Below are 72,089 nucleotides of genomic sequence, written 5' to 3'. Positions count from 1 at the left end.
AGACGTTTGTCGAAAATCCTTAGTTGCCTGCAAGTAGAACTTGAGGGCACGAACTACATCCAGATTGTGTAGAAGACGTTCCTTCTTTGAAGAAGGATTCGGGCACAGGGAAGGCACCACGATCTCTTGATTGATGTTCCTGTTAGTGACTACCTTAGGTAAGAACCCAGGTTTTGTACGCAGAACTACCTTATCTGAATGAAAAATCAAATAAGGAGAATCACAGTGTAAAGCTGATAACTCAGAGACTCTCCGAGCCGAAGAAATAGCCATTAAAAATAACACTTTCCAAGATAACAACTTTATATCAATGGAATGAAGGGGTTCAAACGGAACTCCTTGTAGAACGTTAAGAACAAGGTTTAAACTCCATGGCGGAGCAACAGTTTTAAACACAGGCTTGATCCTAGCTAAAGCCTGACAAAAGGCCTGGACGTCTGGATTTTCTGACAGACGCCTGTGTAACAAGATGGACAGAGCTGAGATCTGTCCCTTTAATGAACTAGCCGATAAACCCTTTTCTAAACCTTCTTGTAGAAAGGACAATATCCTAGGAATCCTAACCTTACTCCAGGAGTAACCTTTGGATTCGCACCAGTATAGGTATTTACGCCATATCTTATGGTAAATCCTTCTGGTAACAGGCTTCCTAGCCTGTATCAGGGTATCAATAACCGACTCAGAAAAACCACGTTTTGATAAAATCAAGCGTTCAATTTCCAAGCAGTCAGCTTCAGAGAAGTTAGATTTTGATGTTTGAATGGACCCTGTATCAGAAGGTCCTGTCTTAGAGGTAGAGACCAAGGCGGACAGGATGACATGTCCACTAGATCTGCATACCAAGTCCTGCGTGGCCATGCAGGCGCTATTAGAATCACTGATGCTCTCTCCTGTTTGATTTTGGCAATCAATCGAGGAAGCAGCGGGAAGGGTGGAAACACATAAGCCATCCCGAAGTTCCAAGGTGCTGTCAAAGCATCTATCAGAACCGCTCCCGGATCCCTGGATCTGGACCCGTAGCGAGGAAGTTTGGCGTTCTGGCGAGACGCCATGAGATCTATCTCTGGTTTGCCCCAACGTCGAAGTATTTGGGCAAAGACCTCCGGATGAAGTTCCCACTCCCCCGGATGAAAAGTCTGGCGACTCAAGAAATCCGCCTCCCAGTTCTCCACTCCCGGGATGTGGATTGCTGACAGGTGGCAAGAGTGAGACTCTGCCCAGCGAATTATCTTTGATACTTCCATCATTGCTAGGGAGCTTCTTGTCCCTCCCTGATGGTTGATGTAAGCTACAGTCGTGATGTTGTCCGACTGAAACCTGATGAACCCCCGAGTTTTTAACTGGGGCCAAGCCAGAAGGGCATTGAGAACTGCTCTCAACTCCAGAATGTTTATTGGCAGGAGACTTTCCTCCTGATTCCATTGTCCCTGAGCCTTCAGAGAATTCCAGACAGCGCCCCAACCTAGTAGGCTGGCGTCTGTTGTTACAATTGTCCAGTCCGGCCTGCTGAATGGCATCCCCCTGGACAGATGTGGCCGAGAAAGCCACCATAGAAGAGAGTTTCTGGTCTCTTGATCCAGATTCAGAGTAGGGGACAAGTCTGAGTAATCCCCATTCCACTGACTCAGCATGCACAATTGCAGCGGTCTGAGATGTAGACGTGCAAAGGGTACTATGTCCATTGCTGCTACCATTAAGCCGATCACCTCCATGCATTGAGCTACTGACGGGAGTTGAATGGAATGAAGGACACGGCATGCATTTAGAAGCTTTGTTAATCTGTCTTCTGTCAGATAAATCTTCATTTCTACAGAATCTATAAGAGTCCCCAAGAATGGAACTCTTGTGAGAGGAAAGAGAGAACTCTTCTTTTCGTTCACTTTCCATCCATGCGACCTTAGAAATGCCAGAACTAACTCTGTATGAGACTTGGCAGTTTGAAAGCTTGAAGCTTGTATCAGAATGTCGTCTAGGTACGGAGCTACCGAAATTCCTCGCGGTCTTAGTACCGCCAGAAGGGCACCCAGAACCTTTGTGAAGATTCTTGGAGCCGTAGCCAATCCGAATGGAAGAGCTACAAACTGGTAATGCCTGTCTAAGAAGGCAAACCTTAGATACCGGTAATGATCTTTGTGAATCGGTATGTGAAGGTAAGCATCCTTTAAATCCACTGTGGTCATGTACTGACCCTTTTGGATCATGGGTAAGATTGTCCGAATAGTTTCCATTTTGAACGATGGAACTCTTAGGAATTTGTTTAGGATCTTTAAATCCAAGATTGGCCTGAAAGTTCCCTCTTTTTTGGGAACCACAAACAGGTTTGAGTAAAACCCTTGTCCTTGTTCCGACCGCGGAACCGGATGGATCACTCCCATTAATAACAGATCTTGTACACAGCGTAGAAACGCTTCTTTCTTTATCTGGTTTGTTGACAACCTTGACAGATGAAATCTCCCTCTTGGGGGAGAGAATTTGAAGTCTAGAAGGTATCCCTGAGATATGATCTCTAGCGCCCAGGGATCCTGAACATCTCTTGCCCAAGCCTGGGCGAAGAGAGAGAGTCTGCCCCCCACTAGATCCGGTCCCGGATCGGGGGCCCTCGATTCATGCTGTCTTTGGGGCAGCAGCAGGTTTCCTGGCCCGCTTGCCCTTGTTCCAGGACTGGTTAGGTTTCCAGCCTTGTCTGTAACGAGCAACAGCTCCTTCCTGTTTTGGTGCAGTGGAAGTTGGTGCTGCTCCTGCTTTGAAATTCCGAAAGGGACGAAAATTAGACTGTCTAGCCTTAGCTTTGGCTTTGTCTTGAGGCAGGGCGTGGCCCTTACCTCCTGTAATGTCAGCGATAATTTCTTTCAAACCGGGCCCAAATAAAGTTTGCCCCTTGAAAGGTATATTAAGTAATTTGGACTTAGAAGTTACATCAGCTGACCAGGATTTTAGCCACAGCGCCCTACGTGCCTGAATGGCGAATCCTGAGTTCTTAGCCGTAAGTTTGGTTAAATGTACTACGGCCTCCGAAATGAATGAATTAGCTAGTTTAAGGACTCTAAGCCTGTCCGTAATGTCGTCCAGCGTAGCTGAACTAAGGTTCTCTTCCAGAGACTCAATCCAAAATGCTGCCGCAGCCGTAATCGGCGCGATGCATGCAAGGGGTTGCAATATAAAACCTTGTTGAACAAACATTTTCTTAAGGTAACCCTCTAATTTTTTATCCATTGGATCTGAAAAAGCACAGCTATCCTCCACCGGGATAGTGGTACGCTTAGCTAAAGTAGAAACTGCTCCCTCCACCTTAGGGACCGTTTGCCATAAGTCCCGTGTGGTGGCGTCTATTGGAAACATCTTTCTAAATATTGGAGGGGGTGAGAACGGCACACCGGGTCTATCCCACTCCTTAGTAACAATTTCAGTTAGTCTCTTAGGTATAGGAAAAACGTCAGTACTCGCCGGTACCGCAAAGTATTTATCCAACCTACACAATTTCTCTGGTATTGCAACAGTGTTACAATCATTAAGAGCCGCTAAAACCTCCCCTAGTAATACACGGAGGTTCTCCAATTTAAATTTAAAATTTGAAATATCTGAATCCAATCTGTTTGGATCAGAACCGTCACCCACAGAATGAAGCTCTCCGTCCTCATGCTCTGCAAGCTGTGACGCAGTATCAGACATGGCCCTAGTATTATCAGCGCACTCTGTTCTCACCCCAGAGTGATCACGCTTGCCTCTTAGTTCTGGTAATTTAGCCAAAACTTCAGTCATAACAGTAGCCATATCTTGTAATGTTATCTGTAATGGCCGCCCAGATGTACTAGGCGCCACAATATCACGCACCTCCCGGGCGGGAGATGCAGGTACTGACACGTGAGGCGAGTTAGTCGGCATAACTCTCCCCTCGCTGTTTGGTGAAATTTGTTCAATTTGTACAGATTGGCTTTTATTTAAAGTAGCATCAATACAGTTAGTACATAAATTTCTATTGGGCTCCACCTTGGCATTGGAACAAATGACACAGGTATCTTCCTCTGAATCAGACATGTTTAACACACTAGCAATAAACTTGCAACTTGGTTACAATCTTATTTAACAAAAACGTACTGTGCCTCAAAGAAGCACTAAACGATTAAATGACAGTTGAAATAATGAACTGAAAAACAGTTATAACATCAATCCTTGAAAACAACACAACTTTTAGCAAAGGTTTGTTCCCATTAGTAAAGTAACAATAATTCAATTTGAAACATAAAAATTACAGAGCAACGTTTTTAATCACAGTCAATATATAAGTCTCACAGCTCTGCTGAGAGAATCTACCTCCCTCCAAAGAAGTTTGAAGACCCCTGAGTTCTGTTAGAGATGAACCGGATCATGCAGGAAATACAAGAGTAACTGACTGGAAATTTTTGATGCGTAGCAAAGAGCGCCAAAAACGGCCCCTCCCCCTCACACACAGCAGTGAGAGAGAAACGAAACTGTCACAATTAAAACAAGCAACTGCCAAGTGGAAAAATAATGCCCAAACATTTATTCACTCAGTACCTCAGAAAATGCAAACGATTCTACATTCCAGCAAAAACGTTTAACATAATAAATACCTATTAAAAGGTTTAATGTACTTTTAACAGAGTAATTCCAGTGAAATACCATCCCCAGAATACTGAAGTGTAGAGTATACATACATGTCATTATAACGGTATGGCAGGATTTTCTCATCAATTCCATTCAGAAAATAAAAACTGCTACATACCTCAATGCAGATTCATCTGCCCGCTGTCCCCTGATCTGAAGCTTTTACCTCCCTCAGATGGCCGAGAAACAGCAATATGATCTTAACTACTCCGGTTAAAATCATAGTAAAAACTCTGGTAGATTCTTCTTCAAACTCTGCCAGAGAGGCAATAACACGCTCCGGTGCTATTGTAAAATAACAAACTTTTGATTGAAGTTATAAAAACTAAGTATAATCACCATAGTCCTCTCACACATCCTATCTAGTCGTTGGGTGCAAGAGAATGACTGGGAGTGACGTAGAGGGGAGGAGCTATGTGCAGCTCTGCTGGGTGAATCCTCTTGCATTTCCTGTTGGGGAGGAGTTATATCCCAGAAGTAATGATGACCCGTGGACTGATCACACATAACAGAAGAAAGTCAGCAGTTAAGAGCTTTTTGGGCTAACGCCGGTTCATAAAACTCTTAACTACTGTGCTCTAAAGTACACTAACACCCATAAACTACCTATGTACCCCTAAACCGAGGTCCCCCCACATCGCCGCCACTCGATTAAATTTTTTTAACCCCTAATCTGCCGACCGCCACCTACGTTATACTTATGTACCCCTAATCTGCTGCCCCTAACACCGCCGACCCCTGTATTATATTTATTAACCACTAATCTGCCCCCCACAACGTCGCCGCCAGCTACAAACTATAATTAACCCCTAATCTGCCGACCGCAAAGCGCCGCCACCTACATTATAGCTATGTACCCCTAATCTGCTGCCCCTAACACCGCCGACTCCTATATTATATTTATTAACCCCTAATCTGCCCCCCTCAACGTCGCCTCCACCTGACTACACTTATTAACCCCTAATCTGCCGAGCGGACCGCACCGCTATCATAATAAAGTTATTAACCCCTAATCCGCCTCACTAACCCTATAATAAATAGTATTAACCCCTAATCTGCCCTCCCTAACATTGCCGACACCTAACTTCAATTATTAACCCCTAATCTGCCGACTGGAGCTCACCGCTATTCTAATAAATGTATTAACCCCTAAAGCTAAGTCTAACCCTAACACTAACACCCCCCTAAATTAAATATAATTTTAATCTAACGAAATTAATTAACTCTTATTAAATAAATTATTCCTATTTAAAGCTAAATACTTACCTGTAAAATAAATCCTAATATAGCTACAATATAAATTATCATTACATTGTAGCTATTTTAGGATTAATATTTATTTTACAGGCAACTTTGTAATTATTTTAACCAGGTACAATAGCTATTAAATAGTTAAGAACTATTTAATAGTAACCTAGTTAAAATAATTACAAAATTACCTGTAAAATAAATCCTAACCTAAGTTACAATTAAACCTAACACTATACTATCATTAAATTAATTAAATAAAATACCTACAATTACCTACAATTAAACCTAACACTACACTATCAATACATTAATTAAATACAATATCTACAAATAACTACAATGAAATAAACTAACTAAAGTACAAAAAATAAAAAAGAACTAAGTTACAAAAAATAAAAAAATATTTACAAACATAAGAAAAATATTACAACAATTTTAAACTAATTACACCTACTCTAAGCCCCCTAATAAAATAACAAAGAACCCCAAAATAAAAAATGCCCTACCCTATTCTAAATTACTAAAGTTCAAAGCTCTTTTACCTTACCAGCCCTGAACAGGGCCCTTTGCGGGGCATGCCCCAAGAAGTTCAGCTCTTTTGCCTGTAAAAAAAAACATACAATACCCCCCCCCCAACATTACAACCCACCACCCACATACCCCTAATCTAACCCAAACCCCCCTTAAATAAACCTAACACTAAGCCCCTGAAGATCATCCTACCTTGTCTTCACCTCACCAGGTATCACCGATCCGTCCTGGCTCCAAAATCTTCATCCAACCCAAGCGGGGGCTGGCGATCCATCATCCGGTGGCTGAAGAGGTCCAGAAGAGGCTCCAAAGTCTTCATCCTATCCGGGAAGAAGAGGCGATCCGGACCGGCAACCATCTTGATCCAAGCGGCATCTTTTATCTTCATCCGATGACGACCGGCTCCATCCTGAAGACCTCCACTGCGGACCCATCTTCTTCCGGCGACGTCCAACTGAAGAATGACGGTTCCTTTAAGGGACGTCATCCAAGATGGCATCCCTCGAATTCCGATTGGCTGATAGGATTCTATCAGCCAATCGGAATTAAGGTAGGAATATTCTGATTGGCTGATGGAATCAGCCAATCAGAATCAAGTTCAATCCGATTGGCTGATCCAATCAGCCAATCAGATTGAGCTCGCATTCTATTGGCTGTTCCGATCAGCCAATAGAATGCGAGCTCAATCTGATTGGCTGATTGGATCAGCCAATCGGATTGAAATTGATTCTGATTGGCTGATTCCATCAGCCAATCAGAATATTCCTACCTTAATTCCGATTGGCTGATAGAATCCTATCAGCCAATCGGAATTCGAGGGACGCCATCTTGGATGACGTCCCTTAAAGGAACCGTCATTCTTCAGTTGGACGTCGCCGGAAGAAGATGGGTCCGCGGTGGAGGTCTTCAGGATGGAGCCGGTCGTCATCGGATGAAGATAGAAGATGCCGCTTGGATCAAGATGGTTGCCGGTCCGGATCGCCTCTTCTTCCCGGATAGGATGAAGACTTTGGACCCTCTTCTGGACTTCTTCAGTGGATGTCTAGCCCCCGCTTGGGTTGGATGAAGATATCGGAGCCAGGACGGATCGGTGTGATACCCGGTGAGGTGAAGACAAGGTAGGATGATCTTCAGGGGCTTAGTGTTAGGTTTATTTAAGGGGGGTTTGGGTTAGATTAGGGGTATGTGGGTGGTGGGTTGTAATGTTGGGGGGGGGTATTGTATGTTTTTTTTTACAGGCAAAAGAGCTGAACTTCTTGGGGCATGCCCCGCAAAGGGCCCTGTTCAGGGCTGGTAAGGTAAAAGAGCTTTGAACTTTAGTAATTTAGAATAGGGTAGGGCATTTTTTTATTTTGGGGGGCTTTGTTATTTTATTAGGGGGCTTAGAGTAGGTGTAATTAGTTTAAAATTGTTGTAATATTTTTCTAATGTTTGTAAATATTTTTTTATTTTTTGTAACTTAGTTCTTTTTTATTTTTTGTACTTTAGTTAGTTTATTTCATTGTATTTATTTGTAGATATTGTATTTAATTAATTTATTGATAGTGTAGTGTTAGGTTTAATTGTAGATAATTGTAGGTATTTTATTTAATTAATTTATTGATAGTGTAGTGTTAGGTTTAATTGTAACTTAGGTTAGGATTTATTTTACAGGTAATTTTGTAATTATTTTAACTAGGTAACTATTAAATAGTTCTTAACTATTTAATAGCTATTGTACCTGGTTAAAATAATTACAAAGTTACCTGTAAAATAAATATTAATCCTAAAATAGCTACAATATAATTATAATTTATAGTGTAGCTATATTAGGATTTATTTTACAGGTAAGTATTTAGCTTTAAATAGGAATAATTTATTTAATAAGAGATAATTAATTTCGTTAGATGTAAATTATATTTAACTTAGGGGGGTGTTAGTGTTAGGGTTAGACTTAGCTTTAGGGTTTAATACATTTATTAGAATAGCGGTGAGCTCCAGTCGGCAGATTAGGGGTTAATAATTGAAGTTAGGTGTCGGCGATGTTAGGGAGGGCAGATTAGGGGTTAATACTATTTATTATAGGGTTAGTGAGGCGGATTAGGGGTTAATAACTTTATTATAGTAGCGCTCAGGTCCGCTCGGCAGATTAGGGGTTAATAAGTGTAGGCAGGTGGAGGCGACGTTGTGGGGGGCAGATTAGGGGTTAATAAATATAATATAGGGGTCAGCGATGTTAGGGCAGCAGATTAGGGGTACATAGGGATAATGTAAGTAGCAGCGGTTTACGGAGCGGCAGATTAGGGGTTAATAATAATATGCAGGGGTCAGCGATAGCGGGGGCGGCAGATTAGGGGTTAATAAGTGTAAGGTTAGGGGTGTTTAGACTCGGGGTACATGTTAGAGTGTTAGGTGCAGACGTAGGAAGTGTTTCCGCATAGCAAACAATGGGGCTGCGTTAGGAGCTGAACGCGGCTTTTTTGCAGGTGTTAGGTTTTTTTTCAGCTCAAACAGCCCCATTGTTTCCTATGGGGGAATCGTGCACGAGCACGTTTTTGAGGCTGGCTGCTTGCGTAAGCAACTCTGGTATCGAGAGTTGAAGCTGCGTTAAATATGCTCTACGCTCCTTTTTTGGAGCCTAACGCAGCCTTTATGTGGACTCTCAATACCAGAGTTATTTTTATGGTGCGGCCAGAAAAAAGCCAGCGTTAGCTTTTCGGGTCGTTACCGACAAAACTCCAAATCTAGCGTTAGGGTTTATTTTACAGGTAAGTATTTAGTTTTAAATAGGATTCATTTATTTAATGATAGTGTAGTGTTAGGTGTAATTGTAACTTAGGTTAGTTTTTATTTTACAGGTAAATTTCTCTTTATTTTAACTAGATAGCTATTAAATAGTTAATAACTATTTAATAACTATTGTACCTAGTTAAAATAAATACAAACTTGCCTGTAAAATAAAAATAAATCCTAAAATAGCTACAATGTAACTATTAGTTATATTGTAGCTAGTTTAGGGTTTATTTTACAGGTAAGTATTTAGCTTTAAGTAGGAAAATTTAGTTAATAAGAGTTAATTTATTTAGTTAGATTTAAATTAGATTTAATTTAGGGGGGTGTTAGGGTTAGGGTTAGACTTAGCTTTAGGGGTTAATAATTTTATTATAGGTTGCGGCGGTATAGGGGGGCAGGATAGGGGTTAATAAAAATATTATAGGTGGCGACGGTGTAGGAGGGGCAGATTAGGTGTTAATAAGTTTAATATAGGTTGCGGCGGGGTCCGGGAGCGGCGGTTTAGGGGTTAAACAATTTATTTATTTGCTGCGGGGTCCGGGATCGGCAGGATAGGTGTTAATAAATTTATTATAGGTTGCGGAGGTATAGGGGGGGCAGGATAGGGGTTAATAAATTTATTATAGGTGGCGACGGAGTAGGGGGGGCGGATTAGGGGTTAATAAGTTTAATATAGGTGGCGGCGGGGTCCGGGAGCGGCTTTTTAGGGGTTAAACAATTTATTTAGTTGCGGCGGGGTCCGGGATCGGCAGGATAGGTGTTAATAAATTTATTATAGGTGGTGGCGATATAGGGGGGCAGGATAGGGGTTACTAGGTATAATGTAGTTGGCGGCGGTGTCCGGGAGCGGCGGTTTAGGGGTTAATACATTTATTATAGTTGCGGCAGGGTCTAGGAGCGGCGGTTTAGGGGTTAATAACTTTATTTAGTTGCGGGGGGCTCCGGGGGCGCCGGTATAGGGGGTAGAACAGTGTAGTTTAGTGTGGGTGCTTAGTGACAGCTTGTCAATAAAGCTGTCAAAAAGCCGAAGAGCAGCGAGATAGGATGAGTGATAACTATCACAGTCCGCTGCTCATCGCCCCGTACTTGGTGCACGGTTTTTTGACAGCTTTTTTGATAACTTAGGCGAACGTATTCAGGTCCGCGGCGGCTAAGGTAGGCGAGCTTAGGCGGGCGTATTGGGCCGGTGAAGGCAGGTAAAGTAGATGCGTTGATAAGTAGTGGCCATACAGTGCATCTTAGTGATGTTTGTTCATATGCATAACAAATACTTATTAAACGCGATCTTATAGTGAAAACCACATGTTCACGCTAACATGATTGAAAGTGCATACTTGTGTATAATGTGTGCATAGACATGGCATAGAATCTGATCAATCAATGTTGCTGCAATATTGTTATAAAACGACAAACTAACGGGTGACATCTATAATATCCTATATAATAAACAGGCAGGTATGTTTGTCAGATGCAGTCATGCACAGTAGAGACTGCGCAAGGACAAACATACCTGGCCATTTGTATCCTGACAGCAGAGAGGGAGGCGAAAGTGGCAGGGTGTGGCGAGGAATGCAGTCAGGTGTGACGAAGGGCGTGGCAAAGGGTGCCATGATGGGGGCATGGCCAGGTGGGGTGTTGCGATGGGCGTGGTCGGGCGGGGTGCCACAATGGGGCGTGGTCGGGTGGGGGGAGAGAACAAAAGAGAGGGGGAGAGAGAACAAAAGAAAGGGGGGAGAGAGCCAAAGAGGGGGGAGAGAGAACAAAAGAAAGGGGGAGAGAACAAAAGAGAGGGGGAGAGAGAACAAAAGAAAGGGGGGAGAGAGCCAAAGAGGGGGGGAGAGAGAACAAAAGAAAGGGGGAGAGAGCCAAAGAGGGGGGGAGAGAGAACAAAAGAAAGGGGGGAGAGAGCCAAAGATGGGGGGAGAGAGTGCAAAAGAAAGGGGGAGAGAGAGCAAAAGAGAAGGGAGAGCGAGAGCAAAAGAAAGGGGGGGAGAGAGCAAAATAAAGGGGGAGAGAGAGCAAAAGAAAGGGGGAAAGAGAGCAAAAGAGAAGGGAGAGAGAGCAAAAGAGATGGGGAGAGAGAGCAAAAGAGAAGGGGGAGAGAGAGCAAAAGAGAGGGGGGAGAGAGCAAAAAAGAAGGGGGAGAGAGAGATAGCAAAAGAGAGAGGAGAGAGAGAGAGCAAAAAAGAGGGGGGAGAGGGCGATAGTAAAAGGGAGGGAGGAGAGAGAGCACAAAAGAGAGGGGGATAGAGAGCAAAAGAGAAGGGAGAGAGAGCAAAAGAGAAGGGAGAGAGAGAAAAAAAGAGGGGGAGAGAGAGCAAAAGAGAGGGGAGAGAGAGCAAAAAAGAGGGGGGGAGAGAGAGATAGCAAAAACAGAATTTATGCTTACCTGATAAATTACTTTCTCCAACGGTGTGTCCGGTCCACGGCGTCATCCTTACTTGTGGGAATATCTCCTCCCCAACAGGAAATGGCAAAGAGTCCCAGCAAAGCCGGCCACATAGTCCCTCCTAGGCTCCGCCCACCCCAGTCATTCGACCGACGGACAGGAGGAAAAAATATGAGAAACCATATGGTACCGTGGTGAGAAAATAATTCATCAGACCTGATTAAAAAAAACCAGGGCGGGCCGTGGACCGTACACACCGTTGGAGAAAGTAATTTATCAGGTAAGCATAAATTCTATGGCGAATGAGAGGGCGCTAATAGCTGGGTATACTTAACACACCTAATTACTTGAGATTAAATCAAAACAAAGACAAAGAATAAATCATATACGGTGCATTTTTCAATCTTTTACTAGTGGAAATATCCCTGATACATAAATTCATAAAACAGTATATGAAAATAATAAAAACACATGAATTAAAATTAAATACAGTATGTGTGACTAATGCTGTTGGAATACCACCCTGATATATAAAAATATATTAGTATAATAAGCGCTTTTAAAATTGCATTGATCAATGTTTGATTCCTTAAAATAAATGGTTTGTTCCTAAATATAAGGGACAGTCTTTTTAGTCCTTATAAATTTCAAACGGATAAAATCCCTTTTAATTGTATGGTTTTTGCATACAAAACTATCAGTGTGATAAAATTTTCTGGATAAAAGTAACAAAATGTTCCTTATTTTCGACACTTTGTATCCTTGCTTGGTTATATGTATAACTTTAACTCACAGAAAGTTGCAGCGACTGTATCCCGATGTCGCTGTGATGTATTTCATAGACTGTGGTCTTTAATCGTAACACTCTCTTTGCGTGTGGGCCGCTTTATGTGCTGCAGCTCCTACCCTCTGTCACAGGATTCTCGACTCCCTCCGTGGGGAGGTTACCGGCAGAGGTACGCCGCTCTTTGCGTGTGGATATCTGATGAGCTGTTAGCTTTTTGTTTCCAATACTCACAGCTCCCTGATTGTAACAAGCAGTCTTGGTTTTCGTAAGTGTGATCCTCGAGGTGAATGGGCACCCGCTCTTAGCGTTAATACGCGCGGGTAAATACTAGGTACCTAGTGAGTTTGGTTCTGGTAACAGGCAACTTCAACTTCTACGCGTTTCACCCATGTATGTGGGCTTTATTATACTAATATATTTTTATATATCAGGGTGGTATTCCAACAGCATTAGTCACACATACTGTATTTAATTTTAATTCATGTGTTTTTATTATTTTCATATACTGTTTTATGAATTTATGTATCAGGGATATTTCCACTAGTAAAAGATTGAAAAATGCACCGTATATGATTTATTCTTTGTCTTTGTTTTGATTTAATCTCAAGTAATTAGGTGTGTTAAGTATACCCAGCTATTAGCGCCCTCTCATTCGCCATAATATTTGTCCATTTTTCTATCTTGAGGAGATAGTGGAGAGTGGCTTGGGTATCCTTTTTAGATTTTAAGCGCTGACAACTCCTGTGCTATCAAGCATAAATTCTGTTTTCTCCAACATTGGTGTGTCCGGTCCACGGCGTCATCCTTACTTGTGGGAACCAATACCAAAGATTTAGGACACAGATGAAGGGAGGGAGCAAATCAGGTTACCTAAACGGAAGGCACCACGGCATGCAAAACCTTTCTCCCAAAAATAGCCTCCGAAGAAGCAAAAGTATCAAATTTGTAAAATTTGGCAAAAGTGTGCAGTGAAGACCAAGTTGCTGCCTTACATATCTGATCAACAGAAGCCTAGTTCTTGAAGGCCCATGTGGAAGCCACAGCCCTAGTGGAGTGAGCTGTGATTCTTTCGGGAGGCTGCCGTCCGGCAGTCTCGTAAGCCAATCGGATGATGCTTTTAAGCCAAAAGGAAAGAGAGGTAGAAGTCGCTTTTTGACCTCTCCTTTTACCAGAATAGACGACAAACAGAGAAGATGTTTCTCTGAAATCTTTTGTAGCTTCTAAATAGAATTTTAGAGCACGGACTACGTCCAAATTGTGTAACAAACGTTCCTTCTTTGAAACTGGATTCGGACACAAAGAAGGAACTACTATCTCCTGGTTAAAATTTTTGTTAGAAACAACCTTTGGAAGAAAACCAGGCTTAGTACGCAAAACCACCTTATCTGCATGGAACACCAGATAGAGCGGAGAACACTGCAGAGCAGATAACTCTGAAACTCTTCTAGCAGAAGAAATAGCAACCAAAAACAAAACTTTCCAAGATAACAACTTAATATCTATGGAATGTAGAGGTTCAAACGGAACCCCTTGAAGAACTGAAAGAACTAGATTTAAACTCCAGGGAGGAGTCAAAGGTCTGTAAGGCTTGATCCTAACCAGAGCCTGAACAAATGCTTGAACATCTGGCACAGCTGCCAGTCGTTTGTGTAGTAAGACAGATAAAGCAGAAATCTGTCCCTTTAGAGAACTCGCAGATAATCCCTTATCCAAACCTTCTTGCAGAAAGGAAAGAATCTTAGGAATTTTTATCTTATTCCATGGGAATCCCTTGGATTCACACCAGCAGATATATCTTTTCCATATTTTATGGTAAATCTTTCTAGTTACCGGTTTTCTGGCCTGAACCAGAGTATCTATCACAGAATCTGAAAACCCACGCTTTGATAGAATCAAGCGTTCAATCTCCAAGCCGTCAGCTGGAGGGAGACCAGATTTGGATGACAAGAAGGTCCTGTCTCAAAGGTAGCTTCCATGGTGGAACCGATGACATATTCACCAGGTCTGCATACCAAGTCCTGCATGGCCACGCAGGAGCTATCAAGATCACCGAGGCCCTCTCCTGTTTGATCCTGGCTACCAGCCTGGGAATGAGAGGAAACGGTGGAAACACATAAGCTAGGTTGAAGGTCGAAGGTGCTACTAGTGCATCCACTAGAGTCGCCTTGGGATCCCTGGATCTGGACCCGTAGTAAGGAACCTTGAAGTTCTGACGAGACGCCATCAGATCCATGTCTGGAATGCCCCATAATTGAGTCAACTGGGCAAAGATCTCCGGGTGGAGTTCCCACTCCCCCGGATGGAATGTCTGACGACTCAGATAATCCGCTTCCCAGTTTTCCACACCTGGGATGTGGATCGCAGATAGATGGCAGGAGTGATCCTCCGCCCATTGTATTATTTTGGTCACTTCTTTCATCGCCAGGGAACTCCTTGTTCCCCCATGATGATTGATATACGCAACAGTCGTCATGTTGTCTGATTGGAATCTTATGAATCTGGCCTTTGCAAGCTGAGGCCAAGCCCTGAGAGCATTGGATATTGCTCTTAGTTCCAGAATGTTTTTCGGGAGAAGAGACTCTTCCCGAGACCATAGTCCCTGAGCTTTCAGGGATTCCCAGACCGCGCCCCAGCCCACTAGACTGGCGTCGGTCGTGACAATGACCCACTCTGGTCTGCGGAAGCTCATTCCCTGGGATAGGTGGTCCATGGTTAGCCACCAACGGAGTGAATCTCTGGTTTTCTGATCTACTTGAATCACTGGAGACAAGTCTGTATAGTCCCCATTCCACTGTTTCAGCATGCACAGTTGTAATGGTCTTAGATGAATTTGCGCAAAAGGAACTATGTCCATTGCTGCAACCATCAACCCTACTACTTCCATGCACTGAGCTATGGAAGGACGTGGAACAGAATGAAGAACTTGACAAGCGCTTAGAAGTTTCGACTTTCTGACATCTGTCAGAAAAATCCTCATTTCTAAGGAATCTATTATTGTTCCCAAGAAGGGAACTCTTGTTGACGGAGACAGAGAACTTTTTTCTATGTTCACCTTCCATCCGTGAGATCTGAGAAAGGCCAGAACGATGTCTGTATGAGCCTTTGCTTTTGAAAGGGACGACGCTTGTATTAGAATGTCGTCCAAATATGGTACTACTGCAATGCCCCTCGGTCTTAGAACCGCTAGAAGGGACCCGAGTACCTTTGTGAAAATCCTTGGAGCAGTGGCTAATCCGAATGGGAGGGCCACAAACTGGTAATGTTTGTCCAGAAAGGCGAACCTTAGGAACTGATGATGTTCTTTGTGGATAGGAATATGTAGGTACGCATCCTTTAGATCCACGGTAGTCATAAATTGACCTTCCTGGATAGTGGGTAGAATCGTTCGAATGGTTTCCATCTTGAACGATGGTACCCTGAGAAATTTGTTTAGGATCTTTAAATCCAGAATTGGTCTGAAGGTTCCCTCTTTTTTGGGAACTACGAACAGATTTGAGTAAAATCCCATTCCTTGTTCCGTCATTGGAACTGGGTGTCTCACTCCCATCTTTAACAGGTCTTCTACACAATGTAAGAACGCCTGTCTCTTTATTTGGTTTGAGGATAAGTGAGACATGTGGAACCTTCCCCTTGGGGGTAGTTCCTTGAATTCCAGAAGATAACCCTGAGAAACTATTTCTAGCGTCCAGGCATCCTGAACATCTCTTGCCCAAGCCTGAGCAAAGAGAGAGAGTCTGCCCCCCACTAGATCCGGTCCCGGGTCGGGGGCTACTCCTTCATGCTGTTTTGTTAGCGGTAGCAGGCTTCTTGGCCTGCTTACCCTTGATCCAGCCTTGCATCGGTTTCCAGGCTGGTTTGGACTGTGAGGCATTACCCTCTTGCTTAGAGGATGCAGAATTAGAGGCCGGTCCGTTCCTGAAATTACGAAAGGAACGAAAATTAGACTTATTCTTGGCCTTGAAAGGCCTATCTTGTGGGAGGGCGTGGCCCTTTCCCCCAGTGATGTCTGAGATAATCTCTTTCAATTCTGGTCCAAAGAGAGTTTTACCCTTGAAGGGGATGTTAAGCAATTTTGTCTTGGATGATACATCCGCTGACCAAGACTTTAGCCAAAGCGCTCTGCGCGCCACAATTGCAAACCCTGAATTTTTCGCCGCCAATCTAGCTAATTGCAAAGCGGCATCTAAAATAAAAGAGTTAGCCAACTTAAGTGCATGAACTCTGTCCATAACCTCCTCATATGGAGTCTCTCTACTGAGCAACTTTTCTAGTTCCTCGAACCAGAACCACGCTGCTGTAGTGACAGGAACAATGCACGAAATGGGTTGTAGAAGGTAACCTTGCTGTACAAAAATCTTTTTAAGCAAACCCTACAATTTTTTATCCATAGGATCTTTGAAAGCACAATTATCCTCGATAGGAATAGTAGTGCGCTTGTTTAGAGTAGAAACTGCCCCCTCGACCTTAGGGACTGTCTGCCATAAGTCCTTTCTGGGGTCGACCATAGAAAATAATTTCTTAAATATAGGAGGGGGAACAAAAGGTATGCCGGGCTTCTCCCACTCCTTATTCACTATGTCCGCCACCCGCTTGGGTATAGGAAAAGCGTCGGGGTACACCGGAACCTCTAGGAACTTGTCCATCTTGCATAATTTTTCTGGAATGACCAAGTTGTCACAATCATCCAGAGTAGATAACACCTCCTTAAGCAGTGCGCGGAGGTGCTCTAATTTAAATTTAAATGTCACAACATCAGGTTCAGCCTGTTGAGAAATTTTTCCTGAATCTGAAATTTCCCCATCTGACAAAACCTCCCTCATGGCCCCTTCAGATTGGTGTGAGGGTATGACAGAACAATTATCATCAGCGCCCTCCTGCTCTTCAGTGTTTAAAACAGAGCAATCGCGCTTTCTCTGATATGCAGGCATTTTGGATAAAATATTTGCTATGGAGTTATCCATTACAGCCGTCAATTGTTGCATGGTAATAAGCATTGGCGCGCTAGAAGTACTAGGGGCCTCCTGCGTGGGCAAAACTGGTATAGACACAGAAGGAGATGATGTAGAACCATGTCTACTCCCTTCATCTGATGAATCATCTTGGGCAACTTCATTATCTGTGACAGTACTGTCCTTACATTGTTTGGACGCTATGGCACAATTATCACACAATTTTGAAGGGGGAGACACATTGACTTTCATACATATAGAACATAGCTTATCTGAAGGCACAGACATGTTAAACAGGCTTAAACTTGTCAATAAAGCACAAAAACCGTTTTAAAACAAAACCGTTACTGTCTCTTTAAATTTTAAACAGAGCACACTTTATTACTGAATATGTGAAAAAATATAGGAATTGTTCAAACTTTCACCACAGTGTCTTAAAGCATTGAAAGTATTGCACACCAATTTTCAGAGCTTTAACCCTTAAAATAACGAAACCGGAGCCTGTTACAGATTTAACCCCTATACAGTCCCAGCTACAGCCTTTGCTGTGACTTTACCAAGCCCAGAGGGGAATACAATACCCAATGACGCCTTCTAGGAACTTTTCCAACTACTTTCAGGTCCTCACGCATGCATCTGCATGTCTTGCTTTCAAAAACAACTGCGCAGTAATGGCGCGAAAATGAGGCTCAGCCTACAACTGGGAAGGCCCTTCCTGACTGGAAAAGGTGTCTAACATAGTGTCTGACGTTAAAAAACGTTCCCCAAGTTTATAAGTGTGAATTATCAGCATAAACATGTATAAAATGTCCAAATAAAGCAATCGATTTAGCCCATAAAAGTGTCTACCAGTTTTATAGCCCATATTAAGCCCTTTATTCTGTTTGAGACTAAGAAAATGGCTTACCGGTCCCCATGAGGGGAAATGACAGCCTTCCAGCATTACACAGTCTTGTTAGAAATATGGCTAGTCATACCTTAAGCAGAAAAGTCTGCTAACTGTTTCCCCCAACTGAAGTTACTTCATCTCAACAGTCCTATGTGGAAACAGCAATCGATTTTAGTTACTGTCTGCTAAAATCATCTTCCTCTCACAAACAGAAATCTTCATCTTTTTCTGTTTCAGAGTAAATAGTACATACCAGCACTATTTTAAAATAACAAACTCTTGATAGTAGAATAAAAAAACTACAACTAAACACCACATACTCTTAACCATCTCCGTACCATATGGTTTCTCCTATTTTTTCCTCCTGTCCGTCGGTCGAATGACTGGGGTGGGCGGAGCCTAGGAGGGACTATGTGGCCGGCTTTGCTGGGACTCTTTGCCATTTCCTGTTGGGGAGGAGATATTCCCACAAGTAAGGATGACGCCGTGGACCGGACACACCAATGTTGGAGAAAGAGAGGGAGGAGAGAGAGCAGAAAAGAGAGGGGGGAGAGAGAGCAAAAGAAAGGGGGGAGAGAGCCAAAGAGGGGGAGAGAGAGCAAAAGAAAGGGACGAGAGAGACAAAGAGGGTGGAGAGAAAGCAAAAGAAAGGGGGAAGAGAAAACAAAAGAGAGGGGGGAGAGAGTTCAAAAGAAAGGGGGGAGAGAGCCAAATAGGGGGGAGAAAGAGCAAAAGAGAGGGAGAGAGAGAGCAAAAGAGAGGGGGAGAGAGAGCAAAAGAGAGAGGAGAGAGAGCAAAAAAGAGGGGGGAGAGATAGCAAAAGAGAGGGGGAGTGAGAGAGCAAAAGAGAGGGGGGAGAGAGAGCAAAAGAGAGGGGGGAAAGAGAGAAAAATAGGGGGGGAGAGAGCAAAAGAGAGGGGGGAGAGAGAGAGCACAAAAGAGAGGGGGGAGAGAGCGCAAAAGAGAGGGGGGAGAGAGAGAGCGCAAAAGAGAAAGGGAGAGAGAGACAAAGAGGGGGGGAGAGAGAGCAAAAGAGAGGGGGAGAGAGAGAGCAAGGGGTGGGACCACTGTACTTTAAAAAATGGCCCGTGTACATGGACTTTAGGACTAGTTTTATTTATAATTTATTTGCCAGATCAATATTTTACGCGTCCCATTAAAATTGCAATAATAATGAAGATCTTCCGGCTGACATCTCTAATATTCAATATATAAGTAATTGGCGAGATGTCAATATTTTATGCGTCCCATTAAAATTGCAATAATAATGAAGATCTTCCGGGTGACATCTCTAATATTCTATATATAAGTGATTGTCGAGATGTCAATATTTTACGCGTCCCATTAAAATAGCAATAATAATGAAGATCTTCCAACCTCTCTTCTACGTATATGTAATATTGTAATATTGAATGAGAAACTGCTGAAAGGGGTGGTACAGTCCTAATGCTGTAATCTGTATGGTTGAAGCTTCGAATGATGTCATCATATTAGCAACATGCCTGTTGTATTTTGTAACATTCTTATTTTGTGCTGATTAAAAAGATAAATGTGTGTTATGTTGTTTTGTGATGCGTGTTATGTACATATATGAATGTATTGTGATTCTCTTCCAGATATGTTTATTAATATAAAGTAGTATAGCATTGTTATTCCTTCCAAAAAAGCGACAACTCTATTTTCTAATGATATCTTATTATTCTACAGAATTCCTAATGTTATATTATGTTTAAATCGTGATGTTAAAGGGACAGTTAAGCCATAATTTCTCTTTCCTGGTTGAGAGAGAAAATCCAATGTTAAGCAACCTTCCAATGTACTTGTATGTTGTAAAAGTGTTCTTTGTTTCTATATGGTTTGTTGAGTAAAGAGCAATGCACATGTGTGAGGCAATGACAAGAGGCATGTAAGTGCAGCCATCAATCATCATCTGGTGAGCCAATCTAGATATGCTGCTCTTCCAAGCATATGACTTGAATACATGAAATGCTATAATAGACGTAAATAAGAGAAGTGTTTAAAATGACCTACTGTATGTGAATAATGAAATGTTAAAATGTATTTTTTGTGTCCGTTTAAATGTGATTTAATTCATGAAACCGATTTCGTATTGTTGATGATCGAATTGATGGTGATTTCTAGTTGATGTAATGTAATTTCGTAAAAGATTTTGATGTTGTAGTGATGTTCACACAAGTAAAAGCCATAACTCCAGTGTGAAATAGTCTATTTCTTCATCTATTTGTCATAGCGGGATCAACGCAAGAATGAATGAATTAGCACCACAATTGTAATGCTGCTATTACGAGTTTTAAAGGAGAAAAATCTGTCTTGCGTTAGGGAAATCTGTCGGTCGCATGCACGAGCACGTATTCCCCATAGAAGTCAATGGAGGCTAGAAATTTCCTTGAAAAAACTTCCAACACTTGTGTTGAGCGTAAAGTGAGTGACGACATGTCCTTCTGTTAACAAGTAGCTAAATCGTGTTAATTATCTATTAAAAAAAGTTTTGTGTACCTAATGTGCTGTATATTGTTTGTATGTATCTAATTGTGTATGTATTTGATGATATTTGTACGTAGATGTAGCTATATGAGTGTATGTTCACGTATGTCAATGTAAGTCAATGTTGAAAAAAAAATTGTTGCCTTTTTTTTCTAACACCCGAGATTTCGTATCTTTTATCCGTTATATATTTTTTTCTAAATACATTCTGGGGGGGGGGGGGGGGGATTTTTGAGTGTTTGTATGAGTGTAAGTGTACTTTGTCTAATATTTTTGAATCGATTCATGAATGTTTTCGTTAATGATCTATCAGTAACTACTGGTCTGGGAGAGCGTTCTTGATTTGAGCGTAGATGGTGATTTTTGTGGCGCTACATAAATTTGTAATAGCAGCGGTAGGGAAAATGATGCATTATGGCCCGTAACGATGCTATTTGAGTCATAACGCCAAACTCGTAATCTAGCTGATTATGAGCAAATATCTTTGGTCTAATTACTTTCAGAAAAACACTAAATTTAAAGTAAAAAAAAGTGTAGACTCTGCTCGTACTGAATAAAACTACTTGTCTCAGGATTTTGACTGTTTGTTTTGAACCACATCTGGGGCTCAGGTCTTTTTATTAAGCACGGGGCTGTCCCAATGAAATGTAAACAGTTAGCAGGTGTATAAAATGTATTATTTTTTTTTATAGTTTTATTTAAAGTTTGATAATGCTTCATAAAATAAAAAGTAAATTTAATTTACACTTATAATCATGATAACCTCCCCCCCCCATATAATTTATTAATAAGCTCTGAGAACACAAACATATAGTTATATGGGAATTTGCAAAGAGAGAAAGCAAAATATAAACATTTGAAACATTTGCAATAAAAATATTGTGTAACAAAACAGTGCCACCTACTGGAAACAAACTAAAATTACATGGCATTATAAAAGCATTTTAGATACTGCTCTTTTTTGTTTAAAGGGACACTGTATCCAAATTTTTTCTTTTGTGATTCAGATAGAGCATGAAATTTTAGGCAACTTTCTCATTTTCTCCTATTATCAAATTTTCTTTATTCTCTTGGTATCTTTATTTGAAATGCAAGAATGTAAGTTGGCCCATTTTTGGTGAACAACCTGGATTGTCATTGCTGATTGGTGGATAAATTCATCCACCAATAAAAATGTGCTGTCCAGAGTCCTGAACCAAAAAAAGCTTAGCTGCCTTCTTTTTCAAATAACGATAGCAAGAGAATGAAGAAAATTGATAATATGAGTAAATTAGAAAGTTGCTTAAAATTGCATGCTCTATCTGAATCACAAATGAAAAAATTTGGGTTCAGTGTCCCTTTAAGGCCCACATTCTTTTCAATATTAACCCCTTCGCTTTCTGGCAATTTCAGAGAAAAATACAGAAGAATTTTTAGCATATTTGCTATCACTTCATTTAAGTAGAAATAGAGCCTTGTTTTTTTTATTTACCCATCAAAACTATATATATTTTTTTTTCAGTAGCCAACCCAGGGTATTAATCTAGGTCAGAGATTTTAAAAGTCTTACACAGTGGGCCAACCCTTTGGCTAAACTTTCTAGATGAGCCCTCTATTGATGTTATTACATTTTTGAAAGAATGTGCATTGAAATGCTTGTAGTTAATTTATTAAAATTTCAGAATTATGATCATTTAAAGAAATATATGAAATGAGGATAATCCAGCCCCGGCTTCAAACCCCAAAATAGAGGGTACTCCTTTGGAGTGACTGCCACACTCCCAGCAATAGAGTATGAAAAAGAAAAATAAGGGTAACTCCTCTTGTAAAAATCCCAAAATATTTTTATTAGACAGGATCAGACACAGAACACCACAACGTTTCGGGGTCAGTACCCCTTAGTCATGTGATAACAAACATATACACCACACCTGTTTAAATAGGCTGGGCCAGGTAATTGTTTCATCATATTAACTCTTTCAATTCTTTGAAATGACAATGGCCCATTAGTATTAATGCTATACTGACCCCTACTGGTCAAGGGTGGCGTAACATGCAAAATTAAAATAAAATAAACTTGAAATATAAGGAAGCCTCAAGAAAATATTTACACGTTTACATTATTCAATTAAACTAATGTACAGACATAAATGAAATTGCAACATGTTATAAAATGTATGTTTCACATTATATTTCATTCTGCAAAGCTGGAGAAGATCAATAACTTCCAAAATCAAAATTAGATTGAATCAAATAACAAAAAGGGACTGTCCCTTTTATTTTATAAGTAGAAACACTATCTCAAATCAAAAAGGTGTCTATATATAAAGAGGAACAGAGAGTAATAACTCATTGAACCTCAAAAGGACTGTCCCTTTAAATTGCTAAAAATAGCTCTATCTTAAATAAAAGGATATCTATATATAGAGAGGAGCAGAGAGTGAAAACTCATTGAACCTCAAGATGAAGAGTTTTTGGCATATAAATATACATGCTATACATCCTATACATCCATGAGGGCAAGCAGGGCATCAATAGAAAATAGACCAGTCAATTTCACGGTTCATTCCCTTCGGTTCCAAGGTATCCAACTTAAAAATCCAATAGGATTCCCGTTGTTTCAGTAACAGAGACCTGTTACCGCCCCGTCTTGGAGTCTTAACGTGGTCGATAACTTGGAAGCGAAGTTGACTCACATGATGCCCAGCTTGCAAAAAGTGATATGCTACTGGGGCAGTTAATACCTTGCACCTGATATTACTTTTATGCTCCGTGATGCGGTCCCCTACCCGTCTGGTGGACGCGCCCACACGGACACTTTATTAGATAGATTACAAAGTTAGTATTGCAGGTATAATAATCCTTGAATTTGAATTTATACCCGGTTTGAGGATGTACAAAATGTGGACTTTTGATTATGGAGCTACAGTTAATACAGCTCAAACAGGGAAAACAGCCCAAATTCTTTTTAGTGATGTATCCTTGTTGGGGTGATCTGCCAGAGCCCACATCAGCTTTAACAAGTGAATCTTTCAGATTTTTATTCCGTTTGTATGCTGGCATTGGGCAATGGCAGAACTCCTCAACATTGGATATACAGTTTTGTAGAATTGACCAGTGTTTGCGAATTATTCGATTGATTTGCTGACTTTGTCTGCAATAGCTAGAGACAAAAAACAATCTCTTTTCCTTATCATGATGAGGTTTGGTTTTGAATAACGTGTCTCTATCAATTGCAGCCACTGTCTGTATAGTGTCATGCACCAATTTCATGGGATAGCCTCTTTGAATAAATTTGTCCCCCATCTCAGATAGTCTAATCATGGATTTATCAGGATCATCTACAATCCTTTTGACACGAAGCATTTGGCTTCGTGGAAGTGATTTTACAAGGGGTAATGGATGAGCACTGTCATAATGAAGAAGGCTATTTCTGTCAGTTTCTTTTCTAAATATGTCAGTTGTGAAACCCATACCTTGTTTGGTCACAGTGACATCTAAGAAGTCAATACTACATTCACTCCACACAAGTTTAAACTGTATATTGTTAGTAGAAAGATTTAAATCAGTTACAAATTATTCCAGGGCCCCAACGTCACCCAGCCAAAGCCCAAAAATATAATCGATGTAGCGCCACCAAGTGGCGCCACACCGACGGTACTCCGGGTGTTCAAAAACAAATTTCTCCTCAAAAAGATTCATAAAAATGTTGGCATAATTTGGGGCGACGTTGGAGCCCATGGCTGTACCCTGTTGTTGCATGTAAAACTGATCCTCAAATAGGAAGTAGTTGTTGTACAAGATAATTTCCAGCAATTGCAGAATGAAAGAAATCTCAGGGATAGAGTATAGACCACTTGAGTGTAAGGCACTGCTTACAGCTCTGACCCCACCAGCATGTGATATAGATGTATAAAGGCTGGTGACGTCAAGGCTGAAGAGTATCGCCTTGTCTGTAGGTAATGTGAAATCATGAATTTTAGCCAAAAAGTCATTGGTGTCCTTTAAAAAAGTGCATGACTGCTCCACCATTGGTCTCAAAATTTTATCAAGATAAATAGCTATATTAGAGAAAATTGAATTGGTACCTGCCACAATGGGGCGACCAGGTGGAGCAGTCATGGACTTATGGATCTTGGGGAGGATATATATCACAGGAGTGACAGGGTCCTTTACCTGTAAAAACTGATTAGTTTTTTTATCAATGATATTCAACCTCAGAGCAGTGTCAATCACCATCTTTATCTCTTGTTTTAATTTAAAAACAGGGTTGTATGAGATAGTACTATATACAGACTGATCACTGAGCTGACTGTGAATTTCATGCTTATAATCAGACTTATTGAGAACAACGGTAGCACCGCCCTTATCAGCCGGCTTCAAAATGATGTTGTTGTTCTTCCTAAGGCTGTTCAAAGCTTGATAATCTCTTTTAGAAAAATTACCCTTCTGTATATGTCCCTTTAATTTCTGTTTATGCATATGTTGCTGCAATTTATTTAAATCTGACAAAACCAATTGCTCAAACGTTTCTATGCCATGGTGAGTGTGCTGTGGATAAAACACACTTTTATTTCTCAAGCCCAAATCACCTATTTTAAGTGAATGTTTAAATACAGGATTAACAGTGTTATGAGCAGTGACAGGAGTTGCAACATCATTAGATACAAAAGTGGCATTCAATTTCTCTCCCCCCAGTCCAGAATATACCCCCTGGGGTTTAGTATGCCAATACTTTAACCTGATGTTTCTAAAGAAGCGAAAAATGTCCTTATAGGTTTCAAAGACATTACAGTCACTTGAAGGACAAAAAGACAAACCCCTCTGTAATATTGCTGCTTCATTAGTGTCCAAGTTGTAATTAGAACAGTTAATCACTATGTCTTGCGAGCCCTCGTAGTTCTTACCACTTGAGCCTTTGTCACCTGCTTCGTTTTCTTGTTTTGAGCACCGCCTGTGCTTACGGCCCCCACGTTTCCTGGAATGTCCTCGCTCTCGCTCATGGTGAAATCCGACGAGTCTGAGCCACTGTTGCTCATTCCGCCTGGTTGATTCTGTTGCCGTCTGCGTGAACCGGAAATCATGCACTTTTTTAAAGGACACCAATGACTTTCTGGCTAAAATTCATGATTTCACATTACCTACAGACAAGGCGATACTCTTCAGCCTTGACGTCACCAGCCTTTATACATCTATATCACATGCTGGTGGGGTCGGAGCTGTAAGCAGTGCCTTACACTCAAGTGGTCTATACTCTATCCCTGAGATTTCTTTCATTCTGCAATTGCTGGAAATTATCTTGTACAACAACTACTTCCTATTTGAGGATCAGTTTTACATGCAACAACAGGGTACAGCCATGGGCTCCAACGTCGCCCCAAATTATGCCAACATTTTTATGAATCTTTTTGAGGAGAAATTTGTTTTTGAACACCGGGAGTACCGTCGGTGTGGCGCCACTTGGTGGCGCTACATCGATGATATTTTTGGGCTTTGGCTGGGTGACGTTGGGGCCCTGGAATTATTTGTAACTGATTTAAATCTTTCTACTAACAATATACAGTTTAAACTTGTGTGGAGTGAATGTAGTATTGACTTCTTAGATGTCACTGTGACCAAACAAGGTATGGGTTTCACAACTGACATATTTAGAAAAGAAACTGACAGAAATAGCCTTCTTCATTATGACAGTGCTCATCCATTACCCCTTGTAAAATCACTTCCACGAAGCCAAATGCTTCGTGTCAAAAGGATTGTAGATGATCCTGATAAATCCATGATTAGACTATCTGAGATGGGGGACAAATTTATTCAAAGAGGCTATCCCACGAAATTGGTGCATGACACTATACAGACAGTGGCTGCAATTGATAGAGACACGTTATTCAAAACCAAACCTCATCATGATAAGGAAAAGAGATTGTTTTTTGTCTCTAGCTATTGCAGACAAAGTCAGCAAATCACTCGAATAATTCGCAAACACTGGTCAATTCTACAAAACTGTATACCCAATGTTGAGGAGTTCTGCCATTGCCCAATGCCAGCATACAAACGGAATAAAAATCTGAAAGATTCACTTGTTAAAGCTGATGTGGGCTCTGGCAGATCACCCCAACAAGGATACATCACTAAAAAGAATTTGGGCTGTTTTCCCTGTTTGAGCTGTATTAACTGTAGCTCCATAATCAAAAGTCCACATTTTGTACATCCTCAAACCGGGTATAAATTCAAATTCAAGGATTATTATACCTGCAATACTAACTTTGTAATCTATCTAATAAAGTGTCCGTGTGGGCGCGCCTATGTGGGCGAGTCCACTAGACGGGTAGGGGACCGCATCACGGAGCATAAAAGTAATATCAGGCGCAAGGTATTAACTGCCCCAGTAGCATATCACTTTTTGCAAGCTGGGCATCATGTGAGTCAACTTCGCTTCCAAGTTATCGACCACGTTAAGACTCCAAGACAGGGCGGTAACAGGTCTCTGTTACTGAAACAACGGGAATCCTATTGGATTTTTAAGTTGGATACCTTGGAACCGAAGGGAATGAACCGTGAAATTGACTGGTCTATTTTCTATTGATGCCCTGCTTGCCCCTCTTTACATGGATGTATAGGATGTATAGCATGTATATTTATATGCCAAAAACTCTTCATCTTGAGGTTCAATGAGTTTTCACTCTCTGCTCCTCTCTATATATAGATATCCTTTTATTTAAGATAGAGCTATTTTTAGCAATTTAAAGGGACAGTCCTTTTGAGGTTCAATGAGTTATTACTCTCTGTTCCTCTTTATATATAGACACCTTTTTATTTGAGATGGTGTTTCTACTTATAAAATAAAAGGGACAGTCCCTTTTTGTTATTTGATTCAATCTAATTTTGATTTTGGAAGTTATTGATCTTCTCCAGCTTTGCAGAATGAAATATAATGTGAAACATACATTTTATAACATGTTGCAATTTCATTTATGTCTGTACATTAGTTTAATTGAATAATGTAAACGTGTAAATATTTTCTTGAGGCTTCCTTATATTTCAAGTTTATTTTATTTTAATTTTGCATGTTACGCCACCCTTGACCAGTAGGGGTCAGTATAGCATTAATACTAATGGGCCATTGTCATTTCAAAGAATTGAAAGAGTTAATATGATGAAACAATTACCTGGCCCAGCCTATTTAAACAGGTGTGGTGTATATGTTTGTTATCACATGACTAAGGGGTACTGACCCCGAAACGTTGTGGTGTTCTGTGTCTGATCCTGTCTAATAAAAATATTTTGGGATTTTTACAAGAGGAGTTACCCTTATTTTTCTTTTTCATTTAAAGAAATATCACACACATACAAACACGTACAATCACACACTCAAACACACGCACAAAACACACACAAAAAAACACACATGCGCACAAGCAAATATGCACAAGAACGCACACACAAGAACCCATGCACACAAAAATTAACATTATTTTTAACCACTAGGCAAGCATAGCTATGTATGTACAGCAGTGTTTACATCTTTTCATTTTTAACATGTCTATCCCTTTGTGCAGCATGAATACTAGGCTTTGCTGGTTGCTGCCCTCATTGCCACTTACACTCATCAGAGCCTTGAATCTCAAATAAGATAAGGGTTACTATTTTTTTTACAAGAGTGCATGTTTCAGTAATTTAGTTGCCTTATATAAGGGGTAAATGTTGGAAGTTTGTGTGCTGGGCCCCTGTCAATAAAACAGTGATAGTCACCCAGTATTATTCACAGAGCTGCACTAACAACCCAGAGGGTCCAAAATGGCCCCACCATGGCCTCCATTACATATGCAGCGTCGCCCGCAAAATCCTCCGCCGCCAGATTTTACACGATTTTGGTATTACATATACGGTGTAGCATACAAGTTACGCGCATATATTTTACCCTTCGGACGTATTTTTTTTAGCCATAGACTAACATAGAACAGCCGCGCAATTTGGTATCCAATATGCAGTGTAAGGACTTACGCGCGCAGAATTCAGAAAATCTACTCCATTCTCATCTCGCCACATATTGCAGGCGCAGGAACCCTTGCACTGACTAAAAAAGCAACGTAACTCCCTGGAAGCCTTAACAAACACATACATTTAAGCAGCATCTCAAGGTTAAAGGGACAGTATACTATGATATTGGTTTTTTAAGGTTTATTTGTTTATTTGAAATAGTTTGAAGCCACAGCATAATCAAATGGATTGAGCTTGTAGGTACTTTATCACATTGTGGACATATACTTGCTTATTTACTTTAAATTGTATTACCTTCATCTCTTTAGAACCCACTGGAGTGTAATTTATTCTAATGCTAACACAGCTTGGCTTATTCTAATGCTAACACAGCTTGGCACTGATGCCAAAATATATAAAGGGACAGTCAGGTCCAAAGAAAACCTTCTTCTTTTAAATAGGGCATGTTATTTCAAACTACTTTCAGATTTAATTATAACATTTGCTTTGTTCTCTTGGTATTCTTAGTTGAAAGCAAAACCTAGGATGGCTCATATGATAATTTCTAAGACCTTCTTGAAGGCTGCCTCTTTGCAATTGTGTTAAACCAATCACAGACACCACAACCTCTCACCTGCAGACTTAAAACACCTGATAATGCCCACCCTATCAGTAACATCACTACTATATATACACCAATGTGTAAATTTATATTGGATGTGAGATACATTGATTTACATCTTAGAAGTGAATATTACTATATGTACCCTTCATAAACAACTATTGTGGATGTGAGTTATAGTACAAGAATATGTCATAAACAGGATAATATTACCTTTTTTTTGCCATTTCCACACAGGTCTTATTATATGTTTTAACAATATTAGTGTACTAAAACACACCTCACATGGATGTGGATGACAATTATATGGTAAATAACAGAGGACAAGATTTATGGTGAACTATAAGAATATTTATTTCTTTTTTGAGGGAGCTGAGGTGACTGTAGTGGATTGCCTTGTTCTCCTGGTTTGAGAAGATTCTGATGTTTCTGCTGGTGTGCTGGCCACAAATGATAGGCTGGAGGCAGTGTCCTGCTGGTGTGTAAAGTGCTCAACCAACACACCCAAGAGTTTATTTTGTTCTCGCCATCTATTGTCCATCTGCATCTGCATATCAGACAGAATTCGCATCATCTGTGACTGGTTTTGAACACTTCCACTTAATGATGCTGCCATGTCCATCTGCAGCTCTATGCTACGTTTGTGTAACCTCTCTTGGCTCATGAAGAACCTCTCTTGGCTCCTGAAGAACCTCTCTTGGCTCCTGAAGAACCTCTCTTGGCTCCTGTGGAACCTCTCTTGGCTTCTTTGTCTGCTCTTGGAGCTTGTTATGAGCCTCCTCTGGAGTGCAATGTATTCCTCACCCAGGGGAGAATACAATGCATCCACAGGCTCTTGAGCAGCAGGGCTTCTAGTTGCTTGAGGTGCAGGTTCAGCTGTATCTGCTGGTTCTGGTGGGACAGGTTCAGCTGCATCTGCTGGTTCTGTTGGGACAGGTTCAGCTGCATCTGCTGGTTCTGTTGGGACAGGTTCAGCTGCATCTGCTGGTTCTGTTGGGACAGGTTCAGCTGCATCTGCTGGTGCTTGAGTACTTTCAGCTATATTTTCATCTGCAGATGGTGGAGCTCTCCCAAGTGATGAGGATGGTGGAGCTCTCCCAAGTGATGAGGATGATGGAGCTCTCCCAAGTGATGAGGATGGTAGAACTCGCCCAAGTGATGAGGATGGTGGAGCTCTAAAGGGTTGATGGATAGTCCCACTGATGACCAGTGTGTGACCACTCAGCCTGTCCAGTTGGTACTTCTTGTGACATAGTCTGTGGGTAAAAGTCATGACTGCCCTGAGATTGTGTTGGGAGGGGGGGTAAATACATGGACCCTTTGTGGCTGTCTTGGCTCCCCCTCAAAGCCAAAAGAAGAATATTCCTCTGGCCAGGAATCTTGCCAGGGGACATATGGCAATGGTGGTGGCATCACTCCTGGGTCCTCAGCTGAAGCCATCCAACCCTGCTCATGCCTGGGAGCATACTGTAAGGATTATACTCACCTTTTTTCATTTTGTCTTACTGTGCCTTTAAGGAGATCACTTCCTTACCTTTAAAAGGGACTTCCTCTCAGCAGTTCATTGCTGGTTAATTGAAGCCTACATCGGATCTTCAACTCAGACAGCCTCAAAGTGGTTTACACTTCACCTTGAATTATTTTGAATCAACTCTATCACAGTCTTCAAAAAACTAATCTCTAAACTTACTTCTATTCAGGTTAGTTTTCACGGAGCCTATTTCCATCTGTTGGTATTCCGTTACCCTGTTCTGAAAGCCGGATCCTCACAGCAGCCTAATTACGTCATCAGCTACGGCCGGACTGCTTCTAGCTGTGTCTCTCTCCATGCAGCCTGCCGGGTAAAGTCCGGAACGCTTCCACTTGCTTACAGCTACTGTGGACATCTCTCTGTGAGTAAAACTTCCTCCTGATCTGAGCTACGTAAATCCTCATAGGAACAGAGGTAGGACTTTAACTTATTCTTGCTAAATCTTACGCCTTAACCTCCTTGCTGATATTGCTAACATTGATACCAGTGGGTTTGCGTATGGCTATATTAAGTCACATATGTTGCTAGAGAAACCCTCACTAAAAGTAACAGCTGTGATACATTACTAATTTTTATTGTGATTATCAATACCATATAATTTGTACATTGGTGTTGCATTACATTTCCTTACACATACTGTTCATGTGGTTGCCTGAAGACTGGTGGTGGTGGTGGTGGTGGTGGCTGCATGCCTGTGACTGGTGGTGGTGGTGGCGGCATGCCTGTTTGTATCCTCATGACAGGAGGTTCTGTGGAGGAGTCAAATGATGAGAGGGATTAGTACAGTCAGATATATGTCCATGTGGGCATACAATGTACATTGATACATGCTAGGGCCTATACTCTATAACATGCATGTGCACATTGTAATTTGTGCTATTAGGGATTTTAATATGCGCAGTATACAGGTATGTGTTTCATACAAGTTATGTGTACATGTCAATGATGGAAAAAATGTGTTCTTTAAGTGACACTATGGTCACACAATTTACTTTAGCCGTAGGCACAGAACCTGCTTTCTTGAGCTAAAAGTATTGTGATGGCTATAGTGTCCATTTACTGAAAACTCTACATGTGGCTTGTGGCCTGTGTTACTCTGAGACATGTTAGTATTGCACTATTCCACATCATATAATGAATTGCATTGTGTTAAGTAGCATTAATGTCATTTTCATCTCAGCCTCTCATCCTCCATGGACACCTGGCTTGCTCCCTGTGATGTCCCTGGAGTGGGTTCCTCCCTATCCTCTCCCTCCCCCCCCCCCCTTCTGTCCCCATGTGCACCCTCTGTCCCTCTCCTAGATGTGCCTGGTCTCTGGGGCTCTCGGGCATCTCCCCTTCCATCATCCCTTCTAGCTCTCCCTCTCCCCACTCCACTTACTCCCTGACGGGGACCCCACTGCTCCTCCTGTCCTCTCCAATACTCCTCTCCCTACCACTCCTCTCCCCTCCTCCCCTCCGCCCTACCTCTCCCTGCCATCCTCACACTAAATCACACTACACACACTCACACTCACTCCCAGTTCAATCACACACAATCACAACCAAACACTCAGCCTATCACACTGTAAAATTCAAATAAAATGTGTGAGGTGTTAGAAAAAAAAGTGTGGTGTATTTGTATATGTATGTATGCAAAATGTGTGCAATATGTAAAAATATGTGTAAGTGTACAAGCTTAATCAAACAACAATTGCTCCTCTCTCTCTACTCTCACTAATCCTCCACTGTAGTGTGCTGTAGCTCAACGAACTATCCAAACACACTGAAGAAAATGGCAGCTGCGCATGGGTTTATATATGAATTTTGAATAGCGTAATTACGTGTCGCATTTTTATATGAAGTCACGGTTCATTTTTACGAGTGTTAGCCTAATTTGCATAAAACTACTCTTTATTGAGACTTTCCGTGGACAAAATACTGGCGTAAGTTACTTGCGACGACTAAAATGTGTATTTGCGCACATTTCGGAAGATCGCCAGTTTGTCCTACTTACGCCAGTTTAGCATCTAACGGCGCAGTATATGTAATACCCCGATGTGCGAGGTGAAATTACGGGCGGCACGGGTTCCCACGATTGCACCGAAACCTGCGCGGTATATTTGATTGCGCCCCATAAGTTTAACCATCAAAATACAGCCACATTTTACCCTCCCTTACAGAGACAGTATATATCCCTTTATTTTGTTATGTGTACAACATAATAATATTACAGACACCCCATTCACTTCCACTGTCCCCAGAGAAGACTACCCAGCCAGTCCCCACTCCACCTCCCTGCCGTTCAGTGACCCTAACCTACCCTACAGTAAAATAAAACTAAAGCTATCAGAAGAATCCTGCCAGCATAAAGTTATACCTGCTGCTGTGCTATCACATAGTGGCCGTAGGATTAGCAATTCAGCACTGTTTTGAGTGGCACAGACAGGAATTACTAATCCTCGGGTCACTCTGTGATAGCACAGCTGCCAGTATAACTTTTTGCTGTCAGGATGTCCTTTCTTGACACACAGCAATTCACAGTCCTCTACTCTGACCATTTGTACTTACGGCCACACAACGATCTTCACTCGCTCAAGAGGCAGTCAGGTGGTAAACAAATGTTGCACACACTTTCCTCACAGCGCTGCTCACTCAGGAAGGCACCAAATGTTAGGTGCATTTAAACAAAAACAACACTTTGGCTCCTGCTCCACCCTTTAAGAGTTCTGGTGCCCCCCTGGGGAGGCGCGCCCCACAGTTTGGGCACCGCCAATCTAAGCCCATTTTGGTATATTTCATGCAACTGTTTCACCGCCAAATGCAATCATATTAAAAAAAATTGTTAACTTTTCACAAAATGTGGGGTTCTCACTGAAATTACACATGTCTATTGTAGTCATAAAACAATTGTTTGTAAAAGGTTCTCTGGGTTCCCTTTGGTTCAGAAATAGCAGACATGCATGGCTTTGCAATTGTTTTTAGGAGAGAGAGAAAGAGAGAGAGAGAAAGAGAGAGAAAGAGATAAAGAGAGAAAGAGAGAGAGAAAGAGAGAAAGAGAGAGAGAGAAAGAGAGAAAGAGAGAAAGAGAGAGAAAGAGAGAAAGAGAGAGAGAGAGAGAGAGAGAGAAAGAGAGAGAGAAAGAGAGAGAAAGAGAGAGAAAGAGAGAGAAAGAGAGAAAGAGAGAGAGAGAGAAAGAGAGAAAGAGAGAGAGAGAGAAAGAGAGAAAGAGAGAAAGAGAGAGAGAGAAAGAGAGAGAGAAAGAGAGAAAGAGAGAGGGAAAGAGAGAGAGAAAGAGAGAGAGGGAAAGAGAGAAAGAGAGAGAGGGAAAGAGAGAGAGGGAAAGAGAGAAAGAGAGAGAGGGAAAGAGAGAAAGAGAGAGAGGGAAAGAGAAAAGAGAAAGAGAGGAGAGAAAGAGAGGAGAGGAGAGAAAGAGAGGAGAGAAGAGGAGAGGAAGAGAAGAGGAAGAGAAGAGAAGAGGAAGAGAAGAGAGAGAGAAGAGAAGAGAGAGAGAAGAGAAGAGAGAGAGAAGAGAGAGAAGAGAGAGAAAAAATGTGGGGTTCTCACTGAAATTACACATGTCTATTGTAGTCATAAAACAATTGTTTGTAAAAGGTTCTCTGGGTTCCCTTTTGTTCAGAAATAGCAGACATGCATGGCTTTGCAATTGTTTTTAGGAGAGAGAGAAAGAGAGAGAGAGAAAGAGAGAGAAAGAGAGAAAGAGAGAGAGAGAGAAAGAGAGAAAGAGAGAGAGAGAAAGAGAGAAAGAGAGAAAGAGAGAGAGAGAAAGAGAGAGAGAGAGAAAGAGAGAAAGAGAGAAAGAGAGAGGGAAAGAGAGAGAGAGAAAGAGAGAGAGGGAAAGAGAGAAAGAGAGAGAGGGAAAGAGAGAAAGAGAGAGAGGGAAAGAGAGAAAGAGAGAGAGGGAAAGAGAGAAAGAGAGAGAGGGAAAGAGAAAAGAGAAAGAGAGGAGAGAAAGAGAGGAGAGGAGAGAAAGAGAGGAGAGGAGAGAAAGAGAGGAGAGGAGAGAAGAGGAGATGAAGAGAAGAGGAAGAGAAGAGGAAGAGAAGAGAGAGAGAAGAGAAGAGAAGAGAGAGAAGAGAGAGAAGAGAGAGAGAAGAGAGAGAAGAGAGAGAAGAGAGAGAAGAGAGAGAAGAGAGAGAAGAGAGAGAGAGAGAGAGAGAGAGAGAGAGTTTTGCTTTCAGAGCAGCCTTTTGCTAGCTAGCTAATTGCACCAGCTGAGAGCACCTGAAATTTAACTGTTTTCATTCTGGATAAACAGAGAGCTCCATTCTCCTGCTAACATATAACAATATCATGGACCTGGTTCTACCTGGTGTATTAGAAAATATATCAGCATTTCTTTTTAACATTTCTTTAACTTCTTTTTGTTGTTCTGATGTAAGGTCAGTAGACACTTGCACCTCAGGGACAAGAGTAGGTGTCACTGTTAATCCCTGTACTCCTACCAACACAAAGGCCTCGCTAGCCTTCCAAGGCTTTAACAGATTTATGTGGTACACTTGCTCTACCTTTCTTCTGTCAGGCTGCCTCACCTTGTAATTTACAGGCCCTTCTTGGCTAATAATCTCATATGGACCTTGCCACCGAGATAACAGTTTACTTTCAGCTTTGGGGACAAGAACCATGACCCGGTCACCTGGCTGGAAAGTTTATACAGAGGATTGTCTGTTATAAAGTACTTGCTGTCTCTGTTGAGCCTCTTCCAAATACTGTTTAAGTATGGGTGTTATCTGTTTTATGCGTTCTTGCATTTGTTCCACATAGGTAATGATATTCCTCCCAGGCACCCTTTGTTCTTCCCATTCTTCTTGGTCTATCTACAAGATCCGGACTGTTTGCTTGTTATAGAGCACATTTATGTTCTAACATGTTTCCTTTTTTTTCCGGTTGCTTGAGAGTGCCGTTTGCTTGAGTTCCGGATAACTGAGAGTCTACTGTATATATATATTGTGGAAGGAAAGGATAGAGGGCGCCACATGGTGCAGATCGTAAAAATAAATAAAAACAGCAGCAAATGGATCACAAGAATCCTACTCACACAGTGTAGAGCACTAATGTGCAGTATTCGCAGTCCAGAACCACACGTCGTCCGGTAGAACTCTTTCAAGGGATGTCGTCAGGTGGGATTCCTTGTCTCACCAGGGAGAGTCCAGGGAAATCCAAAATGGTGTGATGGGAGCAAGTCAGTATCCAATATGGTTCATACCAGAAAGTCCCAAAAAAAACAAATAGATGGTAGTGATATAAAATTGGCCTAGGCCAAAAATGATGCAGCAGATGGAGAGTTAAAATGTAATAAAATGTATTCCAAATTAAAAACAACAGCAACGCGTTTCTCAGTGTTCAACACTGTTTCATCAGGCTATACAAACATACTCTCAACTGCCATATTTAAAATAAACAGGAACCAATCAACAATCTGAACAGAATCCACACCCTAATTGGGGTATACCATTATACACTTAATATGGTGAACAGCAGTTTTTATTTATAACATTGTTTTAAATAAAACTATATAAATTCTCTAAAAATCTGCAGAACCTATTATAGTATGCTATATAAGCAATCAATTACCAAAGACAACACAATGTAATGTCTTATTTGGGACATGACAATATTCTAAAGTGTTATCAGTTGTAACTCTGACATAGTCTCATAGTGGTATGAGCTATTTCATAGCAACGGCCTTTTGTGTAGTAACCACTTTTTGTGGTATGTATTTTCAAACCTAACAATTGTGTTACGCAGGGCTATTGCCTCTGGATAGCGTGTGACATAATCTAATATGACCAGAATATACTGGTAACCATTGACTGTTTTTTCCAAAGGCCCCACCGTGTCCATGGCATTTCTTTCAAAAGGGGTGTCAATTATGGGAAGGGGAATAAGAGGAGCCCGTAAATGAGGCTTTGTTGCTGTTAACTGACAATCTGGGCATGAGGAACAGAATCTTTTTACCTCTTCATAAACCCCAGGCCAAAAAAACCTTCTTAATATTCAGTGTTGGGCTAATCCCTTCACTAAAGCTAAAATTAAACTTTTAAACTATCTAATTAACCCCTTCATTGCCGGGAATAATAAAAGTGTGGTGCGCAGCTGCAATTAGCGGCCTTTTATTTACCAAAAAGCAATGGCAAAGCCATATATGTCTGCTATTTCTGAACAAAGGGGAACCCAGAGAAACTTTTACAAACATTTGTGCCATGATTGCACACGCAGTATGTTAATAATTTCTGTTATTGTTTGTGAAAAAAGTACCAATTTTTTTTATTTGATTGCATTTGGCAGTGAAATGGTGTCGTGAAATATACCAAAATGGGCCTAGATTAATACCTTGGGTTGTCTACTTAAAATATATATAGTTTTGACAGGTAAATAAAAAAAACAAGGCTCTATTTCTGTTTAAATTGAGTGATAGCAAAAATGCTAAAAATTCTCTGGTATTTTGGGCAAGTTTTTGTCTGAAAGTCCCGGTAGTGAAAGGGTTAAAGGGGTACTAAACACAATTTTTTTCTTGTATCATTTGGATAGAGCATGCAATTTTAATCAACTTTCTAATTTACTCCTATTATCAATTCTTATTTGTTCTCTAGGTATCTTTATTTGAAAAAGCAGGAATGAAACTTTAGGAGCCGTCCCATTTTTGGTTCAGGACCTTGGATAGCGCTTGCTGATTTGTGGTTACATTTAGCCACCAATCAGCAAGAACTACACAGGTGGTGAGCCTAAACTGGGCCGGCTCCCAAGCTGTCATTCCTGCTTTTCAAATAAAGATACCAAGAGAACAAAGAAAATTGATAATAGGAGTAAATTAGAAGGTTGCTTATAATTGCATGCTCTATCCGAATCATGAAAGAAAAAATTTGGGTTTAGTGTCCCTTTATAATCCAAACACACAGTGAGTTTTCAATTGGCTAGATTACGAGTTTTTGTCGGTAATGGTGTGCGTTGCTAATGAGCCTTTTTTTTTCTCACCGCTCACTTAAGACAACGCTGGTATTACGAGTTTTCTGCAAGCCGGCGTTAGCCTCAGAAAAGTGAGCGTTGAGCAAAATGTTGCTCCACATCTCACCTCAATACCAGCGTTGCTTAAGTCAGCGGTGAGCTGGCTGAATGTGCTTGTGCACGATTTCCCCATAGGAAACAATGGGGCTGAGCTGGCTGAAAAAAACCTAACACCTGCAAAAAAGCAGCGTTCAGCTCCTAACGCAGCCCCATTGTGTCCTATGGTGAAAGAAATGTTATGTCTACACCTAACACCCTAACATGAACCCCGAGTCTAAACACCCCTAACCTTACACTTATTAACCCTTAATCTGCCGCTCCGGACACCGCCACCTACATTATACTTATGAACCCCTATTCTGATGCCTCCAACATCGCAGAACCCTACATTTTATTTATTAACCCCTAATCTACCCCCCCAACATCGCCGCAACTATATTAAATTTATTAACCCCTAATCTGCCGCCACCGCCAACGTCGCTGCCACTATAATAAATGTATTAACCCCTAAACCTAAGTCTAACCCTAACACCCCCCTAACTTAAATATAATTTAAATACATCTAAATAAATTTACTATAATTAAAGGGACATAATACTCATATGCTAAATCACTTGAAACTGATGCAGTATAACTGTAAAAAGCTGACAGGAAAATATCACCTGAGCATCTCTATGTAAAAAAGGAAGATATTTGACCTCACAATTTCCTCAGCTCAGCAGAGTAAGTTCTGTGTAAAAAGTTATACTCAGCTGCTCCCAGCTGCTCCCAGCTGCAGGTAAAAAAAATGAAGAAATGAACAGCAGCCAATCAGCATCAGCAGTGCTGAGGTCATGAACTCTTTTACTGTGATCTCATGAGATTTGACTTAACTCTCATGAGATTTCATTGTAAACTTCGCTAATCTGAATAGGGAAATAAAATGAGAGTGCACGAGGCTCATCCTTTCAGCTGTCCCAGGACAGACATATTAATATGCTGCTTAGAAATCCTTTACAATGGGATGTGGCTACTGAGGAACTTTTGAGGTTAAATATCTTTCTTTTTTACATAGAGATGTTCAGGTGATATTTTCTAGTCAGCTTTTTACAGCTATGCTGCATCACTTTCAAGTGTTTAAACATTTGGGTATTATGGCCCTTTAAATAAATTAATCCTATTTAAAACTAAATACTTACCTATAAAATAAACCATAAGATAGCTACAATATAACTAATAGTTACATTGTAGCCATCTTAGGATTTATATTTATTTTACAGGCAACTTTGTATTTATTTTAACCAGGTACAATAGTTATTGAAGTTCAATCCTATTGGCTGATCCAATCAGCCAATAGGATTAAATTGCATTCTATTGGCTGTTCCAATCAGCCAATAGAATGCAAGCTCAATTCTATTGGCTGATTGCATCAGCCAATAGGATTTTTCCTACCTTAATTCCGATTGGCTGATAGGATTCTTTCAGCCAATCGGAATTGAAGGGACGCCATCTTGGATGACGTCACTTAAAGGAACCTTCATTCTTCAGTCGCCGTCAGATGGAAGAGGATGCTCCGCGTTGGATGTCTTCAAGATGGACCCGCTCCGGATGGAAGAAGATAGAAGATGCCGCCTGGATGAAGACTTCTGCCGGTCTGGATGTCCTCTTCTGGCCGGATCGGATGAAGACTTCTGCCCCTCTGGAGGTCCACTTGTGTCCGGCTGGGTGAAGACGGCTCAAGGTAGGGTGATCTTCAAGGGGGTAGTGTTAGGTTTTATTAAGGGGGGATTGGGTGGGTTTTAGAGTAGGGTTGGGTGTGTGGGTGGTGGGTTTTAATGTTGGGGGGTGGTATTGTCTTTTTTTTTTTTACAGATAAAAGAGCTGATTACTTTGGGGCAATGCCCCGCAAAAGGCCCTTTTAAGGGCTATTTGTAATTTAGTATAGGGTAGGCAATTTTATTATTTTATTAGGGGGATTAGAGTAAGTGTAATTAGCTTAAAAAATGTAATTATTTTTTTATTTTCTGTAATTTAGTGTTTGGATTTTTTTTGTACTTTAGTTTATTTAATTTAATTGTAATTAATTGTAGTTAGTTTATGTAATTAATTTAATGATAGTGTAGTGTTAGGTGTAATTGTAATTTAGGTTAGGATTTATTTTACAGGTAAATTTGTACTTACAAATATAATTCAAAAAAGACTTCACAGCGACTATACAGTGTATATAATTAAGTAATAATATGCGATAGTTCATTAGGTGAAACCAACTCAATCACAGAGTCCCACTATTGCGGATGTCACCTTTAAATTATCCAGTATGATTTCCAAGTATCAAATAGCAAAGGTAAGGACTCACCCAGAAGTAGCCATCTCAGTACAGAGTAATCTCTTCATCTCAAGTTGCAAACTCTATAGCGATACAGTTCTGTATCCACCTTCTGTCACTGAGCAACAGTTTGCACAGAAAGCTACAATCCGGAGCCTTCCGTAATACCGGTAGGTTACCAGTATAGCTGCATATACTTCCACTGTTGCTGGGGCTTATTAGGTAGCTATTAAATAGTTAATAACTATTTAATGACTATTGTACCTAGTTAAAATAAATACAAAGTTGCCTGTAAAATAAATATAAATCCTAAACTAGCTACAATGTAACTATTAGTTATATTGTAGCTATCGTATGGTTTATTTTATAAAGTATTTAGTTTTAAATAGGATTAATTTATTTAATTGTAGTAATTTTATTTTGTTTTATTTAAATTATATTTAAGTTAGGTGGGGGTTAGACTTAGGTTTAGGGGTTAATAAATTTAATATAGTAGTGGCGACGGGTGCGGCAGATTAGGGGTTAATAAATGTAGATAGGTGTCGGCGATGTTAGGGACGGCAGATTAGGGGTTAATAAAATGTAACTAGTGTTTACAAGGCGGGAGTGCAATGGTTTAGGGGTTAATATATTTATTACAATGGCGGCGATGTCCGGTCGGCAGATTAGGGGTTAAAAATTTTATTAAAGTGTTTCGGATGTGGGGGGGCCTCGGTTTAGGGGTTAATAGGTAGTTTATGGGTGTTAGTGTACTTTGTAGCACTTTAGTTAAGAGTTTTATGTTACTGCGTTAGCCTATAAAACTCTTAACTACTGACTTTTAAATGCGGTAGGAGTCTGGACAGGAGAGGGTTTACCGCTCACTTTTTCCAGCAATCGTAATACCGGCGTTAGGAAAATCCCATTAAAAAGATAGGATACGCAATTGACGTAAGGGGATTTGCGGTATGCGAAAATTGCAGGAAAAAAAGAGAGCGGTACACCTGTTAAAAAGCAGCGTTGGGACCTCTCAACGCTGCTTTTTAAGGCTAACGCAAGACTCGTAATCTAGGCGAATGTGTTTCCAAGGATGTATTTAGTATTTGCGCAGTTCTATATGACAAATGGAACATTGTTGCCATCTAGTGGGAATGTGTGCTTATTATCACAGAATAAAGACACCTGATAAATTTAGTAAACCTACCATGTCCCAACCAGAGATGATTTACTGGAAAACTTTATAAAGCTCATTATTTTGCCATATGTGGTTTGCCTCTAACACGCACACACAGACGAGAATGTTTATTATTTAATAAAAACAAATTAGCCGCCCGGGGCTGCAGCTTCGTTGGACTTTACTTGTGACTAAATTATTTACTAGTATATTCAGCATTCACAACGCATCTTTAAAAATGACGTCACCAAAAATATAGGACTGAACATATTTTATTCAAAATGAATGCTTCATCCAAAACGAAGCTTTGCAATCTTCCTCAAGGAAATAAGACAAACTAAAATAAATGACCTCATCCTTGCGGTGCGCGCTAAAATGACTTTTCTATAGTTGGGAAAATAACAGATCAACTGTAACATTAATAAATATTTAATTTTCTGAATTTTAGACAAATCCTAATACTGTTTCACTCAAGTAAGTAACTAAACACAACATTGCTTAGCAGAATTAGTAGGAATAAGGACGAACTAACGAAAAACAGCGTTAACGCAAGTTACGTAAATGGGTGTTTTACGCATGCGCAATCCAAACTTCCTCTAAGCTTGGTCTATTGACACAACGTCCACGTACTGCGCATGCGTGTTCTCACAGCCCGGCGGGGAGTTGGAAAGTGGAATGGAAGAAAATAAGAGAGGAAGGTAGTTTAGAAGAATATTTTATAACCCATCAGTGAGAGAAAGGGCGCACTAGGTAGGTATAATAACCGCTTTGAGTTTCACGTCCTAAGCATTGCCTATGGAGTAACGTAGTAAGGATACGCTTTAGCGATTTCATGTGCGCAGCGATCTTGGTTTTGCATTTGAGATTGGTGTTTTGTTTGGGTAAAAAAAAAAAATTGTACCCAGTTACTCTAACTCGTTTATGCAAACAGTTCTTTAGCTTTCATGGCTAGTTGACACCATTACATACTAGTGTATTTTTCACACAACACACTATAAAGTATTTTCTGTTCATGGGACATGAAACTCAATAAACGAATACCAGACTACAAGGAACAAGTTTAACTATAGCTAACTCCCAGTAGAGTATTGCTGCTCCTTCAACAAACTAGGATAAAAAGAATAATAGTAACTTTGGATACTGAAAGTAAATTGGAAAGATATTTAGGATTGTATCCTCTATCTGAGCCATGAGATATCAAAATGTTTTCATATCCCTTTAATATATAGGCCAAGTGGAAAAGTTTTCCTAATATGTTGCATTTGTTTTTCAGTGGCCAAACTCTTCAGCTACTTGCCTTTCTGGAGTAGAGAAAGTTAGTCAGTGTCATTTTATTAATAAAACTTGGCATGGGTAAAAACTGGATGCTGTGTGCAGCTATTAGGAGCAGGATGGAGAAGCAAGCTTGCTGCCACATATTTAAAGGGACAGTCTACAATATAATTGTTATTGTTTTAAAAGATAGGAATTTTTTATTGACCATTCCCCAGTTTTGCATAACCATCACAGTTATATTAATATACTTTTTACCTCTGTGATTACCTTGTATCTAAGCATCTATGACAGCCCCCTGATAAAATAGAGTGCGACCAGAAGGCTAAAATATTGCATCTTATTCCCAAATAAAAATATACATCAAGGTAGGTAGCAGTCGGTCTGACGCGTTTCGGCTTAAGAATTCATGCCGTACTCGTAGACCATAGTTGACTGCTACCAGGTCAAAGTTTATATACACAGTGGTAGTCATGGTAACAAGAAACAAAGTTATATGCATGTTAAACAGTGTATTCTAAGTTCTTTAAAGATTAGAAGTAGAGTATTACTACAGTGAATAGAAAATCACAATTAAATTACATTGTGAATCCAGTCACTCCTACTTAGATTATGAGTCTATAGCATAGACTGTATGATATATATCTTGAGTGGGGAGATAACTATACATGTGGAATCAGTATCCCCAAAGATACATATGTCAATGAGGGCAGTCATTAAATGGGTATAAGTAGAATCTACTATTATAGACAGATACCATGTGCTTCACAGTAATCACCCATACGCCAATACTCATTAACCCCTTAATGACCGACGACGTGCAGGGTACGTCCTCCAAAAAAATATAGTTAACGACCGAGGACGTACCCTGTATGTCGTTGGTCTTTGAAAGCGGTGGAAGCGATCCTGTTATTGCAGTGATGCCTCGATATTGAGGCATCCTGCAATAACAGTTTTTACCAGTCAGATACAGAGAGAGCCATTCTGTGGCCCTCTCTGCATCGGCCATCGATGGCTATGTTCGTTGGTGGGTGGGAGCTGATCCAGGGAGACAGGTGGGCGGCCATCGGTGGAGAAGGGGGGCGGGGATCGCGTGTGGGTGCCAGTGCGGGTGCGCACGCATGCACGGGAGCGGGTGGGAGGGAACCCTACACTATGGAACCAGTTTAAGGAGGGACAAGGTGGGACTCGGTGAGAGAGAGGGTGGGAATAAAAAATATTAAGTGATCTTGGAGAGGGTGGGGGGTTGGTTGTTGAGGTGGGGCAGCTACACTACAGAAAATTGTTTTTGTTTTTTTAAATTAAAAAAAACAAAACATTTGATTTCAAACTGGGTACTGGCAGACAGCTGCCAGTACCCAATATGGCGCACAATAAGGCAGAGGGGGGGAGGGAGATCAGGGATGTTGGGAGCTAAGGGGGGATCATACACAGCAGAATTATTATTATTTAAAAAAAAAACGTATTTTAGTACTGGCAGACTTTCTACCAGCACTTAAGATGGCGGGGACAATTGTGGGGGAGGGAAGAGAGTTGTTTGGGAGGGATCAGGGGGTGTGATGTGTCAAGTGGGAGGCTGATCTCTACACTAAAGCTAAAATTAACCCTGCAAGCTCCCTACAAGCTACCTAATTAACCCCTTCACTGCTAGACATAATACACGTGTGATGAGCAGCTGCATTTAGCGGCTTTCTAATTACCAAAAAGCAACGCCAAAGCCATATATGTCTGCTATTTCTGAACAAAGGGGATCACAGAGAAGCATTTACAACCATTTATGCCATAATTGCACAAGCTGTTTGTAAAAAAATTCAGTGAGAAACCTAAAGTTTGTGAAAAAGTGAACATTTTTTTTTATTTGATCGCATTTGGCGGTGAAATGGTGGCATGAAATATACCAAAATGGGCCTAGATCAATACTTTGGGTTGTCTACTACACTACACTAAAATTAACCGTACAAGCTCCCTACATGCTCCCTAATTAACCACTTCACTGCTGGGCATAATACACGTGTGGTGCGCAGTGGCATTTAGCGGCCTTCTAATTACCAAAAAGCAACTCCAAAGCCATATATGTCTGCTATTTCTAAAGAAAGGGGATCCCAGAGAAACATTTACAACCATTTATGCCATAATTGCACAAGTTGTTTGTAAATAATTTCCGTGAGAAACCTAAAGTTTGTGAAAAAGTGAACAATTTTTTTTATTTGATCGCATTTGGCGGTGAAATGGTGGCATTAAATATATCAAAATGGGCCTAGATCAATACTTTGGGATGTCTTCTAAAATATATATATATATACATGTCAAGGAATATTCAGGGATTCCTGAAAGATATCAGTGTTCCAATGTAACTAGCGCTAATTTTGAAAAAAAAAGTGGTTTGGAAAGAGCAAAGTGCTACTTGTATTTATTGCCCTATAACTTGCAAAAAAAGCAAAGAACATGTAAACATTGGGTATTTCTAAACTCAGGACAAAATTTAGAAACTATTTAGCATGGGTGTTTTTTTGGTGATTGTAGATGTGTGACAGATTTTGGGGGTCAAAGTTAGAAAAAGTGTTTTTTTTTTTGTTTTTTTTCTTCCATTTTTTCCTCATATGTTATATTTTTTTTTTATAGTAAATTATAAGATATGATGAAAATAATGGTATCTTTAGAAAGTCCATTTAATGGCGAGAAAAACGGTATATAATATGTGTGGGTACAGTAAATGAGTAAGAGGAAAATTACAGCTAAACACAAACACTGCAGAAATGTAAAAATAGCCTTGGTCCCAAATGGACAGAAAATGGAAAAGTGCTGTGGTCATTAAGGGTTTAATGTGCCAAAAACTTATATTATGTTTATCTCCTGTATGGAGTGATATCTCATACGGGGGGCCAGTAGGTAAAAATAGAGAGAACCATCCAGTAGTCACTATACATAGAGTATACTGGCTTTCCCCAGACAGAGACATCACAACATTGGAACATCATCACCCCATGTATCAAGCTTTAATTATTGTGCAGAGGCAATTGTACATATATTTACATATTCTGGGCTTTCATTCCCAGTAATTAATGATGTCATGTTCTGAGCTGTAACCCTTCGGTATTGCGTTTTAAGTTTAAAAATCCAATAGACTTCTTGTCTCTTCAGGGCATTTAACCTATTTCCTCCTCTTTGGGGTGTTTGTTAATCAGTTCAATGGCATTCCATCTAAAAGTTTTAAGACTTTGATTATGCTCATTGATTAAATGTTTTGCTAATGTATTTCTTTTTCATTTGGTTGCTACATATATTCTATACATTTTTTTTTCAGTAGCAACCAAATGAAAAAGAAATACATTACAAAAACTAGATTTACTAGAATTGAGCTCACTTGAGTTCTTGACTAAAATAGATATCATTGATTAAACCTCTCTGTGAGTACTGTAGACTAAAAGTTTTGAACTTTTGAATGTTTTCTCATTATGCCTTTACTTTAAGTGTAGAAAGTAAAGTACCAAAACAATTGTATACTAGTTAAAAAAAAATTGCCTGCCTATATATATATATATGTATTATCAATTTTGCTGCTTAAGGTCCTAAAAATGATGTTAAAGTTTAAAGTCCTCTGACTTCATGAGAATACGTTCGTAGTACCCAGTAGCTACAGAACAAGGCTTTCTCCACACTCCCTAACTTGTGTTTAGACAGCCCTCCTGCTGGAGCGGTCTGTGTAATGTGCTTTGTAGTGCAGTAATATGTTGAAAGGCAGAAACACAGAAGGTAGATATACACAGAAGCTGCAGAATTCCACTTCCCTTTCCCTCTCCGGTTACCACAGATCTCCTCCAGTCTCTGCACACTCTAATTAAATGCCGTGGTAACCTGACGGGGGGGAGTGGATTTCCTGCAGCGTTAGAACGGACTGTGTGAAATCTGCAGATGCAGATATACACAGAAGCTACTAAACTCAGCAGCATATTTTCCCTTCTGTCCGTTCTAAAGCTGCAGGAATTCCACTTCCCTCCCCCCTCCCGGTTACCACGGCATTTAATTAGAGTGTGCAGAGACTAGAGGAGATCTGTCTTTCAACATATTACTGCACTACAAAGCACATTACACAGACCGCTCCAGCAGGAGGGCTGTCTAAACACAAGTTAGGGAGTGTGGAAAAAAGCCTTGTTCTGTTCTTGTATTACGAACATATTCTTATGAAGTCAGAGGACTTTAAACTTTAACATAATTTTTTAGGACCTTAAGCAGCAAAATTGATAATACATGTTAATTTAAAACTTTATTTTCTTTTAATGCTTTATTTAATCAGCCCATATTTTTTTGAGTGCATAATGGCCCTTTAAGTACTGTTTGCAAGTGTCTTTTTTTGCTAGTGACTGAAGAAATTTGGCAACTGCACATTTTGGCAGATTCTGTGTATTTATTTTTCCCTTCTCTTTTTGTATTCTTAATTGATTAACCCTTACACCTTCTTAAATGTTTGTATCTGCCAGTTTAAATGACTTGAGACAATATTTTAAATCGGCAACCTTCTTAGTGTAATATAAATTATTTTAATTAGTTTCTACTTTACCTGTATGGGTGTGTTGTAAATAATTCTAATTGCCCTTGTGCAACCTGAAAATGTAATTGTAAATTTAAGCTACCTCTATTGGGTTCATATATGGGATTCTCGGGCATATCATCATGGCCAGTACCTCACCAGCCTCTGACCTCACTGCACGTCACGGTTTCTACATAAGACATGTGTTCTCTTATACGGGTTCTTTATATCCCTAGTAGTCATACCTATATATTGCCCTTTGTGTTCTGTGTATTCTATTAGGTAGACAATAAATTCTGATGAGCAATTAATCTGATCACATGACTTTGTATTTGTCTATTGACTTGCATTTAGTACTGTGTTGTGCTTATTCTTAAATAACTCCTTGGGTGTGAGCACAATGATATCTATATGGCCCACATGAACTAGCAGTCTCCTGTTGTGAAAAGCAAATCAATAGTGACTTAGGAACAGGCAGAAATTTAGAGGTTTGAATATTACAAAGAATATTAAAGGGATACTGAACCCAATTTTTTTCTTTCATGATTCAGAGTATGGAATTTTAAGTAACTTTCTAATTTACTCCTATAAGCAATTTTTCTTCGTTCTCTTGCTAGCTTTATTTTAAAAGCAGGAATGTAAATCTTAGCAGCCATCCCATTTTAGGTTCAGCACTATGGATAGCACTTGCTTATTGGAGGCTTACATTTACCCACCAATAAGCAAGCATAACCCAGGTTCTAAACCAATAATGGGCCGGCTCCTATGCATCACATTCCTGCTTTTTAAATAAAGATAGCAAGAGAACGAAGAAAAATAAGTTAAAGGCAGATATGTTCTCTACTTGCGAAACCTGTCCATCTGCATTGATAGCAAATCTACCCCTATGTGTTTTGAATACAAACTTGGGTCCTGCTAAATCAAACTTGGTAATGTAAACACCTCTGGCTACATCTGGATTCATGTCTTATTTAAACAAACACACGCAGATCCAAGTCTTTCACACACACACACACACACAAAAAAATCCTGCCAGATCCAATTTTTATTTACATAAATACACCTGAATCAAAGTATTTTACATGTGAATACTACCAGGGCCTGCCACATATCATGTTTGCATACATACATGGCTTTATACAAAACAGTGGATTCAGAAGTGTCTTTTTGTGGAACACTTGTATCTTTGTGTGTCTTTCTAAATAAGACATGGATCTGACAGGATCCGGTTGTTTTCTGGGGGAGGGGGGGGGGGGGGCAAGGTGTAGATGTTTTTGTAAAACGGCATTGGATTCAACAGTGTTAAAAGGACATAAAACCCAAAAATATTCTTCCATGATTCAGATATAGAATGCTATTTTAAACACCTTTAGTGCACATGGGTGAGCCAATAACATGAGGAATATATCTGTAGCCACCAATCAGCATCTCCTGAGCATATTTAGGTATGGTTTCAACAAAGGATACAAAGAGAACTAAACAAAATAGAAGATAGGAGTAAATTAAAAAGTTGTTTAAAATTGCATGCTCTCTCTGAATCGTGAAGGAAAAACATTGGATCTGTAAGTCTGTCTAAATTAGACATGGATCCGGGAGTTTATCTTTTAATAAAAAAAAAATAGGATTTGGAACCAAATGTTTTTGTGTAAAACAGCATTGGATACAACAGTGTCTGGATATGTGTAAAAGACATGGATTTGTGTGTGTGTTTGTCTAAATTAGACATGGATCCAACTGTTTTTATGTTACAAAAATAAAATAGAATTTGGAACCAAATGTTTTTGTGTAAAACAGCATTGGATACAACAGTGTCTGGATATGTGTAAAAGACATGGATTTGTGTGTGTGTTTGTCTAAATTAGACATGGATCCAACTGTTTTTATGTTACAAAAATAAAATAGAATTTGGAACCAAATGTTTTTGTGTAAAACAGCATTGGATACAACAGTGTCTGGCTGTTTTGTGTGGAAGCACTTGGATTCATGTGTGTCTGTCAGAAGTAGAAATAGATCTGGCAAGATCAACCTATTTATCTGTTTAAAGAAAAAAAAAAGTAGCCACAGGCAGGATCCAGATGTTTTTGTGTAAAACAGCATTGGATACAACAGTGTCTGGATATGTGTAAAAGACATGGATTTGTGTGTGTGTTTGTCTAAATTAGACATGGATCCAACTGTTTTTATGTTACAAAAATAAAATAGAATTTGGAACCAAATGTTTTTGTGAAAAACAGCATTGGATACAACAGTGTCTGGCTGTTTTTGAGTGTAAACACTTGGATTTGTGTGTGTCTGTCAAAAGTAGAAATAGATCTGTCATGATCAAATTGGTTCTTTGGGCCTTTGATCCAGCAGTATCTAAATGTGTTTGTGTGTGAAAGCCGTGGATTTGTGCATGTCTAAATTAGACATGGATTCAGCGGTACTCTGAAGTTTTTCTCTGAAAAAGACCTGGATATTTGTGTATTTATGTAAATTATGCATGAATTTAGAAGGACCACATGTCTTTTTGTATGAAAAAAAGCACAGATCTAGCAAGATCCTGCTTCTACCCATATCCTAAAACTTGTGGTGTTTTGCAATATAATTTCAAATACTCCCTTCTGATGCCAATTAGGAACATATATATTGCAGGGTAGGTTTGTGAAGTTTGCACTCATTTTTCCAGTTCCAAGAATTGGAAAACTCAAAATTGTCAGAATTAAACTACAGGAGAAGGAAATAAAAAAAAAAAAAAAAAAAAAATATATATATATATATATATATATATATATATATATATATATATATATATATATATATATATATATATATTATACACATACACACACACACACACACACACACACACACACAGTTGGTAAATATGAGCAGCCCTACACTAATATTGGCACAATTGGTAAATATGAGCAAAGAAATTGTCTTTTTTGTTTACATTTTTTGATCTTTTGTTAAAAAATACACAGATATACTCTACTCTAATGGATATCATACAATTACAAACACAACACATGTTTATCCAAAAAAATAAAATATTTGTTAAATATGTGTGGCACAATTATTGGCACCCCTATGAATTCATATGTTTCAAACTGTGACCGCCATTTTCTTTTTTAAAGTGGACTGACATCTTTAAAAACATTTAAAAAAAATGAAAGTTGATGAAAGTGCTCCTTAACCTTTTGGCATATGTAATATGAATTTAATGTTTTTCATTCATTAACCTCTCATAGATAGCCTTATAATGCTGAGAATAATTTGCATTAAATCTAAAATGCAATATCAGTTATTAATTCAACAGGTTAAACTACAATCTGATGTCAACTACATCACCACAATTTGTTGGGAAGGGTTTAGAGAAAAAAAAAACTCTACTCTCATCAAAAAACAAACTCAAGCGTCTTCAGTTTGCCAGACACTACTGGAACTTCAAATGGAATCATGTTCTATGGTCAGATGAAACCAAAATAGTGCTTTTTGGCAAACATCAGAGGTGTCTTTGGCGCACACAGAGAGGTAGCCATATAGAAAATTACCTCATGCCCATGGTTAAATATGGTGGTGGCTCTTTTATGTTTTGAAGCCATTTTTCTGCCATAGGACCTGGAAATTTTGTTAGGATAAATGGCATCATGGACTATTTCAACAGTTATTAAATGAATACCTGACAGCCTGTGCCAGAAAGCTTAAAATGTGCCATGGTTGGATTTTCCAGAAGGACAATGATCCAAAACATTTATCAAAATCAACAACACAAAATTGTTTACTGACCCCGAAATCAAGGTCCTGCCATGGCCATCGCAGTCCCCTGACTTGAACCCCATAGAAAACCAGTGGGGTGAACCGAAGAAGAGAGTCCACCAGCGTTGACCTTGAAATATAAATCATCTGGAGAGATTCTGTATGGAGTAATGGTCTCGGATCCCTTGCCATGTATTATCCAACATCATCAGGCATTATAGGAGAAGACGAGCTGTTATCTTGGCAAATAGAGGTAGCACAAAGTATTGACTAAAAGGGTGCCAATAATTGTACCACAAATAAACATGTGTTGTGTTTGCAGTTGTTTGATATCCATGAGAGCAGAGTATTTTTGAACAAAAAGCTAAACAACAAAGGGTGCCAATGTTAGTGAAGGGCACTATGTATGTGTGTGTGTGTATGTATATATATATATATATATATATATATATATATATATATATATATATATATATTTATTTATAATTTTTTTCTTTCATGACCGAGCATGCAATTTTAAGCAACTTTCTAATTTACTCCTATTATTAATTTATTTTCTTTCTCTTGGTGTCTTTATTTGAAAAAGCAGGAATGTAAGCTTAGCCGGCCCATTTTTGATTCATCACCCTGGCTAGCGCTTGCCGATTGGTGACTACATTTAGCCACCAACCAGCAAGCACTACACATGTGCTGAATCAAAAATGGGCCGGCTGCTGATCTTACATTCCTGCTTTTCAAAAAAAGATACCAAGAGAAGGAAGACAATTTCATAATAGACGTAAATTAGAAAGTAATAATCGAAATTTCAATTATCAAATGCACTTCATTCTTTTTGTATCCTTTGTTGCAGGAGCAGAAATGCACTACTGACAGCTTGCTGACTTCATTGGGGAGGCAATGACAATTTGCATATATGTGCAATCACCAATCAGCTCACAGTAATACATTGCTATTCCTAAGCCTACCTTAGCAATATTCGGAACTCCTCCCCCCACTGCAACTACTCGCGGATTTCCGAATATTGCAGAGGAGACGAATAAACAGCTTTCCATAAACCCCCCCATTTGTGATACAAAATCCCACGCATGCGCTATAGAAAGGGTTTCTGAATTTCGCCAGTCTAAATAGTTTACCAGTGACGTATGCGGCCAGGTATGCAATGACGCTGGCACGCATGCGCATTAGGGCCAAAAATTTAAAACAGCTGATTAGAGCTGCAACAACTAATCGTCATAATCGATAATAATCGATTATGGAAATAGTTGTCAACGAATCTCATAATCGATTAATCGATTAGTTGGTTTGCAATTAGTTGGTCTGTGCACAACACCAGCTGCTTCACTCCAATGAACTCCTGCATATGGTATTGTGTTTTATGGTTAGGTCCTTAGTCTACAGACGTTTACTTTTCACTTTTTCAGGACAGTATACGTTTACAACTACCCCAGGCTTATGTGCAACCCAGCTATAATAGTCATCATTTGTATTGTTTATATTAAATCTAGTGATTTGGAACTATGCTTTTCATGATATAGTGCCAAGCTTGTTGTTTACACCTTGCCCCTAGATTGATGGGAGTTATTTAAATTGATGTGCACTATTATCTGTTTGCACAATTATTAGCGTATTGCTTGCTATTGGTGATTATATGTGCTGTATAAATAAATGTGTAAGGCTTTGTCCTGTTATTGATATACAGTCCTTAGTGCTTTAGATTTTGTTTTTTATAGTTTTTTTTTAAGTATATATACGTTATTTTTAGAGCGGACTAGATATTTCCCCTAACCTTATAGCTGGTTATTTACCATTGCATGTAGATATTCAAGATATTTTTATGTTAGAATGAAGTCAATGGTTACTTTATTGAGAGGCCCCTTGCCAAGGTAGAAAACACTTAGCATTGGTGAATAGCTAACAAAGATAAATATCCCACTTTGGTGAAATTGGCAAAACCCTACTTATACACCTCAACAGCCTTTTCTCTGCTGCAGGAAATATAGCTGCAAACAGAGAACCAGCCTTAGCCAGAAGCATGTGGACATGTTGAGATTTTTGCATTTCAATGCAAAGTTTCTGAAAGAGTGAATAACAGAATGTTATTAACAGTGATAGTCTTTCTAGTTCTACCTCTTTTCAAACAGTTTGTGGTTTTGTTTTGTTTAATTATAAAACTGTGCTCTGATGCTTAAAAATTGAAGAAACAGTTGTGTTAATATAAAGTTTTAGTCTGAAGTTTAGAAAACTATTGATTCTCTTTTTATCCGATTAGTCGATTAATCGAAAAAATAATCGGCCGATTAATCGATTATGAAAATAATCGTTAGTTGCAGCCCTACAGCTGATGTAACGTCACAGGAAGTGACATGGTTTGCTCTTTTCAAAAGTTCGCCCTCTTACCAGAACACTGGCAGATGTTAAGCAGGAATTGCACATGGCAAAAATGTGAGAGTGGTGCAAACAGTAGCATAATCCAACTGTAATGTTATGTATAAAGTGTGATTGATGTTTTAAAAAATGCAGACATTGCTAATGTGCTGAGTCAATTACATTTCATAAGAGTTTAGCACAGGCTGAAGTGTAGACTCGCTGCAATGCTTCCATAACTTTTTCAGCCTTTTCTGATTCTGCAGTTCTCACAACAAAGCTGCAGGAAATCATTGTACTTTTACAAAGTGAGCGGTGCATGTACACATCATTATGCCTGTCCTATCTGCTAGCGCAGCAGCTAACACATTTACCTAGGCGGCAGTTGGTTATCACAGAGGTGACAATGTAAAACAGTCTAGGACCCCAAAGTTTATGCACCAATATCAAACTTTAGGGTGCCAATGGCACAAAGCATATTGAGACGTCAAGGACTGCTATATATTATTTTATAAAAATAAATAATATTTTGCTTTTACCTTTTTTAGGTGCAAAAAAGTTCCATGTTGTTAAAATCACCTGTCGTGTTGAAATGTACTTTTTTCTTTTCTTAAGTTGCATTAATACTTTTCAGTTTTCTAGATTTAACTTATCACGTTTTTTTTTTTTTAAGAACAAAAATATTATATCTGTAGTGACATAACATATTTTTTTTGTCTATACAGGTAACATGCAGACATCTGATACCAATTCTGTTCATTTGAATGAATGGCAAAAAAATGCATTTGCTCTGACCTCTGGCACCTGCTCCCCAAGACAGAAGGCAGAAGTGTATCGTGCACATCTTGCACAGATTCAGTATGCATGGGCAAACTCTGAAATCTCAGAGGCAGCGGCTATCCACCTGTTCAAGAAGTATTCTGAGAAGTGCTCTGCTATTATTGACTCTGACAAGGTGGAGACTGGATTGAATAACTATGCAGACAGTATTATGACTTTGGCTAAATGTCAGAGAAATGACAGTGACAAGTGGCAGTCCTCCTTCACAGTCAGTAATGTTTTAAAACTAAAGTGTGTGCAGGATATGACTGAGGCTGCCAGAAAAGTCCAGGCGTCTCTGTTGGCTTCAGCAGATGCTTCAGTTAGTACTGGTAATGGGGTCAGTGCTTCTGGAAGTGTTGGCTTTCCAAATATTAATGTCCTTAGCCGACCAGGGTATAAAGAGCCACAAGCTGCTTCATTCAAATGTCAAATACCAGAGGGAGCATCAAATTTTGCTCAGATCAGTTCTACTTCAACAGTGATTAGTACAAATGTTACTGCAGCTTCAAAGATTTCCCCTAACATACCACTTAACAGCAAAGTTTTTGCCACAACATCATTATTTGGAAATACTGAAGCAGCTACTTTAACAAAGGCATGTACAACGGCAATCCCAAACCAGTTTGCGTCTGATAGCCCTACAGGTTTAACAAATTCAACAAAGAGAAAAAACTTTTATTCCACAAGTGAAAACATGGACACACAATCTAGCTTTATCAATCACAAACAAAAAAATAGCGGACAAGCTACTTACAATTCTAATCAGGCAGATGGAAATAATCAGTGTAGTTTTAAAACTGCGAAAGAACAGTTATGGGTGGATCAGCAAAAAAAATATAACAACCAACCTCAACGTAATGTAGGTCCTAGTACATGTGGTGGTGGTGCTAAAAGATCATTGGGAGCTGGTCGCTCTCGTGGATTACATGGAAAATTTGTTCCTCCAATTCCTAGGCAAGAAGATGGTGATGAGAACAAAAGCATGCAGAGGAAAGCTTATGGGGCTGACAATAGTGAAATGAATGTACTTTTTGATGAGCGTTTAAAAAACATTGAACCAAGGATGATTGAGCTGATCACAAGTGAGATCATGGATCATGGTCCTCCATTGAACTGGGATGATATTGCAGGTTTAGAATTTGCCAAAACTACCATAAAAGAAATTGTTGTCTGGCCAATGCTGAGGCCAGACATATTTACTGGCCTGAGAGGCCCTCCCAAAGGAATACTTCTCTTTGGTCCTCCAGGCACAGGAAAAACTCTAATTGGCAAATGCATTGCTTGTCAGTCTGGGGCAACTTTTTTTAGCATTAGTGCATCATCGTTGACTTCTAAATGGGTTGGTGAAGGTGAAAAGATGGTTCGTGCTCTCTTTGCAGTCGCCAGATGTCACCAGCCTGCTGTGATTTTCATAGATGAAATTGATTCTCTCTTATCTCAGCGTGGTGAAGGAGAGCACGAGTCTTCAAGAAGGATTAAAACTGAATTTTTGGTTCAGCTAGATGGTGCTACAACATCCTCAGAGGACCGCATCCTTGTAGTGGGTGCTACAAACCGGCCTCAAGAAATCGATGAGGCAGCCCGAAGACGACTGGTTAAAAGACTATATATTCCTTTGCCAGAAGCTACTGCTAGGAAACAAATAGTTGTTAGTTTAATGTCAAAGGAGCATTGCTGTCTCACAGACAAAGAAATAGAGCTAATTGTTTCACAGGCTGAGGGCTTCTCTGGTGCGGATATGACACAGCTTTGTCGCGAGGCTGCTCTTGGTCCTATAAGAAGCATACAGGTTATGGACATTTCTACAATAACAGCAGACCAAGTCCGACCCATTGCTTATATTGATTTCCAAAATGCTTTTCAGACTGTGCGACCTAGTGTTTCACAAAAAGATTTAGAGTTATATGAGAACTGGAACAAAACCTTTGGTTGTGGACGATAAGATACTTTGCAGTCATTATTTAAAAAAGTAAATCTTGGTAGAAAGGTCTACAAAAAAATCAACTATTTGTTTTACTTTTCTTGGTTCACTTTTCTATTACTTGTAACTTTGTTTTGTAAAGATGAAATAATAAATAATTCTGTGCCATAAAACATTATCTGTAATGTGTTTGATGGAATGTAGCAACATTTTATCTAGAATCAGCCTATAATGTTAACTGAGGTTAAAAAACAAACACTAGCATACCCAGTGCCATGAATCTGCTTCATTCTCAGTGTTCACCATAAGGAATAAAGTTGCAGCAGTAAATTATTCGAACAGTAATTTATGTATTTCACAGGATGTTTCAGCTTTGTAACCAATCCTCAGTGGAAATGTATTGACATGTACCTCAATGAACTTGGCTGCATCTCTGCTAAAGTCCATTCAGGAATACCCAGATCAGGAAGCACTCATTTCTAAAGAAAAATCTAATTTGTTACTGAAAAATACATCCCTGTACAATCCATTTTGCTGACACGTACGTCTCAGATGTTTCGCACTCGCTGTCAGCACTTCATCTGAGATAAAGGAATGCGTCCTGATACATTTACTATTCAGTTTTATTTTATTTTTGTAGTGTCTGACAAATGTACATTTTGTTTAGGTATTAATCATTTAGTACCCTAAGTTAGCTCTTGAGACTGAAAGTTTTCTAGTGTCAAAATAAATGGATATGATTTGCTTAGTTTTGTGCATAATTTATTGTTGTCTTTGGGTTGGAATGGCTTTAAATTTCATATTTGTAGAATAATAGATGCTAATGTAAAGCAGATTAGGGGTTGCTGCTGTTTCCTGTCTTGCTGGTTTGTTAATCATTCTACACATACTTAAGGGGCGATTTATCAAGCTGAGGCGGACAGGGGCGCACAGGCTATCACGCGTGGGCAGGAGGTGTCAATCTTCCTCATCGGACTAGACTGCTGAGATTGTTTTTCGCCACTTTAGAAGTGGCGAAAGGTTAGGAAAGCAGCGGTCTAATGAACGCTGCTTGTTAAATACGGCGTGCAGGTTCTCTGCAGCCATATGGGCTCAAAGGCTGGCGAAAGCCTTTGATAAATCGACCCCTTACTCCTCCATTTGCACATTTATCATTTGTTGTTGCATGGTTATGTTTTTTTTTTGGGGGGGGGGGATGGGGGTTTAAAAGCCTGCAATAACCAGTCCTGCTATCATTCAGTCTATGCAATGAGGGTTGCCTCCTTAGGTGCCTTATATTAACCCAAAATTAAACGCAGTTTCAATAGCAAAATTTAGTATTTTAGACATTCCGAAAGTAGTTCAAGGGAAGTAAAGCTACAGCTTTCCTTATTGTATTGTTGCTTGCAGGTAACTTTTGTTAAATCCCTGAAAAGGGGTTAAACACTGTTGAATTAACTGTGGACTTACAATAAATTACAGGTGCTGAGCTGAACACGGCTGCTGAGCCAGTCAAGGGTGGTATAAAATCGTAGCCACTAATTGTCAAACCTGATCACCTCAGGAATGGTGGTGTTTTGCTGCTCCTGAGCTGAATTTAATTGTGTTTAAACCCTTTGTGGTTTTTAAACACTTAAGTATAGGAAAGCACTGGTGCAGTAAGAAAGCATTTTTATGTATTATCTACTAATAAGTAAAATGCTTTGACTAATAGTCATAACAGATTCTTAGGTTCTTACGATTTGCAGGCGTTACTTTTGCTATACAATCCATCCAGTTTACTTAAAAGGGCAGACTACTCAGAATTTTTATTGTTAAAGATAGATAATCCCTTTTTATTATCCATTCCCCAGTTTTGCATAACCAACAGTTATATTAATATATGTTTTACCTCTGTAATTACCTTATATCTAAGCCTCTGTAGACTGCCCCCTTATTTCAGTTCTTTTGACAGACTTGCATTTTAGCCAATCAGTGAGTGCTCACGGCGTGAGCAAAATGTTATCTACATGGCACACATGAACTAATGTCCTCTAGTTGTGAAAAACGTGCTAAGAAGTTAACATGAGCCTACCTAGGTTTAGCTTTAAACTAAGAATACCAAGAGAACAAAGCAAATTTGATGATTAAAGTAAATTGGAAAGTTGTTTAAAATTGCATGCTCTATCTGAATCCTGAAAGTTTAATTTTGACTTGACTTCATATTAGTCATTTAAACTAGAAGTGTGCATGCAGCAGTTTTGTTAACTGCCAAATCTGGAAGAAGGTGGCTGCTCGTGACAATTGGCTCTTTTCGGAGCTGGATTTCTTCTTGTGAAAGTGCAACACACTAAGATCTGGATATGTAGCTGCCACCTGCCGCATTCTGCTGTGAACAAAACTACCAAATGTGCATGTCTGCACGTATGCATATTTCTTTTTTAAGACACGATGAGTCCACGGATCATCTTAATTACTAATGGGATATTCACCTCCTGGTCAGCAGGAGGAGGTAAAGAGCACCACAGCAGAGCTGTTAAATAGCTCCTCCCTTCCCTCCCACTCCAGTCATTCTCTTTTCCTACGTTAGTGATAGGATGTGGTAAAGTGAGGTGTTAGAAAAGATTCTTCAATCAAGAGTTTATTATTTTTAAAGTAGTACAAGATTGTGCTGCTTTGTTCTAGGGTGTAGCCGTAGTCCATATCAGTCTCTTCAGTAGGGCATTGGTGACTTTAGAGCAGTGGGAACTGGTGGGACATAATTCTCACTGCGCCTCCCATACCTAGATGCTGCCCTAATCCTGATAGCCTAAGTAAGATGACTCAGACTTTATCTTTATCCACAGGGCTATGGGAGGGAGAGGACCTCTTAAACCTGCTGGGCTGCCCTGCTGTCGGGCAGAGTTAAAGGTAAGTGCTGACTTTTTTATTCTGGGTCAGTAATAAAGATCTCAGAAAAGTGGAGCACTTTTTATTTATTTGGGAAAGAACTCCTACATGTAAAAGGAGGGAACTTCGCTGACAGCAACTTATAGCAGGCACTGGGGCTAAGGAGCCTGATTAGGTGGCTTTTACTTGGGGGACTTATCACTTGGGCTGAGGATAAAAGGACTCAGTGGGAGGTGATATTGTTTTCTCATTTATTTGGGCTAAGCTGAGATTGAGAAGCGGTAGCCAAATTTGCCCCCAGGTTTATTGAAGGCTCAGCTCCCGGTGGCGTAGTTGTTATCACAATAGTAATGGCGATCGGGAGCTACATGGTTGTTACGCCCAAGATGGGCGTAGCTTCGCGTGGTGCCAGTTTTGCACTGCACGCTCTTCCTCCAATGTCGCTTCGGAATCGGAGGGACTGTTTAGCACAGAATGTTGTGTTTTTAGTAAAGTGGGTCCGGACAGCGTAACAGCTGCGGTGCGGATCTTTTACAACCTTTTTACATATTGTACAAGAGTTACTGTTAAGCACAACATATTAAAGGGACCGGACAATGTTGTAGCTACGTTCCAGACTTTTTATTTTAAAAGCAATAATGTTTTATGTTAACTGCTGTTAACATAAAACAAAATATAATAAAGTTTTGGGTATTACAGAGGCAGATGGGCACCTCAGCAAGGTTTTGCTGAGGTGTAGCTAGGTTCTGCAGTGATTATGTACTGTTTAATTTTAATTCTACACACAAAATTAAAAAGTTACATTTTAAGATTTAAAGAGACAGTAACATTTTTCATGTGTTAATTTTTAATGAAAAAAATTCACTCTTTTCTGAGCCTATTCCTTCTAAGAATCTTGCTGTTTAGGAGTTTATTGACAATGGTCAAGCTATGCCACAATTTCTCCTATAGTATCCCAAAAAATGTATGGCCCACTTGCAGTGCCCTGCGCCTCCTTTCACACTCCACCTGGAGTTACTCTGCTTTTCGTGCATTATCTGTTTTTCCCACGAGGTAGAAAACAGTACTAGAGGACATATTTTCAATCATTTAGGATGATTAATTCAGTAGTGCTATTCTGAACCTTTCTTCCTTGTAACCTGTAAGGGGAACATACTTTGATAGTATTTGAGGGGGAATTCTCATACTCAGATGGAATAATATCTTTATCTGATCCCGAGGTTGTTCGCTTTCAGTTTTTTAGCTGGAATACCTCCGTTTGTTAACCCTTTGATGACAGGGTTAATTTGTCTAGATTTCAATAATGGGATCAGGTCAGGGGGTATCCCTATGATGCTAGGCACGCCCTCTAGACTGCGATCGCATCCTGGAAGCACCATTGGCTTCAGGACAGCCAAACAGCTAGGAGACATTCTATTTCGTCCTAACAACACTAAAGCCCGGCGCATTTAGGACGGAATAGAACGTCATAATGGCGTTAAAAGGTTAATTGAGGTGGTTTTGGCTACCCCGGGTGATTCGGCCACTAGAACTACTATACCCTTACAGGATAAGAGAAATTAGAGGGTTACTCAAAATTATTTATGTACACCAGGGCTTACAATGACAACCAGCTGTGTACATTGCTACCGTCACTAGTGCGGCGTCATATTGGTTTGAGACGTTGTCTGACGCTATTAGGACAGACACTCCCCTGGATGAGATTCAGGATAGGATAAAAGCTCTTAAATTGGCTAATTCCTTTATTACAGATGCTTTCCTTTTAGCCTGCAGAGCTTTATGGTTATAGCCTTGCTCTGCGGATTTATCCTCCAAGTCTAAGCTTCTAGCTATTACTTACGAGGGGAAGACCTTATTTGGACCTGGTTTGTCTGAGATTATCTCTGATTTCGTGGGAGGTAAGGGTCATCTTATTCCCCAGGATACGAGGAACAAAGAAGAACGACAGAGCAATTTTCATTCCTTTGAAAATTTCGAGGGAAATTCTTCCTCTATTCTCCCAAACAGGAACAAACTAACCTGTATGGATCTAATCAATCCTGAAATAAGTAAAGACAATCCAAAAAGCCTGCTGTTGAATCGAAGACAGCACAAAGGGCATGTCCCTGATCCGGGACCGGATATTGTTGGGGGTAGACTTCCTTCTTTACTCAGGCTTGGGTTCGAGATGTTCAGGATCCCTGGGCAATAGAAATTGTGTCCCAGGGATACAAAGTGGAGTTCAAAAGTTTTCCTCCCAGAGGCAAGTTTCTGCTGTCAAGATTATCTGCAGTCCAGACAAAGAGAGGCATTCTTACACTGTGTAGGAGACCTCTCCGACCTGGGAGTGATTGTTCCTGTTCCAATACAGGAACAGTGTCAGGGATTTTATTCCAATCTGTCGTGGTTCCCAAAAAAGAGGGAACCTTCAGACCGATTTTAGATCTCAAGAGTCTAAACTAATTTCTCAGAGTACCGTCCTTCAAGATGAAAACTATTAGTTCCATTCTTCCGTTGATCCATGAAGGTCAATTTATGACAACAGTGGATTTAAAGGACACGTACCTACATGTTCCTATTCTCAGGAATCATCACAAGTTCCTAAGATTTGCCTTTCTTGACAAACACTTCCAGTGCGTGGCTCTTCCTTTTGGTCTAGCCACTGCTCCCAGAATCTTTACAAAGGTTCTGGGATCCCTGTTGGCGGTGCTTCGGCTACGGGGCATTGCAGTGGCGCACTTACTGGGCGACATCCTAGTCCAGGCCTCATCCTTTCAACAAACAAGATCCCACACGGATATGGTGTTCTCCTTCCTGCAATCTTACGGGTGGAAGGTAAATTTGAAAAAGAGTTCCTTAGTCCCAAATACAACGGTAACCTTCCTGGGAACCATAATAGATTCCATATCAATGAAGATTTCTGACAGAAGTCAGGAAATCAAAGATTATCGACACTTGTCTAGTCCTTCAGTCCACTCCTTGGCCATCAGTGGCTCAGTGTATGGAGGTAATCGGGCTGATGGTGGCGGCAATTCATACCATTTGCTCAGTTCCATCTCAGACCTCTGCATTTAAGCATGCTCAGGCAGTGGAACGGAGATTATGCGGATTTGCCTCCTCGGATTCTATTGGAGCAGGAGACAAGGGATTCTCTTCAATGGTGGTTGTCTCTGGATCATCTCTTCCAGGGGACCTGCTTTCACAGACCGTCTTGGGTGATTGTGACAACAGACGCCAGCCTTCTAGGGTGGGGAGCAGTCTGGGGTTACCTAAAGGCTCAGGGAGTGTGGACCCAGTCAGAGTCGGTTCTTTATATAAAGTAGCCGGACACATAGCTCAGCATGCAAAGGCACTGTGGCTAAGCTCTGTAGCAACCCAAGGGTTGCAGGTTCGATCCCCGGCAAGGTCCACTCACCCTTTCATCCTTCTGAAATCGATAAAATGAGCAGCGCCTTGAGGCCCTTAAAGGGGATTAGCCGCGCTTTACAAGTATCTAAAACATACAGTGTAACTGTATTGTGCAATATATTTAACATCCTGGAACTGAGAACGATCTTCAATGCTCTTCTGGCCTGGCCCCAGTTAGCTTCGGTCAAGTTTGTCAGGTTCCAGTCGGACAACATAACTTCAGTGGCTTAGGTCAATCATCAGGGAGGAACGAGGAGTTCCTTAGCAATGACAGAGGTATCCAAGATAATTCAGTGGGAGGCCCTTTCTTGCTACCTGTCTGCGATCCACATCCCAGGGTGGACATCTGGGAGGCGGACTTCCTGAGCAGGCAGACCTTTCATCCGGGGGAGTGGGAACTCCATCCGGAAGTGTTTTCCAGCTTGATTCTCGAGTGGAGTCAGCCGGAATTAGATTTCATGGCATTTTGACAGAATGCCAAGCTCCCGAGATACGGGGCAGGGTCCAGGGACCCCCAGGTGAAACTGACAGATGCTCTGGCGGTTCCTTGGACTTTCAGTATAGCATACCTGTCCCCTCAGTTTGCGCTTCTTCCTCTGGTCATAGCTTGAATCAAGCAGGAGAAGGCATCGGTGATCCAGCCCCTGCTTGGCTTCGCAAGATTTGGTATACAGGTCTGGTGGACATGTCTTCTCTGCCACCTTGGAGACTTCCGTTGAGGAAGGACCTTTTAATTCAAGGGTCATTACTTTTCCCAAATCTAGTTTCTCTGAAGCTGACTGTAGGGATTAAACGCTTAATTCTTGCCAAGCGAGGTTTTTCTGACCCGGTCATAGAGACCATGGTTCAGGCTCGCAAGCCTGTAACTAGCAATATTTACCATAAGATATGGACTAAATATATCTATTGGTGTGACTCCAAGGGCTACTCATGGAGTAGAGTTAGGATTCCTAGAATTTTGTCTTTTCTCCAAGAAGGTTTGGAGAAAGGCTTATCGATAAGTTCCCTAAAGGGTCTAATCTCGGCTTGATCTATCTTGTTTTACAAACGTCTGGCGGATGGATGTTCCAGAGGTACAATCTTTTAGTCAGGCCTTGGTCAGGATCAGGCCTGTGTACAGATCGGTTACTGAAGAATATGTGTAGGAATAGGGGCGTGGTGCACTTAAGGGATATATATAAGTTGGAAGGAACTTATATTTATAGGGAGTTTGGGATCTGATAGTTCCAGCGCTCTATTCACTCTAAACTAAACAATTACAGATCGGTTACTCCTTTATGGAGTCTGAATTTAGTTCTCAAGGTCAAGGGGCTCCGTTTCAGCCTATGCATTCCTGAGATATTAAGTTGTTATCTTGAAAAGTTTCATTTCTTCTGTTCGTAGAGTGTCAGAGCTTTCGGCTTTGTAGCGTGAGTCTCCTTACCTTTATATTTCATTCAGATAACGTAGTTTTAAGTTCTAAATTAGGATTTCTTCCTAAGGTTGTTTTCGGAGCGGAACATTAATCAGGAAATTGTTGTTCCTTCCTTGTGTCCTAATCCTTCTCTCAGAAGGAACGACTTCTGCACATTTTGGATGTGGCCCGTGTTTTAAAGTTTTTACCTGCAGGCGACTAAGGACTTTCGTCTGTCTTCTTCTTTCTGTGTGGTTTTCTCAGGAAAACGTAAGGGACAGAAAGCTTCGGCTACTTCTCTTTCCTTTTGGCTGAAGAGTATCATACACTTTGCTTATGAGACTGCTGGGCAGCAGTCTCCAGAGAGAGTTACAGTTCATTCCATGAGGGCTGTTGCTTCCTCATGGGCATTCAAGAATGAAGCTTCTGTTGAACTGATTTGCAAGGCTGCAACTTGGTCCTCTCTTCACAAAGTTCTGCAAATTTGACACTTTTGCCTCGGCTGAGGCCGCTTTTGGGAGAAAGGCTCTTCAAGCAGTGGTGTCTTCCGTTTAGGTTCCCGGTCTTGTCCCTCCCGTATCATCTGTGTACTCTAGCTTGGGTATTGAATCTCATTAGTAATTAAGATGATCCGTTGACTCATCATGTCTTAAAAAAGAAAAGAAAATTTATGCTTACCTGATAAATGTATTTCTTTTTTGACATGATGATTCCACGGTCCGCCCTGTTCTTTTAGACACGTTGTGGGTTATTGTAAACTTCAGACACCTCTGCACCTTGGCTTTTCCTTTCTTTTCCTAACTTCGGTCGAAAGACTGGAGTGGGAGTGAAGGGAGGAGCTATTTAACAGCTCTGCTGTGGTGCTCTTTGCCTCCTCCTGCTGACCAGGAGGTGAATATCCCATTAGTAATTAAGATGATCCGTGGACTCGTGTCAAAAAATAAATACATTTATCAGGTAAGCATACATTTTCTTTTTTCCCCTTCTATTTGTGTGCTACTTTGTGTTTATTCATGGTCAGAATCTTTGCCTTTAAATGTCAGATGATTGTAGAAGCTTTTCTCTTATCTGTATGCTAATTATGATCTTGGGAGATTAATCTCCCTAAGCATGATGGTGACATGGACCTGTTGCCCAATGTACCTAGATGGATATGGATACACCTTACTGATGAAATCCAAACAAGGTTGGAGTTGCCATGAATTTTAGAGGTATGCCTGATAATTCAGGGATGTTTTTTTACAGAAGTTAATAAACTGCCTTTCTATGAAAGGCATATTCTAGGCAAAAAGATATTGTTCCTGGGGTGCTGACTAACCATAAGACAAGCTATTACAGTTTTCTCTACAGAAAATGTGGGGGCAGTGTAATATTTTCTGCTATCCAAAGCACAAATGGATTGCATAATTTAACATAAATGTATGTAGTAATACAAAAAAAAAACTTTAATCATTAATTTTAGCTTAAAGTGAAAGTCAACCATAGCGTTTTTGAAACGCTAGGGTTGACTGTTAAAACAAATAAAGGACACTTTCATTCATTAAGTATAAGATACTTCATGCAGGAAGTGTCTTTATTCGTTTCAACCGTTCGCCATTCTTAGCTGCTACGGCAGCCCTCGGCCAAAAAAATATTTTGCTAAGCGTTTTCACCTCTTAGCCAATAGCCGTGCGGTAAATCCAGTTTGGCGCCCATGGGAGCCGGATTTACTGCACGACTATTTGCTAAGAGGGGAAAACGTCACCTCTTAGCAAAATATTTTTTTGCCGTGGGCTACTGTAGCAGCTAAGAACGGCTGAAACAAATAAAGGCACTTTCTGCATGAAGTATCTTATACCTCATGAATGGAAGTGCCCTTTATTTGTTTCAACAGTCAACCCTAGCATTTCAAAAATACTATGGTTGACTTTCACTTTAATATTGGCTAAAAGTTTAGCTGGGTGGTCAGTAAAATCAGTCGGGTGGTGAACCCGCTAAAAAAAGTCCTGGGGAGAACACTGTGATTATGCTTTTGTTTGTTCCCTAGCTAAGTGATTCCCTCTTTGTGATGTTAACTACATACATTATATGCACCTCATTCTAATTATGGGTGCTGCAATTTTGGAACCTAGGCTACACTAAAGATGCCGTACAAGTGCAAACACAGCACTGGGATATAATGAAAACTATATTTCTTTTTTAAGATACGATGAGTCTACAGATTTCATCCTTGTGGGATATCGCCTCCTGGTCAGCAGGAGGAGGCAAAGAGCACCACAGCAGAGCTGTATATATAGCTCCTCCCTTCCCTCCCACTCTAGTCATTCTCTTTGCCTGTGTTAGTGATAGGAAGAGGTAAAGTTAGATGTTAGCTTAGATTCTTCAATCAAGAGTTTATTATTTTTAAAATGGTACCAGTGAGTGCTATTTTATTCCAGGGTGTAGCCGTATTCCTTGTCAGCCTCTACTTTAGAAGCTACAGGTGGCTTTAAAGCATTGGGAACTGGTGGGATTTTTATTCTCACTGCGCCTCCTATTTTGTATGCTGCCCTTCAGATAATGGCCTTAGCAATTATTATCTAAGACCCATTATGTCTTCACAGAACACTGCAGGAGGGTGAAGAATCTCCTGTCATGTGGGACTGTTCATGCTGTCGCTCAGCATCAAGGTATGTGCAGATTTTTTATGTTCTGGGACATCCATTACCTCAGGCTTGGCTGTATTTTTTACCTTTCAGAGAGTGGGGATATATAGACCTTTATTTAGGAGGGCTATCCTTGTCACTTATTCACTTTCCGTTCTTGTGCAGTTTTTCTGCTGGCTACTTGTGAGTTTATGTATCATTCAGGGGCTATTATAAAATGAATTGGGGCCCTACTGTGACGATTTGTGAGGTGCTGTGGGATGTGACGCTGGGGATAATGCTTAGACTGTGTTTTGGTGAGAAGGTTTTTTTTTTTACTTTAGTCCGGGGATCGCATAGGCTTCCATGCGGATACAGGCCGGAGTGTGGGCGGGGTTATCTTCACACACTTTTTTGACGCTGCGCAACTCATTCCCGGCTTCAGGTCTGACTTCCGTTCAGAAGTTTTTTCAGCAGGTGCCTGCATGCTGCTGAGTTAGGCGTTCTGAGACTTACAGGCAGTGCACAGTGTTACGTGGGGGCAGGTAGGCGCCTCAGCAGAGCTGTTGAGGCGTAGAGGTGCTATTTAGTGCTGTTATAACTGTTTTTGCCTATAACTATTTTTTCCTATCAGTAAAATTGTTTGTTTGAATTTAAAGATATAGTACTGTTTCTGTTAAAAAGATTTTATTTTTTCTCTGTTTAAATTTTCATTTCTCTTGTAAGGTGTATCCAGTCCACAGATCATCCATTACTTGCGGGATATTCTCCTTCCCAACAGGAAGTTGCAAGAGGACACCCACAGCAGAGCTGCTATATAGCTCCTCCCTTAACTGCCATACCCAGTCATTCTCTTGCAACTCTTAACAAAGATGGAGGTAGTAAGAGGAAAGTGGTGAAATATAGTTAGTTTTTGTCTTCAATCAAAAGTTTATTATTTTTAAATGGTACCGGAGTTGTACTATTTTATCTCAGGCAGCATTTAGAAGAAGAATCTGCCTGCATTTTCTATGATCTTAGCAGAAGTAACTAAGATCCACTGCTGTTCTCACATATGTCTGAGGAGTGAGGTAACTTCAGAGGGAGAATGGCGTGCAGGTTATCCTGCAATGAGGTATGTGCAGTTTTAAGTTTTTCTAGGGATGGAATTGCTAGAAAATGCTGCTGATACCGGATTAATGTAAGTTAAGCCTAAATACAGTGATTTAATAGCGACTAGTATCCAGCTTACTATTAGAGATATATACTCTTATAAATGTGCAATATAAAACGTTTGCTGGCATGTTTAATCGTTTTTATATATGCTTTGGTGATAAAACTTATTGGGGCCTAGTTTTTTCCACATGGCTGGCTTGATTTTTGCCTAGAAACAGTTTCCTGAGGCTTTCCACTGTTGTAGTATGAGTGGGAGGGGCCTATTTTAGCGCTTTTTTGCGCAGTTAAAATTACAGACAGAGACATTCAGCTTCCCTCAGCAGTCCCCTGCATGCTATAGGACATCTCTGAAGGGCTCTAAAGGCTTCAAAAGTCGTTTATTGAGGAAGGTAGGGCCACAGCTGAGCTGTGGCAGTTGTTGTGACTGTTTAAAAAACATTTAATTCGTTTTTTTTATCCGTTTTTTGCATTAAGGGGTTAATCATCCATTTGCAAGTGGGTGCAATGCTCTGCTAACCTATTACATACACTGTAAAAATTTCGTTTGAATTACTGCCTTTTTTCACTGTTTTTCAAATTTTGACAATTTGTTTCTCTTAAAGGCACAGTACCGTTTTTTATATTTGCTTGTTAACTTGATTTAAAGTGTTTTCCAAGCTTGCTAGTCTCATTGCTAGTCTGTATAAACATGTCTGACATAGAGGAAACTCCTTGTTCATTATGTTTAAAAGCCATGGTGGAGCCCCATATGAGAATGTGTACTAAATGTATTGATTTCACTTTAAACAATAAAGATCAGCTTTTATCTTTAAAAAATTTATCACCAGAGGATTCTGACCAGGGGGAAGTTATGCCGACTAACTCTCCCCACGTGTCAGACCCTTTGACTCCCACTCAAGGGACTCACGCTCAAATGGCGCCAAGTACATCAAGGACGCCCATAGCGATTACTTTACAAGACATGGCGGCAGTCATGGATAATACACTGTCAGCGTTATTAGCCAGACTACCTGAATTTAGAGGAAAGCGTGATAGCTCTGGTTTTAGGCGTAATACAGAGCATACAGACGCTTTAAGAGCCATGTCTGATACTGCCTCACAATATGCAGAAGCTGAGGAAGGAGAGCTTCAGTCTGTGGGTGATATCTCTGACTCAGGGAAACCTGATTCTGATATTTCTACTTTTAAATTTAAGCTTGAGAACCTCCGTGTTTTGCTTAGGGAGGTTTTAGCTGCTCTGAATGACTGTGACACAATTGCAGTGCCAGAGAAATTGTGTAGACTGGATAAATACTTTGCAGTGCCGGTGTGTACTGAGGTTTTTCCAATACCTAAAAGGTTTACAGAAATTATTAATAAAGAGTGGGATAGACCCGGTGTGCCGTTTTTCCCCCCTCCTATTTTTAGAAAAATGTTTCCCATAGACGCCACCACACGGGACTTATGGCAAACGATCCCTAAGGTGGAGGGAGCAGTTTCTACTTTAGCAAAGCGTACTACTATCCCTGTCGAGGACAGTTGTGCTTTTTCAGATCCTATGGATAAAAAATTAGAGGGTTACCTTAAGAAAATGTTTATTCAACAAGGTTTTATCCTGCAGCCCCTTGCATGCATTGCTCCTGTCACTGCTGCCGCGGCGTTCTGGTTTGAGTCTCTGGAAGAGGCTTTACAGACAACGACTCCTTTTGGAGGACATACTTAACAAGCTTAGAGCACTTAAGCTAGCTAATTCTTTTGTTTCTGATGCCATTGTTCATTTGACTAAACTAACGGCTAAGAATTCTGGATTTGCCATCCAGGCGCGTAGGGCGCTATGGCTCAAATCTTGGTCAGCTGATGTGACTTCAAAGTTTAAACTACTTAACATTCCCTTCAAGGGGCAGACCCTATTCTGGCCTGGTTTGAAGGAAATTATTGCTGACATTACTGGAGGTAAAGGTCATGCCCTTCCTCAGGACAGGTCCAAATCAAGGGCCAAACAGTCTAATTTTCGTGCCTTTCGAAACTTCAAGGCAAGTGCAGCATCAACTTCCTCTGCTACAAAACAAGAGGGAACTTTTGCTCAGTCCAAGACGGCCTGGAAACCTAACCAGTCCTGGAACAAAGGCAAGCAGGCCAAAAAGCCTGCTGCTGCCTCTAAGACAGCATGAAGGAATGGGCCCCTATCCGGTAACGGATCTAGTAGAGGGCAGACTTTCTCTCTTCGCCCAGGCGTGGGCAAGAGATGTTCAGGATCCCTGGGCGTTGGAGATTATATCTCAGGGGTATCTTCTGGACTTCAAGGCTTCTCCTCCACAAGGGAGATTTCACCTTTCACGATTATCTGTCAACCAGATAAAGAAAGAGGCATTCTTACACTGTGTGCAAGACCTCCTAGTTATGGGAGTGATCCATCCAGTTCCAAAGGAGGAACAGGGACAGGGATTTTACTCAAATCTGTTTGTGGTTCCCAAAAAAGAGGGAACCTTCAGACCAAATTTGGATCTAAAGATCTTAAACAAATTCCTCAGAGTTCCATCATTCAAAATGGAAACTATTCGGACCATCCTACCTATGATCCAGGAGGGTCAATATATGACTACAGTGGATCTAAAGGATGCTTACCTTCACATTCCGATACACAAAGATAATCATTGGTTCCTAAGGTTTGCCTTTCTGGACAGGCATTACCAGTTTGTGGCTCTTCCCTTCGGTTTAGCTACAGCCCCAAGAATTTTTACAAAGGTTCTGGGGTCGCTTCTGGCGGTCCTAAGGCCGCAGGGCATAGCAGTGGCCCCTTATCTAGACGACATCCTGTTACAGGCGTCAAATTGCCAAGTCCCATACGGACATAGTTCTGGCATTTCTGAGGTCGCACGGGTGGAAAGTGAACGAGGAAAAAGAGTTCTCTGTCCACACTCACAAGAGTCTCCTTCCTAGGGACTCTGATAGATTCTGTAGAAATGAAAATTTACCTGACGGAGTCGAGGTTATCAAAACTTCAAAATTCTTGCCGTGTTCTCCATTCTATTCCGCGCCCTTCAGTGGCTCAGTGCATGGAGGTAATCGGCTTAATGGTAGCGGCAATGGATATAGTTCCGTTTGCGCGCCTACATCTCAGACCGCTGCAACTATGCATGCTCAGTCAGTGGAATGGGGATTACACAGATTTGTCCCCTCTACTAAATCTGGATCAAGAGACCAGAGATTCTCTTCTCTGGTGGCTATCTCGGGTCCATCTGTCCAAAGGTATGACCTTTCGCAGGCCAGATTGGACAATTGTAACGACAAATGCCAGCCTTCTAGGTTGGGGTGCAGTCTGGAACTCCCTGAAGGCTCAGGGATCGTGGACTCAGGAGGAGAAACTCCTCCCAATAAATATTCTGGAATTGAGGGCAATATTCAATGCTCTTCAGGCTTGGCCTCAGTTAACAACCCTGAGGTTCATCAGATTTCAGTCGGACATCATCACGACTGTGGCTTACATCAACCATCAAGGGGGAACATGGAGTTCCTTAGCGATGTTAGAAGTCTCCAAAATAATTCGCTGGGCAGAGAAACACTCTTGCTACCTATCAGCGATCCATATCCCAGGTGTAGAGAACTGAGAGGAGGAATTTCTAAGTCGTCAGACTTTTCATCCGGGGGAGTGGGAACTCCATCCGGAGGTGTTTGCTCAATTGATTCATCGTTGGGGCAAACCAGAACTGAATCTCATGGCGTCTTGCCAGAACGCCAAGCTTCCACCGTTTCCTCTGCTCCCTCGACTGATTGCCAGAATCAAGCAGGAGAAAGCATCAGTGATTTTGATAGCGCCTGCGTGGCCACGCAGGACCTGGTATGCAGACCTAGTGGACATGTCATCATTTCCACCTTGGACTCTGCCTTTGAGACGAGACCTTCTACTTCAAGGTCCTTTCAATCATCCAAATCTAATTTCTCTGAGACTGACTGCATGGAGATTGAACGCTTGTTTTTATCAAAGCGTGGCTTCTCCGAGTCAGTCATTGATACCTTAATACAGGCACGAAAGCCTGTTACCAGGAAAATCTACCATAAGATATGGCGTAAATATCTTTATTGGTGTGAATCCAAGAGTTACTCATGGAGTAAGATTAGGATTCCCAGGATATTATCTTTTCTCCAAGAGGGTTTGGAGAAAGGATTATCAGCTAGTTCTTTGAAGGGACAGATCTCTGCACTGTCTATTCTTTTGCACAAGCGTCTGGCGGATGTTCCAGACGTTCAGGCGTTTTGTCAGGCGTTGGTTAGAATCAAGCCTGTGTTTAAACCTGTTGCTCCCCCATGGAGCTTAAATTTGGTTCTTGAAGTTCTTCAAGGGGTTCCGTTTGAACCTCTTCATCCCATAGATATCAAGCTTTTATCTTGGAAAGTTCTCTTTTTGATGGCTATTTCCTCGGCTCGTAGAGTCTCCGAGTTATCTGCTTTACAATGTGATTCTCCTTATCTGATCTTCCATGCAGATAAGGTAGTTCTGCGTACAAAACCTGGGTTTTTGCCTAAGGTGGTTTCCACTAAGAATATCAATCAAGAGATTGTTGTTCCATCATTCTGTCCTAATCCTTCTTCAAAGAAGGAACGTCTTTTACATAATCTGGACGTGGTTCGTGCTTTAAAGTTTTACTTACAAGCTACTAAAGATTTTCCTCAAACATCTGCTTTGTTTGTTGTTTACTCTGGACAGAGAAGAGGTCAAAAGGCTTCGGCAACCTCTCTTTCTTTTTGGCTAAGAAGCATAATCCGCTTAGCCTATGAGACTGCTGGACAGCAGCCTCCTGAAAGGAT

The 72,089-nt window shown here is 40.5% G+C and overlaps 1 protein-coding gene across 2 annotated transcripts; it reads left to right on the top strand.

The window, feature by feature from the left end:
* Positions 1-41,900: 41,900 nt before the first annotated feature.
* Positions 41,901-56,667, top strand: FIGNL1 (fidgetin like 1). 2 transcript variants are annotated; one of them, XM_053713029.1, is made up of 2 exons: positions 41,901-42,021; positions 53,902-56,667. In XM_053713029.1, the coding sequence occupies exon 2, from the start codon at positions 53,907-53,909 to the stop codon at positions 55,938-55,940; it is 2,034 nt and encodes a 677-aa protein (XP_053569004.1). In that variant the 5' UTR covers positions 41,901-42,021; positions 53,902-53,906; the 3' UTR covers positions 55,941-56,667. The 2 variants fall into 2 exon arrangements, with proteins under 2 accessions (XP_053569004.1, XP_053569005.1); XM_053713030.1 differs by having other exon boundaries at positions 41,940-42,025.
* Positions 56,668-72,089: the final 15,422 nt, after the last annotated feature.

Source organism: Bombina bombina, chromosome 5 (assembly GCF_027579735.1).
Source record: "Bombina bombina isolate aBomBom1 chromosome 5, aBomBom1.pri, whole genome shotgun sequence".
NCBI classification, from domain to species: domain Eukaryota; kingdom Metazoa; phylum Chordata; class Amphibia; order Anura; family Bombinatoridae; genus Bombina; species Bombina bombina.
The sequence above is the reverse complement of the archived record's forward strand: the minus strand, read 5'-3'. Positions and strand labels throughout refer to the sequence as shown.

Coding starts and splice junctions, on each gene's coding strand:
- FIGNL1 (XM_053713029.1), top strand. CDS start 53,907: ATGCAGACATCTGATACCAATTCTGTTCATTTGAATGAATGGCAAAAA.